Below are 72,089 nucleotides of genomic sequence, written 5' to 3' on the forward strand. Positions count from 1 at the left end.
TCGCCCCACCTATGTAAGGCGGGGAGGGGTGAAGCCCCCCGCCGACAGGGCTTGATACCTCGCCCCACCTTTATAAGGCGCAGCGAGGTGAGGTCGCCCACTTGGGTGAGGTTTGGACCACACTTACTCTCCACGAGAAAGGACATATATCTCATGTAAGTTGCAAGACAGTTGCTCATAAAATGTAGTCGTGATTGAACCATATAAAAATCAATACAACACCTAAAAAGGTCTTTCCTCTGACAATCGAAAGACAACAAGGATATCTCTGTATGAATGAAAAAACAAGATATAAAACTAAGACATCCACAACAATGCCCACCAAAGGAAACAATACAAAAAGTTTTAATTAAAACAAAAGCCGCGTCGATGTTACACAATGCCTAGATGCAGCTGTGCCTATAACGTCGACGTTATAGGCACAGGACATTCCTATTGATTCGATTACTTGATGTTATTTTTGTGCAAAGTGAAAATATATCTCGGCAATTTCCCATGTGTGGCGACGAATTTTGAATATATCTCGGCATTTTCCCATCTCTTATTTCGGGCGGTGTATGACTGACCATGCCGCGATCTAAAAAATATATATCTCAATGGACTTGAAGTTACAGGCCTTTGAGCATTCATTTTGTTCTATAAAGGGCAACTTTCATCGGATTTTCTTCCCGTTTTTTTTCAACCGAGTCTAAAACTATGTTAGCGACTGTGAAAAAAGAAATGATATATCGAATTTGATTTGAAATAAAACTGTGTGAGAGAGGAAGACACCACGGGCCTACAAAACAGGCCTCAAAGCTATGCGAGTTAATAAAATGGTGGATATTTGTTTTTATGAAGCCTCTCCCAAAATGGGTGGAGCTATGGTTCCCAGAATGGGTGGAGCTTCGAGGTTTTGTCTTCTCTGCAAGAACAACAAGAAGAAGAAGAACAAGAAGAAGAAGAAGAACAACAACAACAGCAGAGGGCACTCTATGAGCAGCGTCTGCGACGTGGCTAAAAATTGACAGGCCCCAACCTCGCCGGTCAAAGTGATGGACATCCATTGTTACTTCCATCTCCACTTCACCATCAAAGGAAATAAGTGAGAATTTTTCACCACCCTTGGACCAAATAAGGTGAAGAATCTGCTTCCTGATGTGGTCTCCAGAGTCCAAGCAGTCAGTGAGGATTGCCACATGTTTATCGCTGAAAAATAATCTTCACATGCACAGAAAACAAAACTGCAATTTATCATTGAGCTTCCTGGTCCTCAATCACAGAGATTGGTGAACTTCTTTAGGAGAGGAATTGATGGCTAAGATTGTGATGGAAGATTTCAAAATCCAAAACATGTCAAGAAACTGGTGAAAGTAATAAAGTCAAGAACATGTAAATGCTGATGTTTTTGCAACTATAATGGCCTATTGTTTGCACCAATGCACAAGTATTTTACCATCAAATTGAGACTATCTTTCAAAAACAGATTATTGAGTAAAGATTGAAAATGTCTCATAGCATTGATTCAACATGAAAACAGTTTCAAAGAATCAACTTCAGTGGACTCCAAAAATAAAACCAATATCCATTTGCGAAAGCTTTCATGTTAAACACTTTGCAATCAGTTAATAAATGAATACAATCATCAAAATACAACATAAGAGCAAAGGATGTACATATTAAATTAAAATTTCAAATCTTATTTTGGTGTGGAAACACATTTATTATATCGAGGACTTTCACAAAAAATAAAATGCGGGGCGGGGTGGGACCGCCCGGCGACTGAACCCGAGTGGTTGCCCCACCTATTTAAGGCAGGGCGGGTTAAAGCCTCCCGCATACTCGCCCCACCTCTATAAGGCAGGGATGGGTGAGGCCAGCCGCTGACAGAGCTCGAGTCCTCGCCCCACCTATATAAGGCGGGGTGGGGTTAGGTCGCACGCCGGCAGAGCCCGCAAACTCCTCCACCTTTTTCTGTTTTTGCAGACAGAATCGAGCTCAGGTATACATATGAGGCAGGACGGGGTAAGGCCTATGGCATACTTGTCCCACCTATATAAGCCGGGAATGGGTGAGGCAGCCCGCTGACAGAGCCCGAGTCCTCGCCTCTCGGCGGAGTAGCTCTTCCTCCGAGGTCATCTGGGTATCCTCTCGGATTCGTAGTTCCTCCTCCGAGGTCCTCTGGGTTTCCTCTCGGATTCGTAGCTCCTCCTCCGTGGTTATCTGGGTATCCTCTCGGATTCGTAGTTCCTCCTCCGAGGTCCTCTGGGTTTCCTCTCGGATTCGTAGCTCCTCCTCCGAGGTCCTCTGGGTATCCTCTCGGATTCATAGCTCCTCCTCCGAGGTCCTCTAGGTATCCTCTCGGATTCGTAGCTCCTCCCCCGAGGTCCTCTGGGTATCTTCTCGGATTCGAAGCTCCTCCTCCGAGGTCCTCTGGGTATCCTCTCGGATTCGTAGCTCCTCCTCTGAGGTCCTCTGGGTATCCTCTCGGATTCGTAGCTCCTCCTCCGAGGTCCTCTGTGTTTCCTCTCGGATTTGTAGCTCCTCCTCCGTGGTCCTCTGGGTATCCTCTCGGATTCGCAGCTCCTCCTCCGAGGTCCTCTGGGTATCCTCTCGGATTTGTAGCTCCTCCTCCGAGGTCCTCTGGGTATCCTCTCGGATTCGTAGCTCCTCCTTCGAAGTCCTCTGGTTATCCTCTCGGATTCGTAGCTCCTCCTCCGGGGTCCTATGGTTATCCTCTCGGATTTGTAGCTCCTCCTCCGAGGTCCTCTGGGTATCCCCTCGGATTCGTAGCTCCTCCTCTGAGGTCCTCTGGGTATCCTCTCGGATTCGTAGCTCCTCCTCAGAGGTCCTCTGGGTGTCCTCTCGGATTCATAGCTCCTCCTCCGAGGTCCTCTGTGTATCCTCTCGGATTCGTAGCTCCTCCTCCGAGGTCCTCTGGGTTATTCATATTCACATTGTAATACATCATTAATAAACATATTCACATTATAATACATCATGAATGCACATATTCACATTTTAATACATCATTAATACACATATTCACATTATATTACATCATTAATAAATATATTCACATTATAATACATCATTAGTGCACATATTCACATTTTAATACATCATTAATACACATATTCACATTATAATACATCATTAATAAACATATTCACATTATAATACCTTATTAATAAACATATTCACATTATAATACATCATGAATACACATATTCACATTATAATACATCATTAGTACACATATTCACATTATAATGCATCATTAGTACACATATTCACATCATAATGCATCATTAGTGCACACAGTCACATCATAATGCATCGTTAGTACACACATTCACATCATAATGCATCATTAGTACACATATTCACATGATAATACATCAATTAATACACACAGTCACATCATAATGCATCATTAGGACACATATTCACATTATAATGCATCATTAGTACACATTTTCACATCATAATGCATCATTAGTACACATATTCACATTATAATGCATCATTAGTACACATATTCACATTATAATGCATCATTAGTGCACATATTCACGTCATAATGCATCATTAGTACACATATTCACATTATATTGCATCATTATTACACATATTCACATCACAATGCGTCATTAGTACACATATTCACATTATAATGCATCATTAGTGCACATATTCACATCATAATGCATCATTAGTAAACATATTCACATCATAATGCATCATTAGAACACATATTCACATTATAATACATCATGAATGCACATATTCACATTTTAATACATCATTAATACACATATTCACATTATAATACATCATTAATAAACATATTCACATTATAATACATCATTAGTGCACATATTCACATTTTAATACATCATTAATACACATATTCACATTATGATACATCATTAATAAACATATTCACATTATAATACCTTATTAATAAACATATTCACATTATAATACATCATTAATACACATATTCACATTATAATACATCATTGGTACACATATTCACATTATAATGCATCATTAGTACACATATTCACATCATAATGCATCATTAGTACACATATCCACATGATAAAACATCATTAGTACACATACTCACATGATAATACATCAATTAATACACACAGTCACATCATAATGCATCATTAGGACACATATTCACATCATAATGCATCATTAGTACACATATTCACATCATAATGCATCATTAGTACAAATATTCACATTATAATGCATCATTAGTGCACATATTCACATCATAATGCGTCATTAGTACAAATATTCACATTATAATGCATCATTAGTGCACATATTCACGTCATAATGCATCATTAGTACACATATTCACATTATAATGCATCATTATTGCACATATTCACATCATAATGCGTCATTAGTACACATATTCACATTATAATGCATCATTAGTGCACATATTCACATCATAATGCATCATTAGTAAACATATTCACATCATAATGCATCATTAGAACACATTTTCACATTATAATGCATCATTAGTACACATATTCACATCATAATGCATCATTGGTGCACATATTCACATCATGATACATCATTAGTACACATATTCCCATTATAATACATCATTAATACACACAGTCACATCATAATGCATCATTAGCACACATATCCACATAATAAAACATCATTAATACACATCGTCACATCATAATACACCATTAATACACATATTCACATTATAATACATCATTAATACACACAGTCACATCATAATGCGTCATTAGTACACATATTCACATTATAATGCATCATTAGTACACATATTCACATCATAATGCATCATTAGTACACATATTCACATCATAATGCGTCATTAGTCCACATATTCACATTATAATGCATCATTAGTACACATATTCATGTCATAATGCATCATTAGTAAACATATTCACATTATAATGCATCATTAGTGCACATATTCATGTCATAATACATCATTAGTACACATAGTCACATTATTATGCATCATTAGTGCACATATTCACGTCATAATGCATCATTAGCACACATATTCACATTATAATCATCATTAGTCCACATATTCACATCATAATGCGTCATTAGTACACATATTCACATCATAATGCGTCATTAGTACACATATTCACATTATAATGCATCATTAGTACACATATTCACATCATAATGCATCATTAGTACACATATTCACATCATAATGCATCATTAATGCACAAATTCACATAATGATACATCATTAGTGCACATATTCACATTATAATACACCATTAATACACATATTCACATTATAATGCATCATTAGCACACATATTCACATCATAATGCATCATTAATACACATATTCACATGATAATACATCATTAATACACACAGTCACATCATAATGCGTCATTAGTACACATATTCACATCATAATGCATCATTAGTACACATGTTCACATTATCATGCATCATTAGTACACATATTCACATTATAATACATCATTAATACACACAGTCACATCATAATGCATCATTAGTACGCACATTCACATTATAATACATCATTAACACACACAGTCACATCATAATGCATCATTAGTACGCACATTCACATTAGAATGCATCATTCATACACACAGTCACATCATCAGGTATTTATTTTTTTTGTACACAGAATCGAGATCGAGTATATATATACTCGTGGGGTCACCCGTGGGAATCCCATGGGTATGGTGTGTGACATTTGGACATCTTGATTTAGATGCTGCACATTAAATTTTACAAAATGGTTAAAATGGTGTATTGAACACAACTTATTTATTTCACATAATATGTGACCCCCTCACTCCTCTCTACCCTCACGCCTCTCCAATACCACTCCTCCTCACACTCCTCTCCAATACCTCCTCACACTCCTCTCCATTACCTCCTCGCACTCCTCTCCAATCCCTCACACTCCTCTCCAATCCCTCACACTCCTCTCCAATCCCTCACACTCCTATCCAATCCCTCACACTCCTCTCCAATCCCTCACACTCCTCTCCAATCCCTCACACTCCTCTCCAATCCCTCGCATGCCTCTCAAATCCCTCACACTCCTCTCCAATCCCGCACACTCCTCTCCAATCCCGCACACTCCTCTCCAATCCCGCACACTCTTCTCCAATCCCGCACACTCTTCTCCAATCCCGCACACTCCTCTCCAATCCCGCACACTCCTCTCCAATCCCGCACACTCCTCTCCAATCCCGCACACTCCTCTCCAATCCCGCACACTCCTCTCCAATCCCGCACACTCTTCTCCAATCCCGCCCACTCCTCTCCAATCCCGCACACTCCTCTCCAATCCCTCACACTCCTCTCCAATCCCTCACACTCCTCTCCAATCCCTCACACTCCTCTGCAACCCATCACACTCCTCTACAACCCCTCACACTCCTCGCCAACCCCTCACACTCCTCTCCAACCCCTCACACTCCTCTCCAATACCTCCTCACACTCCTCTCCAATACCTCCTCACACTCCTCTCCAATACCTCCTCGCACTCCTCTCCAATACCTTCTCGCACTCCTGTCCAATACCTCCTCACACTCCTCTCCAATACCTCCTCGCACTCCTCTCCAATACCTCCTCGCACTCCTCTCCAATACCTCCTCGCCCTCCTCTCCAATAACTCCTCGCATTCCTCTCCAATACCTCCTCGCATTCCTCTCAAATACCTCCTCGCATTCCTCTCCAATTCCTCCTTGCACTCCTCTCCAATGCCTCCTCGCACTCCTCTCCAATACCTCCTCACACCCCTCTACAACCCCTCACACTCCTCGCCAACCCCTATTGCCAAACCTATTTAAAGTGTATGCGCACATAACTAATAAAAAAAAACGAAGGCATATCTCTCGGTAATTTCGTGAAACATATTTTACTTGCGGATAATAATGTTGAATGAAATAAGAAAGAACGAAGATATATATGTCGTTTTTGTGCCGACTCTCATAAAACGTAAAAGTAATATATCTTAACGAAAAGAAAAAGCAAATTTTTAATATATGTCGACATTTTCCCCAACTGTTATTTTAGGCGGTGTATTTTTGTGTATCATCATGGCGCGATTTTTTTAGCCGCGTCGCAGACGCTGGTCATAGAGTGCCCTCTGCTGTTGTTGTTGTTCTTCTTCTTCTTCTTGTTCTTGTTCTTGCAGAGAAGACAAAACCTCAAAGCTCCACCCATTCTGGGAACCATAGCTCCACCCATTGTGGGAGCGGCTTCATATAAACAAATATCCACCATTTTATTAACTCGCATAGCTTTGAGGCCTGTTTTGTAGGCCTGTGGTGTCTTCCTCTCTCACACAGTTTTCTTTCAAATCAAATTCGATATATCATTTCATTTTTCACAGTCGCTAACATAGTTTTAGACTCGGTTGAAAAAAAACGGGAAGAAAATCCGATGAAAGTTGCCCTTTATAGCACGAAATGAATTCTCAAAGGCCTGTAACTTCAAGTCCATTGAGATTTTTTTTTTTTAAATCGCGGCATGGTCAGTCATACACCGCCCGAAATAACAGGTGGGAAAATGCCGAGATATATATATTTTGTTTAAATCGCGGCATGGTCAGTCATACACCGCCCGAAATAACAGACGGGAAAATGCCGAGATATATTAAAAATTCGTCCATTTGATGACAATCGTCACGATGAAATATTTAATTTATACGTCGTCACAATAATGTGGAGAGAGGAGCATAGCTTCGTTCACGTGTCGCCACATACGGGAAATTGCCGAGATATATTTTTTTTAAATCGCGGCATGGTCAGTCATACACCGCCTGAAATAACAGATGGGAAAATGCCGAGATATATTAAAAATTCGTCCATTTGATGACAATCGTCACGATGAAATATTTAATTTATACGTCGTCACAATAATGTGGAGAGAGGAGCAAAGCTTCGTTCACATGTCGCCACACACGGGAAATTGCCGAGATATATTTTTTTTAAATCGCGGCATGGTCAGTCATACACCGCCTGAAATAACAGATGGGAAAATGCCGAGATATATTAAAAATTCGTCGCCACACACAGGAAATTGCCGAGATATATTTTCACTTTGCACAAAAATAACATCAAGTAATCGAATCAATAGGAATGTCCTGTGCCTATAACATCGACGTTATAGGCACAGCTGCATCGAGGCATTGTGTAACATCGACGCGGCTTTTGTTTTAATTAAAACTTTTTGTACTTGTTATAAATATATCTCGGCAATTTCCCGTGCGTCTGTGAATGTTCTCAATTATTTCTGACACCGAGTCGAAAACCATCGATAAAAATTAAATCAGATGGTGAATTCGATAAAATGGGCGTTTAGTTTACAGGCCTTTGAGAAATCATTTCGTTCTATAAACGGAAACTTTCTTGGGATTCTCTTCCCGTTTTTTTTCAACCGAGTCTAACACAATGTTAGCGACTGTTAAAAATGAAATGATATATCGAATTAGAATTGAAATAAACCTGTGTGAGAGAGAAAGACAGCACGGGCCTAACTAAACAGGCCTCAAAGCCATTCGAGTTAATAAAATGGTGGATATTTGTTTACATGAAGCCTCTCCAAGAATGGGTGGAGCTACGGGTGGAGCTACTCTGCAAACGGATGAAGCCACACCCCCGGACAGACGTCCAACAGAATCACCGTAGCCTATTATAATATAGATACATATATACATTTTTTAAACACAGAATTGAGCTCAAGTATATACAAGGCAGAGCGAGGTCAGCCCTCCAGCATACTCGCCCCACCTATGTAAGGCGGGGAGGGGTGAGGCCCCCCGCCGACAGGGCTTGATTCCTTGCCCCACCTTTATAAGGTGCAGCGAGGTGAGGTCGCCCACTTGGGTGAGGGTTGGACCACACTTACTCTCCACGAGAAAGGACATATATCTCATGTAAGTTGCAAGACAGTTTCTCATAAAATGTAGTCGTGATTGAACCATATAAAAACAATACAACACCTAAAAAGGTCCTTCCTCTGACAATCCGAAAGACAACAAGGATATCTCTGAATGAATGAAAAAACAAGATATAAAACTAAGACATCCACAACCATGCCCACCAAAGGAAAAAATTGACGGGCCCCAACCTCGCCCGTCAAAGTGATGGACATCCATTATTACTTCCATCTCCACTTCACCATCAAAGGAAATAAGTGAGAATTTTTCACCAACTTTGGACAAAATAAGGTGAAGAATCTGCTTCCTGATGTGGTCTCCAGAGTCCAATCAGTCAATGAGGGTTGCCACATGTTTATCGCTGAAAAATAATCTTCACATGCACAGAAAACAAAACTGCAATTTATCATTGAGCTTCCTGGTCCTCAATCACAGAGATTGGTGAACTTATTTAGGAGAGGAATTGATGGCGAAGATTGTGATGGAAGATTTCAAAATCCAAAACATGTCAGGATACTGGTGAAAATAATAAAGTCAAGAACATGTAAATGCTGATGTTTTTACAACTATAATGGCCCTATTGTTTGCACCAGTGCACAAGTATTTTACCATCAAATTGAAACTATCTTCCAAAAACAGATTATTGAGTAAAGATTGAAAATGTCCCATTGCATTGGTTCAACATGAAAACAGTTTCAAAGAATAAACTTCAGTGGACTCCAAAAATAAAACCAATATCCGTTTGCGAAATCTTTCATGTTAAACACTTTGCAATCAGTTAATAAACTAAAACAATCATCAAAATACAACATAAGAGCAAAGGATGGACATATTAAATTTAAATTTCAAATCTTATTTTGGTGTGGAAACATGCACATTATATCGAGGTCTTTTATAAAAAATAAAATGCGCGGCGGGGTGGGACAGCCCGGCGACTGAACCCGAGTGGTTGCCCCACCTAAATAAGGCAGGGCGGGTTAAATCCTCCTGCGACCTGCATATTCGCCCCACCTCTAGAAGGCGGGGATGGGTGAGGCCGCCCGCTGACAGATCTCGAGTCCTTGCCCCACCTATATAAGGCGGGGTGGGGTTAGGTCGCATGCCGACAAAGCCCGCAAACTCCTCCGCCTATATAAGGTGGGGAGGGATGAGGTTTTTTTTTGTTTGTTTGTTTTTGTAGACAGAATCGAGTTCAAGTATATATATATCAGGCAGGGTGGGGTAAGGCCTACGGCATACTCGTCCCACCTATATAAGACGGGAATGGTTGAGGCAGCCCGCTGACAGAGCCCGAGTCCTCGCCTCTCGTATTCGTAGCTCCGCCTCCAAGGTCCTCTGGATATGCTCTCGGATTCGTAGCTCCATCTCCAAGGTCCTCTGGGTATGCTCTCGGCGGTATACCTCCTCCTCCGAGGTCATCTGGGTATCCTCTCGGATACGTAACTCCTCCTCTGAGGTCCTCTGGGTATCCTCCCGGAGTCGTAGCTCCTCCTCCGAGGTCCTATGGGTATCCTCTCAATGGCGTAGCTCCTCCTCCAAGGTCCTCTGGGTATCCTCTCGTCGGCATAGCTCCTCCTCCGAGGTCCTCTGGGTATCCTCTCGGATTCATAGCTCCTCATCCGAGGTCCTCTGGGTATCCTCTCGGATTCGTAGCTCTCATCCGAGGTCCTCTGGGTATCCTCTCGGCGGTGTAGCTCCTCCTCCGAGGTCCTCTGTGTAGCCTCTCGGATTCGTAGCTCCTCCTCCGAGGTCCTCTGTGTAGCCTCTCGGATTCGTAGCTCCTCCTCCGAGGTCCTCTGGGTATCCTCTCCGATTCATAGCTCCTCCTCCGAGGTCCTCTGGGTATCCTCTCGGATTCATAGCTCCTCCTCCGAGGTCCTCTGGGTATCTTCTCGGATTCGTAGCTCCTCCTCCGAGGTCCTCTGGGTATCCTCTCTGATTCGTAGCTCCTCCTCCGAGGTCCTCTGGGTATCCTCTCGGATTCGTAGCTCCTCCTCTGAGGTCCTCTGGGTATCCTCTCGGATTCATAGCTCCTCCTCCGAGGTCCTCTGGGTATCCTCTCGGATTTGTAGCTCCTCCTCCGAGGTCCTCTGGGTATCCTCTCGGATTCGTAGTTCCTCCTCCGAGGTCCTCTGGGTATCCTCTCGGATGCGTAGCTCCTCCTCCAAGGTCCTCTGGGTATCCTCTCGGATTCGTAGCTCCTCCTTCGAAGTCCTCTGGTTATCCTCTCGGATTCGTAGCTCCTCCTCCGGGGTCCTATGGTTATCCTCTTGGATTTGTAGCTCCTCCTCCGAGGTCCTCTGGGTATCCTCTCGGATTTGTAGCTCCTCCTCCGAGGTCCTCTGGGTGTCCTCTCGGATTCGTAGCTCCTCCTCCGAGGTCCTCTGGGTATCCTCTCGGATTCGTAGCTCCTCCTCCGTGGTCCTCTGGGTTATTCATATTCACATTGTAATACATCATTGATAAACATATTCACATTATAATACATCATTAGTGCACATATTCACATTTTAATACATCATTAATACACATATTCACATTATAATACATCATTAATAAACATATTCACATTATAATACATCATTAGTGCACATATTCACATTTTAATACATCATTAATACACATATTCACATTATAATACATCATTAATAAACATATTCACATTATAATACATTATTAATAAACATATTCACATTATAATACATCATTAATACACATATTCACATTATATTACATCATTAGTACACATATTCACATTATAATGCATCATTAGTACACATATTCACATTATAATGCATCATTAGTGCACACAGTCACATCATAATGCATCATTAGTACACATATTCACATCATAATGCGTCATTAGTACACATATTCACATCATAATGCATCATTAGTGCACACAGTCACATCATAATGCATCATTAGTACACATATTCACATCATAATGCGTCATTAGTACACATATTCACATCATAATGCATCATTAGTACACATATCCACGTGATAAAACATCATTAGTACACATATTCACATGATAATACATCAATTAATACACACAGTCACATCATAATGCATCATTAGGACACATATTCACATTATAATGCATCATTAGTACACATATTCACATCATAATGCGTCATTAGTACACATATTCACATTATATTGCATCATTAGTACACATATTCACATCATAATGCATCATTAGTACACATATTCACATCATAATGCGTCATTAGTACACATATTCACATTATAATGCATCATTAGTGCACATATTCACGTCATAATGCATCATTAGTACACATATTCACATTATAATGCATCATTATTACACATATTCACATGATAATGCGTCAATAGTACACATATTCACATTATAATGCATCATTAGTGCACATATTCACATCATAATGCATCATATGTACACATATTCACATCATAATGCATCATTAGAACACATATTCACATTATAATGCATCATTAGTACACATATTCACATCATAATGCATCATTAGTACACATATTCACATCATGATACATCATTAGTACACATATTCACATTATAATACATCATTAATACACACAGTCACATCATAATGCATCATTAGTACACATATCCACATGATAAAACATCATTAATACACATCGTCACATCATAATGCATCATTAGTACACATATTCACATGATAATACATCAATAAAACACACAGTCACATCATAATGCATCATTAGTACACATATTCACATTATAATGCATCATTAGTACACATATTCACATCATAATGCATCATTAGTACACATATTCACATAATGATACATCATTAGTACACATATCCACATGATAAAACATCATTAATACACATCGTCACATCATAATGCATCATTAGTTCACATATTCACATAATGATACATCATTAGTACACATATTCACATCATAATGCATCATTAGTACACATATTCACATAATGATACATCATTAGTACACATATTCACATTATAATACACCATTAATACACACAGTCACATCATAATGCATCATTAGTATGCATATTCATATTATAATACACCATTAATACACACAGTCACATCATAATGCATCATTAGTACACATATTCACATTATAATGCATCATTAATGCACAAATTCACATAATGATACATCATTAGTGCACATATTCACATTATAATGCATCATTAGTGTGCATATTCATATTATAATACACCATTAATACACACAGTCACATCATAATGCATCATTAGTACACATATTCACATTATAATGCATCATTAATGCACAAATTCACATAATGATACATCATTAGTGCACATATTCACATTATAATACACCATTAATACACATATTCACATTATAATGCATCATTAGTCCACATATTGACATCATAATGCATCATTCGTACACATATTCACATTAAAATACATCATTAATACACACAGTCACATCATAATGCATCATTAGTACACACATTCACATTATAATGCATCATTCATACACACAGTCACATCATCATGTATTTATTTTTTTTGTACACAGAATCGAGATCGAGTATATTGTTACGGGACCGCGGCGAGGATGTTGTTTGCCGAGCGGATGGCCGCCGCGCCCGAACAGTTACCCCGACTAACCCGATTCCTGAACGTTGGCCGAATCGCGCCACAGATATTCAATGGGGAAAAGACTAAAGCGAAGGTTGTGAAGAAGAAGAACACCAAAGCAAAAAGGTTGGAAATGCTACTAAATTTATTCCTACTATTTACACAATCAAAGAAACCAAGGAGAAGGAAGGATAATAAAATAAAAACAGAAGAAGAAGAAGCGGACAAAGTGAAACTTAGCTTATCTATGGCAGTCTTACTTTGAACCCTGGACAGAACAAACGAAAGACGGCCTCACACGAATTGGGAATTTGCAGGCAGGAAGGATCGGAAGGAGGAATGGCTTGGCGGGGGAGGAAGGTTCAGCGGGGATCGGTCGGGCCGGAAGCGGATAGCTGCCGTCAATACCCCAGCTGGGATCGCCAAAACAGCCGCGGTTCCAATCTGCACGGCGAAGCCCCTCCGGTGCACCGTTCGCTCTCCAAAGCTGCTCATTTGAACTCTCTTGCACTTGGCTCTGTGCACTCGGCACTTTCCCTACTTGGCACTTCGCACTTCGCCGCTCTGACTCGCTTGCACTTGATCGTCGCACGTATCTCTGCATGTATCTCTTTGGACGTATATCTTAGGACGTATCTCTCTCAGGACGTTCCTCTCTTGCTTCGCCCTCGTGCGCACTTCTTCTTAACGGCTTCCGCGCGTGCTCTTTATAACCCCCCCGGGCAATCAAGCCGCCGGCCTCTAGAACACGCCCATCGGTGAGCTCGCCTCGGCCCTGATTGGTCGGCACGGCCCTCTGGCTCCGCCCTTGATGACGATGGGCGGGCACGCCCAGGATTCGGCGGCTCCTCCCCCTTCTTCTCCGAGCCGACCTCGTGGCGAATGGAGTCGCGGAGGGAACAGTTGGCAATTGTTGGAAGGGGAAGGTGAAGGGAATCTACTCTTATTTCACTTGGTGCAATGGAGTATTTAAATTAATGGAAGACACAGCCTTACACTAATACACATAATAAGGATATAACTACAGAACCGGGATATATGGTGTCCTTCGTGTATGTTTTATGGAATTAACTACGGGAACGCCCTTTGACCTTTATACAACAACAAATGCAGGAAGGAGGGTGACATTTTACAACAATTCATTACACAACAAAAAAAAAAAAACATTCTCACATCCACAACAATATATATATATATATATATATATATATATATATATATATATATATATATATATATATATATATATATATATATATATATATATATACCTTTTTTAACACAGAATTGAGCTCAAGTATATGCAAGGCAGGGCGGGGTCAGGCCTCCCGCATACTCGCCCCACCTATGTAAGGCGGGGAGGGGTGAAGCCCCCCGCCGACAGGGCTTGATACCTCGCCCCACCTTTATAAGGCGCAGCGAGGTGAGGTCGCCCACTTGGGTGAGGTTTGGACCACACTTACTCTCCACGAGAAAGGACATATATCTCATGTAAGTTGCAAGACAGTTGCTCATAAAATGTAGTCGTGATTGAACCATATAAAAAACAATACAACACCTAAAAAGGTCCTTCCTCTGACAATCGAAAGACAACAAGGATATCTCTGTATGAATGAAAAAACAAGATATAAAACTAAGACATCCACAACAATGCCCACCAAAGGAAACAATACAAAAAGTTTTAATTAAAACAAAAGCCGCGTCGATGTTACACAATGCCTAGATGCAGCTGTGCCTATAACGTCGACGTTATAGGCACAGGACATTCCTATTGATTCGATTACTTGATGTTATTTTTGTGCAAAGTGAAAATATATCTCGGCAATTTCCCATGTGTGGCGACGAATTTTTAATATATCTCGGCATTTTCCCGTCTGTTATTTCAGGTGGTGTATGAATGACCATGCCGCGATTTAAAAAAAATATATCTCGGCAATTTCCCGTGTGTGGCGACACGTGAACGAAGCTCTGCTCCTCTCTCCACATTATTGTGATGACGTATAAATTAAATATTTCATCGTGACGATTGTCATCAAATGGACGAATTTTTTATATATCTCGGCATTTTCCCGTCTCTTATTTCGGGCGGTGTATGACTGACCATGCCGCGATCTAAAAAATATATATCTCAATGGACTTGAAGTTACAGGCCTTTGAGCATTCATTTTGTTCTATAAAGGGCAACTTTCATCGGATTTTCTTCCCGTTTTTTTTCAACCGAGTCTAAAACTGTTAGCGACTGTGAAAAAAGAAATGATATATCGAATTTGATTTGAAATAAAACTGTGTGAGAGAGGAAGTCACCACGGGCCTACAAAACAGGCCTCAAAGCTATGCGAGTTAATAAAATGGTGGATATTTGTTTTTATGAAGCCTCTCCCAAAATGGGTGGAGCTATGGTTCCCAGAATGGGTGGAGCTTCGAGGTTTTGTCTTCTCTGCAAGAACAACAAGAAGAAGAAGAACAAGAAGAGGAAGAAGAAGAACAACAACAGCAGAGGGCACTCTATGAGCAGCGTCTGCGACGTAGCTAAAAATTGACGGGCCCCAACCTCGCCCGTCAAAGTGATGGACATCCATTGTTACTTCCATCTCCACTTCACCATCAAAGGAAATAAGTAAGAATTTTTCACCACCCTTGGACCAAATAAGGTGAAGAATCTGCTTCCTGATGTGGTCTCCAGAGTCCAAGCAGTCAGTGAGGATTGCCACATGTTTATCGCTGAAAAATAATCTTCACATGCACAGAAAACAAAACTGCAATTTATCATTGAGCTTCCTGGTCCTCAATCACAGAGATTGGTGAACTTCTTTAGGAGAGGAATTGATGGCTAAGATTGTGATGGAAGATTTCAAAATCCAAAACATGTCAAGATACTGGTGAAAGTAATAAAGTCAAGAACATGTAAATGCTGATGTTTTTACAACTATAATGGCCCTATTGTTTGCACCAATGCACAAGTATTTTACCATCAAATTGAAACTATCTTTCAAAAACAGATTATTGAGTAAAGATTGAAAATGTCTCATAGCATTGATTCAACATGAAAACAGTTTCAAAGAATCAACTTCAGTGGACTCCAAAAATAAAACCAATATCCATTTGCGAAAGGTTTCATGTTAAACACTTTGCAATCAGTTAATAAATGAATACAATCATCAAAATACAACATAAGAGCAAAGGATGTACATATTAAATTAAAATTTCAAATCTTATTTTGGTGTGGAAACACATTTATTATATCGAGGACTTTCATAAAAAATAAAATGCGGGGCGGGGTGGGACCGCCCGGCGACTGAACGCGAGTGGTTGCCCCACCTATTTAAGGCAGGGCGGGTTAAAGCCTCCCGCATACTCGCCCCACCTCTATAAGGCAGGGATGGGTGAGGCCAGCCGCTGACAGAGCTCGAGTCCTCGCCCCACCTATATAAGGCGGGGTGGGGTTAGGTCGCACGCCGGCAGAGCCCGCAAACTCCTCCACCTTTATCAGTTTTTGCAGACAGAATCGAGCTCAGGTATACATATGAGGCAGGACGGGGTAAGGCCTACGGCATACTCGTCCCACCTATATAAGCCGGGAATGGGTGAGGCAGCCCGCTGACAGAGCCCGAGTCCTCGCCTCTCGGCGGAGTAGCTCTTCCTCCGAGGTCATCTGGGTATCCTCTCGGATTCGTAGTTCCTCCTCCGAGGTCCTCTGGGTTTCCTCACGGATTCGTAGCTCCTCCTCCGAGGTCATCTGGGTATCCTCTCGGATTCGTAGTTCCTCCTCCGAGGTCCTCTGGGTATCCTCTCGGATTCGTAGCTCTTCCTCCGAGGTCCTCTGGGTATCCTCTCGGATTCGTAGCTCCTCCTTCGAAGTCCTCTGGTTATCCTCTCGGATTCGTAGCTCCTCCTGCGGGGTCCTATGGTTATCCTCTCGGATTTGTAGCTCCTCCTCCGAGGTCCTCTGGGTATCCCCTCGGATTCGTAGCTCCTCCTCTGAGGTCCTCTGGGTATCCTCTCGGATTCGTAGCTCCTCCTCAGAGGTCCTCTGGGTGTCCTCTCGGATTCATAGCTCCTCCTCCGAGGTCCTCTGGGTATCCTCTCGGATTCGTAGCTCCTCCTCCGAGGTCCTCTGGGTTATTCATATTCACATTGTAATACATCATTAATAAACATATTCACATTATAATACATCATGAATGCACATATGCACATTTTAATACATCATTAATACACATATTCACATTATAATGCATCATTAGTACACATATTCACATCATAATGCATCATTAGTGCACACAGTCACATCATAATACATCATGAATACACATATTCACATTATAATACATCATTAGTACACATATTCACATTATAATGCATCATTAGGACACATATTCACATCATAATGCATCATTAGTGCACACAGTCACATCATAATGCATCGTTAGTACACACATTCACATCATAATGCATCATTAGTACACATATCCACATGATAAAACATCATTAGTACACATATTCACATGATAATACATCAATTAATACACACAGTCACATCATAATGCATCATTAGGACACATATTCACATTATAATGCATCATTAGTACACATTTTCACATCATAATGCATCATTAGTACACATATTCACATTATAATGCATCATTAGTACACATATTCACATTATAATGCATCATTAGTGCACATATTCACATCATAATGCATCATTAGTACACATATTCACATTATATTGCATCATTATTACACATATTCACATCACAATGCGTCATTAGTACACATATTCACATTATAATGCATCATTAGTGCACATATTCACATCATAATGCATCATTAGTAAACATATTCACATCATAATGCATCATTGGAACACATATTCACATTATAATACATCATGAATGCACATATTCACATTTTAATACATCATTAATACACATATTCACATTATAATACATCATTAATAAACATATTCACATTATAATACATCATTAGTGCACATATTCACATTTTAATACATCATTAATACACATATTCACATTATAATACATCATTAATAAACATATTCACATTATAATACATCATTAATACACATATTCACATTATAATACATCATTAGTACACATATTCACATTATAATGCATCATTAGTACACATATTCACATCATAATGCATCATTAGTACACATATTCACATGATAAAACATCATTAGTACACATACTCACATGATAATACATCAATTAATACACACAGTCACATCATAATGCATCATTAGGACACATATTCACATCATAATGCATCATTAGTACACATATTCACATCATAATGCGTCATTAGTACAAATATTCACATTATAATGCATCATTAGTGCACATATTCACGTCATAATGCATCATTAGTACACATATTCACATTATAATGCATCATTATTGCACATATTCACATCATAATGCATCATTAGTACACATATTCATGCCATAATGCATCATTAGTAAACATATTCACATTATAATGCGTCATTAGTACACATATTCACATTATAATGCATCATTAGTACACATATTCATGTCATAATGCATCATTAGTAAACATATTCACATTATAATGCATCATTAGTGCACATATTCATGTCATAATACATCATTAGTACACATAGTCACATTATTATGCATCATTAGTGCACATATTCACGTCATAATGCATCATTAGTACACATATTCACATTATAATCATCATTAGTCCACATATTCACATCATAATGCGTCGTTAGTACACATATTCACATCATAATGCGTCATTAGTACACATATTCACATTATAATGCATCATTAGTACACATATTCACATCATAATGCATCATTAGTACACATATTCACATCATAATGCATCATTAATGCACAAATTCACATAATGATACATCATTAGTGCACATATTCACATTATAATACACCATTAATACACATATTCACATTATAATGCATCATTAGCACACATATTCACATCATAATGCATCATTAGTACACATATTCACATGATAATACATCATTAATACACACAGTCACATCATAATGCATCATTAGTACACATATTCACATCATAATGCATCATTAGTACACATGTTCACATTATCATGCATCATTAGTACACATATTCACATTATAATACATCATTAATACACACAGTCACATCATAATGCATCATTAGTACGCACATTCACATTATAATACATCATTAACACACACAGTCACATCATAATGCATCATTAGTACGCACATTCACATTATAATACATCATTAACACACACAGTCACATCATAATGCATCATTAGTACGCACATTCACATTAGAATGCATCATTCATACACACAGTCACATCATCAGGTATTTATTTTTTTTGTACACAGAATCGAGCTCGAGTATATAATTATATACTCGTGGGGTCACCCGTGGGAATCCCATGGGTATGGTGTGTGACATTTGGACATCTTGATTTAGATGCTGCACATTAAATTTTACAAAATGGTTAAAATGGTGTAATGAACACAACTTATTTATTTCACATAATATGTGACCCCCTCACTGCTCTCTACCCTCACGCCTCTCCAATACCACTCCTCCTCACACTCCTCTCCAATACCTCCTCACACTCCTCTCCAATACCTCCTCGCACTCCTCTCCAATCCCTCACACTCCTCTCCAATCCCTCACACTCCTCTCCAATCCCTCACACTCCTATCCAATCCCTCACACTCCTCTCCAATCCCTTACACTCCTCTCCAATCCCTCACACTCCTCTCCAATCCCTCGCACGCCTCTCAAATCCCTCACACTCCTCTCCAATCCCGAACACTCCTCTCCAATCCCGCACACTCCTCTCCAATCCCGCACACTCTTCTCCAATCCCGCACACTCCTCTCCAATCCCGCACACTCCTCTCCAATCCCGCACACTCCTCTCCAATCCCGCACACTCCTCTCCAATCCCGCACACTCCTCTCCAATCCCACACACTCCTCTCCAATCCCGCACACTCTTCTCCAATCCCGCACACTCCTCTCCAATCCCGCACACTCCTCTCCAATCCCTCACACTCCTCTCCAATCCCTCACACTCCTCTCCAATCCCTCACACTCCTCTGCAACCCATCACACTCCTCTACAACCCCTCACACTCCTCACCAACCCCTCACACTCCTCTCCAACCCCTCACACTCCTCTCCAATACCTCCTCACACTCCTCTCCAATACCTCCTCACACTCCTCTCCAATACCTCCTCGCACTCCTCTCCAATACCTTCTCGCACTCCTCTCCAATACCTCCTCACACTCCTCTCCAATACCTCCTCGCACTCCTCTCCAATACCTCCTCGCACTCCTCTCCAATACCTCCTCGCCCTCCTCTCCAATAACCCCTCGCATTCCTCTCCAATACCTCCTCGCATTCCTCTCAAATACCTCCTCGCATTCCTCTCCAATTCCTCCTTGCACTCCTCTCCAATGCCTCCTCGCACTCCTCTCCAATACCTCCTCACACCCCTCTACAACCCCTCACACTCCTCGCCAACCCCTATTGCCAAACCTATTTAAAGTGTATGCGCACATAACTAATTAAAAAAAACGAAGGCATATCTCTCGGTAATTTCGTGAAACATATTTTACTTGCGGATAATAATGTTGAATGAAATAAGAAAGAACGAAGATATATATGTCGTTTTTGTGCCGACTCTCATAAAACGTAAAAGTAATATATCTTAACGAAAAGAAAAAGCAAATTTTTAATATATTTCGACATTTTCCCCAACTGTTATTTTAGGCGGTGTATTTTTGTGTATCATCATGGCGCGATTTTTTTAGCCGCGTCGCAGACGCTGGTCATAGAGTGCCCTCTGCTGTTGTTGTTGTTCTTCTTCTTCTTCTTGTTCTTGTTCTTGCAGAGAAGACAAAACCTCAAAGCTCCACCCATTCTGGGAACCATAGCTCCACCCATTGTGGGAGCGGCTTCATATAAACAAATATCCACCATTTTATTAACTCGCATAGCTTTGAGGCCTGTTTTGTAGGCCTGTGGTGTCTTCCTCTCTCACACAGTTTTCTTTCAAATCAAATTCGATATATCATTTCATTTTTCACAGTCGCTAACATAGTTTTAGACTCGGTTGAAAAAAAACGGGAAGAAAATCCGATGAAAGTTGCCCTTTATAGCACGAAATGAATTCTCAAAGGCCTGTAACTTCAAGTCCATTGAGATTTTTTTTTTTAAATCGCGGCATGGTCAGTCATACACCGCCCGAAATAACAGATGGGAAAATGCCGAGATATATATATTTTGTTTAAATCGCGGCATGGTCAGTCATACACCGCCCGAAATAACAGACGGGAAAATGCCGATATATATTAAAAATTCGTCCATTTGATGACAATCGTCACGATGAAATATTTAATTTATACGTCGTCACAATAATGTGGAGAGAGGAGCATAGCTTCGTTCACGTGTCGCCACATACGGGAAATTGCCGAGATATATTTTTTTTAAATCGCGGCATGGTCAGTCATACACCGCCTGAAATAACAGATGGGAAAATGCCGAGATATATTAAAAATTCGTCCATTTGATGACAATCGTCACGATGAAATATTTAATTTATACGTCGTCACAATAATGTGGAGAGAGGAGCATAGCTTCGTTCACATGTCGCCACACACGGGAAATTGCCGAGATATATTTTTTTAAAATCGCGGCATGGTCAGTCATACACCGCCTGAAATAACAGACGGGAAAATGCCGAGATATATTAAAAATTCGTCGCCACACACAGGAAATTGCCGAGATATATTTTCACTTTGCACAAAAATAACATCAAGTAATCGAATCAATAGGAATGTCCTGTGCCTATAACATCGACGTTATAGGCACAGCTGCATCGAGGCATTGTGTAACATCGACGCGGCTTTTGTTTTAATTAAAACTTTTTGTACTTGTTATAAATATATCTCGGCAATTTCCCGTGCGTCTGTGAATGTTCTCAATTATTTCTGACACCGAGTCGAAAACCATCGATAAAAATTAAATCAGATGGTGAATTCGATAAAATGGGCGTTTAGTTTAGAGGCCTTTGAGAAATCATTTCGTTCTATAAACGGAAACTTTCTTGGGATTCTCTTCCCGTTTTTTTTCAACCGAGTCTAACACAATGTTAGCGACTGTTAAAAATGAAATGATATATCGAATTAGAATTGAAATAAACCTGTGTGAGAGAGAAAGACAGCACGGGCCTAACTAAACAGGCCTCAAAGACATTCGAGTTAATAAAATGGTGGATATTTGTTTACATGAAGCCTCTCCAAGAATGGGTGGAGCTATGGGTGGAGCTACTCTGCAAACGGATGAAGCCACACCTCCGGACAGACGTCCAACAGAATCACCGTAGCCTATTATAATATAGATACATATATACATTTTTTAAACACAGAATTGAGCTCAAGTATATACAAGGCAGAGCGGGTCAGGCCTCCCGCATACTCGCCCCACCTATGTAAGGCGGGGAGGGGTGAGGCCCCCCACCGACAGGGCTTGATTCCTTGCCCCACCTTTATAAGGTGCAGCGAGGTGAGGTCGCCCACTTGGGTGAGGGTTGGACCACACTTACTCTCCACGAGAAAGGACATATATCTCATGTAAGTTGCAAGACAGTTTCTCATAAAATGTAGTCGTGATTGAACCATATAAAAACAATACAACACCTAAAAAGGTCCTTCCTCTGACAATCGAAAGACAACAAGGATATCTCTGAATGAATGAAAAAACAAGATATAAAACAAAGACATCCACAACCATGCCCACCAAAGGAAAAAATTGACGGGCCCCAACCTCGCCCGTCAAAGTGATGGACATCCATTGTTACTTCCATCTCCACTTCACTATCAAAGGAAATAAGTGAGAATTTTTCACCAACTTTGGACAAAATAAGGTGAAGAATCTGCTTCCTGATGTGGTCTCCAGAGTCCAATCAGTCAATGAGGGTTGCCACATGTTTATCGCTGAAAAATAATCTTCACATGCACAGAAAACAAAACTGCAATTTATCATTGAGCTTCCTGGTCCTCAATCACAGAGATTGGTGAACTTATTTAGGAGAGGAATTGATGGCTAAGATTGTGATGGAAGATTTCAAAATCCAAAACATGTCAGGATACTGGTGAAAATAATAAAGTCAAGAACATGTAAATGCTGATGTTTTTACAACTATAATGGCCCTATTGTTTGCACCAGTGCACAAGTATTTTCCCATCAAATTGAAACTATCTTCCAAAAACGGATTATTGAGTAAAGATTGAAAATGTCTCATAGCATTGATTCAACATGAAAACAGTTTCAAAGAATAAACTTCAGTGGACTCCAAAAATAAAACCAATATCCGTTTGCGAAATCTTTTATGTTAAACACTTTGCAATCAGTTAACAAACTAATACAATCATCAAAATACAACATAAGAGCAAAGGATGGACATATTAAATTAAAATTTCAAATCTTATTTTGGTGTGGAAACATGCACATTATATCGAGGTCTTTTATAAAAAATAAAATGCGCGGCGGGGTGGGACAGCCCGGCGACTGAACCCGAGTGGTTGCCCCACCTAAATAAGGCAGGGCGGGTTAAAGCCTCCTGCGACCTGCATATTCGCCCCACCTCTAGAAGGCGGGGATGGGTGAGGCCGCCCGCTGACAGATCTCGAGTCCTTGCCCCACCTATATAAGGCGGGGTGGGGTTAGGTCGCACGCCGACAAAGCCCGCAAACTCCTCCGCCTATATAAGGTGGGGAGGGATGAGGTTTTTTTTTGTTTGTTTGTTTTTGTAGACAGAATCGAGTTCAAGTATATATATATCAGGCAGGCGGGGTAAGGCCTACGGCATACTCGTCCCACCTATATAAGACGGGAATGGTTGAGGCAGCCCGCTGACAGAGCCCGAGTCCTCGCCTCTCGTATTCGTAGCTCCGCCTCCAAGGTCCTCTGGATATGCTCTCGGATTCGTAGCTCCATCTCCAAGGTCCTCTGGGTATGCTCTCGGCGATATACCTCCTCCTCCGAGGTCATCTGGGTATCCTCTCGGATACGTAACTCCTCCTCTGAGGTCCTCTGGGTATCCTCCCGGAGTCGTAGCTCCTCCTCCGAGGTCCTATGGGTATCCTCTCAATGGCGTAGCTCCTCCTCCAAGGTCCTCTGGGTATCCTCTCTTCGGCATAGCTCCTCCTCCGAGGTCCTCTGGGTATCCTCTCGGATTCATAGCTCCTCATCCGAGGTCCTCTGCGTATCCTCTCGGATTCGTAGCTTTCATCCGAGGTTCTCTGGGTATCCTCTCGGAATCGTAGCTCCGCCTCCAAGGTCCTCTGGGTAAGCTCTCGGATTCGTAGCTCCGCCTCCAAGGTCTTCTGGGTATGCTCTAATATTCATAGCTCTGCCTCCGAGGTCCTCTGGGTATCCTCTCGGCGGTGTAGCTCCTCCTCCGAGGTCCTCTGTGTAGCCTTTCGGATTCGTAGCTCCTCCTCCGAGGTCCTCTGTGTAGCCTCTCGGATTCGTAGCTCCTCCTCCGAGGTCCTCTGGGTATCCTCTCGGATTCATAGCTCCTCCTCCGAGGTCCTCTGGGTATCCTCTCTGATTCGTAGCTCCTCCTCCGAGGTCCTCTGGGTATCCTCTCGGATTCGTAGCTCCTCCTCTGAGGTCCTGTGGGTATCCTCTCGGATTCGTAGCTCCTCCTCCGAGGTCCTCTGGGTATCCTCTCGGATTTGTAGCTCCTCCTCCGAGGTCCTCTGGGTATCCTCTCGGATTCGTAGTTCCTCCTCCGAGGTCCTCTGGGTATCCTCTCGGATTCGTAGCTCCTCCTCCGAGGTCCTCTGGGTATCCTCTCGAATTCGTAGCTCCTCCTTCGAAGTCCTCTGGTTATCCTCTCGGATTCGTAGCTCCTCCTCCGGGGTCCTATGGTTATCCTCTTGGATTTGTAGCTCCTCCTCCGAGGTCCTCTGGGTATCCTCTCGGATTTGTAGCTCCTCCTCCGAGGTCCTCTGGGTGTCCTCCCGGATTCATAGCTCCTCCTCCGAGGTCCTCTGGGTATCCTCTCGGATTCGTAGCTCCTCCTCCGGGGTCCTCTGGGTTATTCATATTCACATTGTAATACATCATTGATAAACATATTCACATTATAATACATCATTAGTGCACATATTCACATTTTAATACATCATTAGTACACATATTCACATTATAATACATCATTAATAAACATATTCACATTATAATACATCAATAGTGCACATATTCACATTTTAATACATCATTAATACACATATTCACATTATAATACATCATTAATAAACATATTCACATTATAATACATTATTAATAAACATATTCACATTATAATACATCATTAGTACACATATTCACATTATAATACATCATTAGTACACATATTCACATTATAATGCATCATTAGTACACATATTCACATCATAATGCATCATTAGTGCACACAGTCACATCATAATGCATCATTAGTACACATATTCACATCATAATGCATCATTAGTACACATATTCCCATCATAATGCATCATTAGTGCACACAGTCACATCATAATGCATCATAAGTACACATATTCACATTATAATGCGTCATTAGTACACATATTCACATCATAATGCATCATTAGTACACATATCCACGTGATAAAACATCATTAGTACACATATTCACATGATAATACATCAATTAATACACACAGTCACATCATAATGCATCATTAGGACACATATTCACATTATAATGCATCATTAGTACACATATTCACATCATAATGCGCTATTAGTACACATATTCACATTATAATGCATCATTAGTACACATATTCACATCATAATGCATCATTAGTACACATATTCACATCATAATGCGTCATTAGTACACATATTCACATTATAATGCATCATTAGTGCACATATTCACGTCATAATGCATCATTAGTACACATATTCACATTATAATGCATCATTATTACACATATTCACATCATAATGCGTCATTAGTACACATATTCACATTATAATGCATCATTAGTGCACATATTCACATCATAATGCATCATTAGTACACATATTCACATCATAATGCATCATTAGAACACATATTCACATTATAATGCATCATTAGTACACATATTCACATCATAATGCATCATTAGTACACATATTCACATCATGATACATCATTAGTACACATATTCACATTATAATACATTATTAATACACACAGTCACATCATAATGCATCATTAGTACACATATCCACATGATAAAACATCATTAATACACATCGTCACATCATAATGCATCATTAGTACACATATTCACATGATAATACATCAATAAAACACACAGTCACATCATAATGCATCATTAGTACACATATTCACATTATAATGCATCATTAGTACACATATTCACATCATAATGCATCATTAGTACACATATTCACATAATGATACATCATTAGTACACATATCCACATGGTAAAACATCATTAATACACATCGTCACATCATAATGCATCATTAGTACACATATTCACATAATGATACATCATTAGTACACATATTCACATCATAATGCATCATTAGTACACATATTCACATAATGATACATCATTAGTACACATATTCACATTATAATACACCATTAATACACACAGTCACATCATAATGCATCATTAGTACGCATATTCATATTATAATACACCATTAATACACACAGTCACATCATAATGCATCATTGGTGCACATATTCACATTATAATGCATCATTAATGCACAAATTCACATAATGATACATCATTAGTGCACATATTCACATTATAATACACCATTAATACACATATTCACATTATAATGCATCATTAGTCCACATATTCACATCATGATACATCATTAGTACACATATTCACATTATAATACATTATTAATACACACAGTCACATCATAATGCATCATTAGTACACATATCCACATGATAAAACATCATTAATACACATCGTCACATCATAATGCATCATTAGTACACATATTCACATGATAATACATCAATAAAACACACAGTCACATCATAATGCATCATTAGTACACATATTCACATTATAATGCATCATTAGTACACATATTCACATCATAATGCATCATTAGTACACATATTCACATAATGATACATCATTAGTACACATATCCACATGGTAAAACATCATTAATACACATCGTCACATCATAATGCATCATTAGTACACATATTCACATAATGATACATCATTAGTACACATATTCACATCATAATGCATCATTAGTACATATATTCACATAATGATACATCATTAGTACACATATTCACATTATAATACACCATTAATACACACAGTCACATCATAATGCATCATTAGTGCACATATTCACATTATAATGCATCATTAATGCACAAATTCACATAATGATACATCATTAGTGCACATATTCACATTATATTACACCATTAATACACATATTCACATTATAATGCATCATTAGTCCACATATTGACATCATAATGCATCATTAGTACGCATATTCATATTATAATACACCATGAATACACACAGTCACATCATAATGCATCATTAGTGCACATATTCACATTATAATGCATCATTAATGCACAAATTCACATAATGATACATCATTAGTGCACATATTCACATTATATTACACCATTAATACACATATTCACATTATAATGCATCATTAGTCCACATATTGACATCATAATGCATCATTCGTACACATATTCACATTAAAATACATCATTAATACACACAGTCACATCATAATGCATCATTAGTACGCACATTCACATTATAATGCATCATTCATACACACAGTCACATCATCATGTATTTATTTTTTTTGTACACAGAATCGAGATCGAGTATATTGTTACGGGACCGCGGCGAAGATGTTGTTTGCCGAGCGGATGGCCGCCGCGCTCGAACAGTTATCCCGACTAACCCGATTCCTGAACGTTGGCCGAATCGCGCCACAGATATTCAATGGGGAAAAGACTAAAGCGAAGGTTGTGAAGAAGAAGAACACCAAAGCAAAAAGGTTGGAAATGCTACTAAATTTATTCCTACTATTTACACAATCAAAGTAACCAAGGAGAAGGAAGGATAATAAAATAAAAACAGAAGAAGAAGAAGCGGACAAAGTGAAACTTAGCTTATCTATGGCAGTCTTACATAGAACCCTGGACAGAACAAACGAAAGACGGACTCACACGAATTGGGAATTTGCAGGCAGGAAGGATCGGAAGGAGGAATGGCTTGGCGGGGGAGGAAGGTTCAGCGGGGATCGGTCGGGCCGGAAGCGGATAGCTGCCGTCAATACCCGAGCTGGGATCGCCAAAACAGCCGCGGTTCCAATCTGCACGGCGAAGCCCCTCCGGTGCACCGTTCGCTCTCCAAAGCTGCTCCTTTGAACTCTCTTGCACTTGGCTCTGCACACTCGGCACTTTCCCTACTTGGCACTTCGCACTTCGCCGCTCTGACTCGCTTGCACTTGATCGTCGCACGTATCTCTGCATGTATCTCTTTGGACGTATATCTTAGGACGTATCTCTCTCAGGACGTTCCTCTCTTGCTTCGCCCTCGTGCGCACTTCTTCTTAACGGCTTCCGCGCGTGCTCTTTATAACCCCCCGGGCAATCAAGCCGCCGGCCTCTAGAACACGCCCATCGGTGAGCTCGCCTCGGCCCTGATTGGTCGGCACGGCCCTCTGGCTCCGCCCTTGATGACGATGGGCGGGCACGCCCAGGATTCGGCGGCTCCTCCCCCTTCTTCTCCGAGCCGACCTCGTGGCGAATGGAGTCGTGGAGGGAACAGTTGGCAATTGTTGGAAGGGGAAGGTGAAGGGAATCTACTCTTATTTCACTTGGTGCAATGGAGTATTTAAATTAATGGAAGACACAGCCTTACACTAATACACATAATAAGGATATAACTACCGAACCGGGATATATGGTGTCCTTCGTGTATGTTTTATGGAATTAACTACGGGAACGCCCTTTGACCTTTATACAACAACAAATGCAGGAAGGAGGGTGACATTTTACAACAATTCATTACACAACAAAAAAAAAAACACATTCTCATATCCACAACAATATATATATATATACATATATATATATATATATATATATATATATATATATATATATATATATATATATATACCTTTTTTAACACAGAATTGAGCTCAAGTATATGCGAGGCAGGGCGGGGTCAGGCCTCCCGCATACTCGCCCCACCTATGTAAGGCGGGGAGGGGTGAAGCCCCCCGCCGACAGGGCTTGATACCTCGCCCCACCTTTATAAGGCGCAGCGAGGTGAGGTCGCCCACTTGGGTGAGGTTTGGACCAAACTTACTCTCCACGAGAAAGGACATATATCTCATGTAAGTTGCAAGACAGTTGCTCATAAAATGTAGTCGTGATTGAACCATATAAAAAACAATACAACACCTAAAAAGGTCCTTCCTCTGACAATCGAAAGACAACAAGGATATCTCTGTATGAATGAAAAAACAAGATATAAAACTAAGACATCCACAACCATGCCCACCAAAGGTAACAATACAAAAAGTTTTAATTAAAACAAAAGCCGCGTCGATGTTACACAATGCCTCAGATGCAGCTGTGCCTATAACGTCGATGTTATAGGCACAGGACATTCCTATTGATTCGATTACTTGATGTTATTTTTGTGCAAAGTGAAAATATATCTCGGCAATTTCCCATTTGTGGCGACAAATTTTTAATATATCTCGGCATTTTCCCATGTGTGTCGACACGTGAACGAAGCTATGCTCCTCTCTCCACATTATTGTGATGACGTATAAATTAAATATTTCATCGTGACGATTGTCAACAAATGGACGAATTTTTAATATATCTCGACATTTTCCCGTCTGTTATTTCGGGCGGTGTATGACTGACCATGCCGCAATTTAAACAAAATATATATATATCTCGGCATTTTCCCATCTCTTATTTCGGGCGGTGTATGACTGACCATGCCGCGATCTAAAAAATATATATCTCAATGGACTTGAAGTTACAGGCCTTTGAGCATTCATTTTGTTCTATAAAGGGCAACTTTCATCGGATTTTCTTCCCGTTTTTTTTCAACCGAGTCTAAAACTATGTTAGCGACTGTGAAAAAAGAAATGATATATCGAATTTGATTTGAAATAAAACTGTGTGAGAGAGGAAGACACCACGGGCCTACAAAACAGGCCTCAAAGCTATGCGAGTTAATAAAATGGTGGATATTTGTTTTTATGAAGCCTCTCCCAAAATGGGTGGAGCTATGGTTCCCAGAATGGGTGGAGCTTCGAGGTTTTGTCTTCTCTGCAAGAACAACAAGAAGAAGAAGAAGAAGAACAACAACAGCAGAGGGCACTCTCTGAGCAGCGTCTGCGACGTGGCTAAAAATTGACGGGCCCCAACCTCGCCCGTCAAAGTGATGGACATCCATTGTTACTTCCATCTCCACTTCACCATCAAAGGAAATAAGTGAGAATTTTTCACCACCCTTGGACCAAATAAGGTGAAGAATCTGCTTCCTGATGTGGTCTCCAGAGTCCAAGCAGTCAGTGAGGATTGCCACATGTTTATCGCTGAAAAATAATCTTCACATGCACAGAAAACAAAACTGCAATTTATCATTGAGCTTCCTGGTCCTCAATCACAGAGATTGGTGAACTTCTTTAGGAGAGGAATTGATGGCTAAGATTGTGATGGAAGATTTCAAAATCCAAAACATGTCAAGATACTGGTGAAAGTAATAAAGTCAAGAACATGTAAATGCTGATGTTTTTACAACTATAATGGCCCTATTGTTTGCACCAGTGCCCAAGTATTGTACCATCAAATTGAAACTATCTTCCAAAAACAGATTATTGAGTAAAGATTGAAAATGTCTCATAGCATTGATTCAACATGAAAACAGTTTCAAAGAATCAACTTCAGTGGACTCCAAAAATAAAACCAATATCCATTTGCGAAAGCTTTCATGTTAAACACTTTGCAATCAGTTAATAAATGAATACAATCATCAAAATACAACATAAGAGCAAAGGATGTACATATTAAATTAAAATTTCAAATCTTATTTTGGTGTGGAAACACATTTATTATATCGAGGACTTTCATAAAAAATAAAATGCGGGGTGGGGTGGGACCGCCCGGCGACTGAACCCGAGTGGTTGCCCCACCTATTTAAGGCAGGGCGGGTTAAAGCCTCCCGCATACTCGCCCCACCTCTATAAGGCAGGGATGGGTGAGGCAGCCCGCTGACAGAGCTCGAGTCCTCGCCTCTCGGCGGAGTAGCTCTTCCTCCGAGGTCATCTGGGTATCCTCTCGGATTCGTAGTTCCTCCTCCGAGGTCCTCTGGGTTTCCTCTCGGATTCGTAGCTCCTCCTCCGAGGTCATCTGGGTATCCTCTCGGATTCGTAGTTCCTCCTCCGAGGTCCTCTGGGTTTCCTCTCGGATTCGTAGCTCCTCCTCCGAGGTCCTCTGGGTATCCTCTCGGATTCATAGCTCCTCCTCCGAGGTCCTCTAGGTATCCTCTCGGATTCGTAGCTCCTCCTCCGAGGTCCTCTGGGTATCTTCTCGGATTCGAAGCTCCTCCTCCGAGGTCCTCTGGGTATCCTCTCTGATTCGTATCTCCTCCTCCGAGGTCCTCTGGGTATCCTCTCGGATTCGTAGCTCCTCCTCCGAGGTCCTCTGGGTATCCTCTCGTATTCGTAGCTCCTCCTCCGAGGTCCTCTGTGTATCCACTCGGATTTGTAGCTCCTCCTCCATGGTCCTCTGGGTATCCTCTCGGATTCGTAGCTCCTCCTCCGACGTCCTCTGGGTATCCTCTCGGATTCGTAGCTCCTCCTCCGAGGTCCTCTGGGTATCCTCTCGGATTCGTAGCTCCTCCTCCGAGGTCCTCTGGGTATCCTCTCGGATTCGTAGCTCCTCCTTCGAAGTCCTCTGGTTATCCTCTCGGATTCGTAGCTCCTCCTCCGGGGTCCTATGGTTATCCTCTCGGATTTGTAGCTCCTCCTCCGAGGTCCTCTGGGTATCCCCTCGGATTCGTAGCTCCTCCTCTGAGGTCCTCTGGGTATCCTCTCAGATTCGTAGCTCCTCCTCGAAGGTCCTCTGGGTATCCTCTCGGATTCGTAGCTCCTCCTCAGAGGTCCTCTGGGTGTCCTCTCGGATTCATAGCTCCTCCTCCGAGGTCCTCTGGGTATCCTCTCGGATTCGTAGCTCCTCCTCCGAGGTCCTCTCGGTTATTCATATTCACATTGTAATACATCATTAATAAACATATTCACATTATAATACATCATGAATGCACGTATTCACATTTTAATACATCATTAATACACATATTCACATTATAATACATCAATAATAAACATATTCACATTATAATACATCATTAGTGCACATATTCACATTTTAATACATCATTAATACACATATTCACATTATAATACATCATTAATAAACATATTCACATTATAATACCTTATTAATAAACATATTCACATTATAATACATCATGAATACACATATTCACATTATAATACATCATTAGTACACATATTCACATTATAATGCATCATTAGTACACATATTCACATCATAATGCATCATTAGTGCACACAGTCACATCATAATGCATCGTTAGTACACATATTCACATCATAATGCATCATTAGTACACATATCCACATGATAAAACATCATTAGTACACATATTCACATGATAATACATCAATTAATACACACAGTCACATCATAATGCATCATTAGGACACATATTCACATTATAATGCATCATTAGTACACATTTTCACATCATAATGCATCATTAGTACACATATTCACATTATAATGCATCATTAGTACACATATTCACATCATAATGCATCATTAGTACACATATTCACATCATAATGCGTCATTAGTACACATATTCACATTATAATGCATCATTAGTGCACATATTCACGTCATAATGCATCATTAGTACACATATTCACATTATAATGCATCATTATTACACATATTCACATCATAATGCATCATTAGTACACATATTCACATTATAATGCATCATTAGTGCACATATTCACATCATAATGCATCATTAGTAAACATATTCACATCATAATGCATCATTAGAACACATATTCACATTATAATACATCATGAATGCACATATTCACATTTTAATACATCATTAATACACATATTCACATCATAATGCATCATTAGTACACACAGTCACATCATAATGCATCATTAGTACACATATTCACATCATAATGCATCATTAGTACACATATCCACATGATAAAACATCATTAGTGCACATCGTCACATCATAATGCATCATTAGTACACATATTCACATCATCATGCATCATTAGTACACATATTCACATCATAATGCATCATTAGTACACATATTCACATTATAATGCATCATTAGTGCACATATTCACGTCATAATGTGTCATTAGTACACATATTCACATTATAATGCATCATTAGTACATATATTCACATTATAATGCTCATTAGCACACATATTCACATCATAATGTGTCATTAGTACACATATTCACATTATAATGCATCACTAGTACACATATTCCCATCATAATGCATCAAAAGTACACATATTCACGTCATAATGCATCATTAGTACACATATTCACATTGTAATGCATCATTAGTACACATATTCACGTCATTATGCATCATTAGTACACATATTCACGTCATAATGCATCATTAGTACACATATTCACATCATAATGCATCATTAGTCCACATATTCACATCATAATGCATCATTAGTACACATATTCACATCATAATGCATCATTAGTAAGCACATTCACATTATAATGCATCACTAGTGCACATATTCACATCATAATGCATCATTAGTCCACATATTCACATCATAATGCATCATTAGTACACATATTCACATTATAATGCATCATTAGTCCACATATTCACATCATAATGCATCATTAGTAAGCACAATCACATTATAATGCATCACTAGTACACATATTCACATCATATTGCATCATTAGTCCACATATTCACATCATAATGCATCATTAGTCCACATATTCACATCATAATGCATCATTAGTCCACATATTCACATCATAATGCATCATTAGTCCACATATTCACATCATAATGCATCATTAGTAAGCACATTCACATTATAATGCATCACTAGTACACATATTCACATCATAATGCATCATTAGTCCACATATTCACATCATAATGCATCATTAGTCCACATATTCACATCATAATGCATCATTAGTAAGCACATTCACATTATAATGCATCATTAGTACACATATTCACATCATAATGCATCATTAGTACACATATTCACATCATAATGCATCATTAGTACACATATTCACATCATAATGCATCATTAGTACACATATTCACATCATAATGCATCATTAGTACACATATTCACATTATAATGCATCATTAGTCCACATATTCACATCATAATGCATCATTAGTACACATATTCACATTATAATACATCATTAAACACACAGTCACATCATAATGCATCATTAGTACGCACATTCACATTATAATGCATCATTCATACACACAGTAACATCATCATGTATTTTTTTTTTTTTTTGTACACAGAATCGAGATCGAGTATATATATGAGGCAGGGCGGGGTCAGGCCTACGGCATACTCGTCCCACCTATATAAGACAGGAATGGTTGAGGCAGCCCGGTGACAGAGCCCGAGTCCTCGCCTCTCGGCGGCGTAGCTCCTACTCCGAGGTCATCTGGGTATCCTCTCGGATTCGTAGCTCCTCCTCTGAGGTCCTCTGGGTATCGTCTCGGATTTGTAGATCCTCCTCCGAGGTCCTCTGGCTATCCTCTCGGATTCGTCGCTCCTCCTCCGAGGTCCTCTGGGTATCCTCTCGAATTCGTGGCTCCGCCTACGAGGTCCTCTGGGTATCCTCTCGGATTCGTATCTCCTCCTCCGAGGTCCTCTGGGTATCCTCTCGGATTCGTAGCTCCTCCTCCGAGGTCCTCTGGGTATCCTCTCGGATTCGTAGCTCCTCCTCCGAGGTCCTCTGGGTAACCTCTCGGAATCGTAGCTCCTCCTCCGATGTCCTCTGGGTATCCTCTCGGATTCGTAGCTCCTCCTCCGAGGTCCTCTGGGTATCCTCTCGGATTCGTAGCTCCTCCTCCGAGGTCCTCTGTGTATCCTCTCGGATTCGTAGCTCCTCCTCCGAGGTCCTCTGTGTATCCTCTCGGATTCGTAGCTCCTCCTCCGAGGTCCTCTGGGTATCCTCTCGGATTCGTAGCTCCCCCTCCGAGGGCCTCTGGGTATCCTCTCGGATTCGTAGCTCCTCCTCCGAGGTCCTCTGGGTATCCTCTCAGATTCGTAGCTCCTCCTCCGAGGTCCTCTGGGTATCCTCTCGGATTCGTAGCTCCTCCTCCAAGGTCCTCTGGGTATCCTCTCGGATTCTTAGCTCCTCCTCCGAGGTCCTCTGGGTATCCTCTCGGATTCGTAGCTCCTCCTCCGAGGTCCTCTGTGTATCCTCTCGGATTCGTAGCTCGTCCTCCGAAGTCCTCTGGGTATCCTCTCGGATTCGTAGCTCGTCCTCCGAGGTCCTCTGGGTATCCTCTCGGATTCATAGCTCCTCCTCCGAGGTCCTCTGGGTACCCTCTCGTATTCGTAGCTCCTCCTCTGAGGTCCTCTGGGTGTCCTCTCGGATTCATAGCTCCTCCTCCGAGGTCCTCTGGGTATCCTCTCGGATTCGTAGCTCCTCCTCCGAGGTCCTCTGGGTATCCTCCCGGATTCGTAGCTCCTCCTCCGAGGGCCTCTGGGGAGCCTCTCAGATTCGTAGCTCCTCCTTCGAGGTCCTCTGGGTATCCTCTCGGATTCGTAGCGCCTCCTCCGAGGTCCTCTGGGTATCCTCTCGGATTCGTAGCTCCTCCTCCGGAGTCCTCTGGGTATCCTCTCGGATTTGTAGCTCCTCCTTCGAGGTCCTCTGGGTATCCTCTCGGATTCGTAGCTCCTCCTCCGAGGTCATCTGGGTAGCCTCTCGGATTCGTAGCTCCTCCTCCAAGCTCCTCTGGGTATCCTCTCAGATTCGTAGCTCCTCCTCCGAGGGCCTCTGGGTATCCTCTCGGATTCGTAGCTCCTCCTCCGAGGTCCTCTGCGTATCCTCTCGGATTCGTAGCTCCTCCTCCGAGGTCCTCTGGGTATCGTTTCGGATTTGTAGCTCCTCCTCCGAGGTCCTCTGGCTACCCTCTCGGATTCGTAGCTCTGGGTATCCTCTCGATTCGTAGATTCGTAGCTCCTCCTCCGATGTCCTCTGGGTTTCCTCTCGGATTCGTAGCTGCTCCTCTGAGGTCCTCTGGGTATCCTCTCGGCGGCGTAGCTCCTCCTCCGAGGGCCTCTGGGTATCGTTTCGGATTCGTAGCTCCTCCTTCGAGGTCCTCTGGGTATCCTCTCGGATTTGTAGCTCCTCCTTCGAGGTCCTCTGGGTATCCTCTCGGATTCGTAGCTCCTCCTCCAAGGTCCTCTGGGTATCCTCTCGGATTCGTAGCTCCTCCTCCGAGGTCCTCTGGGTTATTCATATTCACATTGTAATACATCATTAGTACACATATCCACATGATAAAACATCATTAATACACATCGTCACATCATAATGCATCATTAGTACACATATCCACATGATAAAACATCATTAATACACACAGTCACATCATAATGCATCATTAGTACACATATCCACATGATAAAACATCATTTATACACATCGTCACATCATAATGCATCATTAGTACACATATCCACATCATAATGCATCATTAGTACATATATTCACATGATAATACAGCATTAATACACACAGTCACATCATAATGCATTTTTTTTTTTTGTACACAGAATCGAGATCGGGTATATTTATATATATATAATTATATATATATATATATATTTTTTCATACAGAATTGAGCTCAAGGCAGGGCGGGGTAATGCCTCCCGCATACTCGCCCCACCTATATAAGACGGGGCGGGGTTCGGTCGCACACCGACACAGCCCGCAAACGCGCCCCACTTAGATATGGTGGGGAGGAGTGAGGTTTTAATTTTTTTGTTTGTTTGTTTTTGTATACAGAATTGAGCTCCAGTGTACATAATAATTTATTTATTTTTGTACACAGAATTGAGCTCAAGTATCCAATTTTTTCTTTTTTTGTGTGCAGAATTGAGCTAGAGTATATATATATGAGGCAGGGCAGGGTAAGGCCTCCCACATACTCGCCCCACATATATACGACGGGGAGGGTTGAGGGCACCTGTTGACAGAGCCTGAGTCCTCGCCCCACCTATATAACGTCGAAGAGGCGGGAAATAGAGCCTTGGAGAAACTGGTCCCCATGGTGAATTTGGAACAGCTCTAGGGAGGGGCAGAACAACCCGAGGAGGGGTTGTTTCCTGCAGCTGCGGTGGTTGGACACACGAGGCCTCTCTGCAGACCTGGATAAAATCACAAACTGGTCAAACAAGTGGAACATGTCTTTCAATCCTGACAAATCTCACACTCTTATGATGTCTCTCCGAAAAGACCGTCTGGACAACCCTCCCATCTTCCTTCTCAACAATCCTCTCAAAGAAGTTCTGTCACTCAAGCTCTTGTGTTTTGCTACCTGCCATGATCTTTACTGGGAAAGCCACATTTCCAAGCTGGACTCCAAAGCCAATTGCCGACTGGGCATCCTACCTCGTGTGAAGACCTTCCTTGGCACACCTGAGCTCCTCACCACATACAAGGCTTTCATCCGCAGCTCAATGGAATACTGCTCTCCCCTCTGGGCTGGAGCTCCTGTCTCACACGTGGCTCGGCCTCACGCTGTTGAAATCAAAGCTTTCAGAATCATTGGAATCTCCCGCGATGAAGCTAACTCCGAGGGCCTTTCACTCACTCACCGCAGGCAGGTTGGTGGTCTTTCTGTCTTCTAGACTTCTACCGACTCCTCTCCGGCCTTGCTTCCCCTACTCTGTCTGTGCTCTGTCCACCAAATACTCCTCCTCGTCGCACAAGATCTGCCTGCAACCCTCTTCTGGTTAAACTGCCAAAATCAAGACTCTCCATTCACCTTCACTCTTTCATTCCTCTTTTTTCCCGCCTCTGGAACAAACTCCCTCGCTCTCTTCAATCCCTCTCCTCCCTCCATGTCTTTAAAACAGCTGTCCACCACCATCTCTTATCTTCCTCCATCCAAAACCGTGATCTTTTCTACCACCGTTAATTCACCCCAGATCCACTTTTGTGAAATACCGACTTCTCTCCTGAAAGTTCGAGCAGTGTCCACGTTTTTTTTTTTTTACCTCTCCCCCGCCCCCCCCCTGCTCTCCCCCGCCCCCCCCCTGCTCTCCCCCGCCCCCCCCTGCTCTCCCCCCGCCCCTTCCCATGTCTCCTCCCACCCCCATTCCCATGCCTCCTCCCCACCCCCTTCCCGTGCCCCTTCCCCCCAAGCCCTCTCCCTTCCACAGATCTCCCGATGTCCCTGCTCCCCATCTGGTTCTCCCGCTCCCTTTATCATATGTTTTATGTTTTATGTGTCAGTTTGTCTTTTTTGTGATCAATGTTAACTTTTACATGAGCCTCGATATTGTATACTAAAAAATAAAAAAATAAAAACATAAATTTGGAGGAATCCCGACATCCGTGAGGTATGTTTTACTTGCAGAACTGAGCGAAGATCTACTGTAATCTATATACCCCACAAGGATTGGGCTAATAACATGACCCTGCCGGGCGGATAAGTCCTGTGTCGTTGGAAGATTCGTAACGTCTATAATTTCGATATTTGATGATCATTTTAACAATCGGTTTGTTTGTTTCACACTGAATGAAAAACATAAAGGTGGAGCATGGCGATTGTGATATCAGCGACTAGGTTCGACGATATGCTCGGCATGAACGAAATTGGAATTGAAATGGCGGAGTGTGGAGTCAGCCATTGTACGCCGTAATGACATCAGACGAAATTACATAATCCTGTAATGTGACCAGATCCTTAGCTCTGATTGGTATACGTATGAGGGGACACACCTACATACGGACGGACAAACACTGTTCGAGACGGCTTTGCCCCCAGGCCCAAAGGGTACAATGGTGCCTCTGGTCCATTCCAATCGGTAGTTAACATGGGTCCTGTCCCGCCCCCTCAACGTCAGGGTCGCATACCTTTATATTCTCACAGCAACCATGCAGAACTACAACGCAAGTTTGATGAACTAGAAGATATGGGTGTCCTTGTCAAACCGGAAGACGCAGGAGTCAACGTCGAGTACCTCAACCCATCTTTCTTGGTGAAAAAGTCCAGTGCGGGTCCGACTGGTCATGGCATTTGCCGATGTAGCAAACCCGAGTCTTCCTTGATGCCCAACGTCGATTTAACTCTTCGACAAATCGGGAGATGGAAGCACATTATCACTACTGACTTGACTAATGCCTTTTTATCAAATCCCACTATCTAAAGAGTCAATGAAGTACTGCGGTGTTGCGACTCCATTTCGTGGTGTTTAGAGTCTATGCCCGATCCGCCATGTCGTGTAGGAGCATTTGGAATCCCGTGGGCATTTAATGGTTAAAGTAAACCACCAATCTAATTATCTTTATTAGACCCCAACCAACCACAAAATACTTGGTGGCCATCTCAAATATGTGTAGAACACCATTTTATGACGTCATCAAGATGGCCGCCATGAAAACGATGCTTGAAATCAGATTTTCAGTCATAACTTTGAAACTACTCGACAAAATTTAATGATGTTTTGCTCAAAATGCTCAGAATGATGCTGCAGAGATATCTATACTGTTTTCACATAATATTCTACCAACAAAAAATAAAATATGTGTCAAAAATGAGTAATTTTTGTATTTTTTGTATGTATTATAATATAGTACTATACTGGAAAGATAACATAAAATTATTTTGTTTTTAGAACATTGAAATTTATTGACAAAATATATTTTAAATGTAACTACATAAGAACAGCTCTTGGCTCAAATACTATACAAGAAAATATAGTAGGTAATGTGTACCCAGTATTCCCCATTGGAGGTGGGAGAAAGGGGTTCATAAACGTCGGGAGATGGAGCTTGACGTCCCACTCCCTCCATGCGTTATACTAATATACAGACTTGGCATTTAATATGGAATATTATTTTTGTGGGGGTGAACTTACTTTTCAAGATGACTTAGAACCAAAAGTTCATTGGAATTATGTTGAAATTATTCTAGATTTTGTTAATGTGACCTTTAAAAGAAACAAAAACCACATTTGACATTTCGAAGCAAATAAATTGATCCTTGAAAGTAATGTAAACTGATATCGAACTCAATTCACGGACAGTACTGTGTTAAACTTCTGTACGTTTTCCAAAAGTATCTCTTTATTTTGCACATTAGCCAAAAAAAAAATTCTAAAAAACAAAAGCTAAATTATGACTGGGATTACGGACAGTAAAATTACAGTTCAGTACTTCGTGTAACCCCCACGAGCATTCAGGAGAGCACGTACACGTCGAGGCATGCTGTTCACGAGATTTGCCAAGGTTTGGACAGGAATCGCTTGCCATGCAGTGACAATAGCCTGCTGCAATTCACGCACAGAGGTCGGCTGCTGGTCCAAGTTGTCGATTTGACGCGTTAATCCTGCCCACAATTTCTATATCGGATTCATATCCGGGGACATGGCAGGCCACTCCATATGCTCTACACCACGGTCAGCAAGAAAGTGTTGGATCATGCGAGCACGATGAGGCCGTGCATTGTCATCTTGGAAGACAAAGTTTCCTCGAAAGGCTGCATGAACAAATGGAAGCAATGTTTCTTCCAGAATGACCCTGTACTTGAACTGGTTCAGGTTTCCATTCAGAACAACCAGGTCAGTTTTGCCCCCTGCATGAAAAGCAGCCCAAACGGTCACCCCACCACCTCCAGCTTGGACTCTTGGCACTATACAATCTTCGTTGTGGGCTTCATGCACTTGTCTGCGCACTCAGACGCGGCCATCTTGACGATAGACCAGAAATCTAGACTCGTCACTGAAGGTCACGTGATTCCAGTGTCCTGGCTGCCATTGATGGTGCTCTCTGGCCCACTGCAATCGGCGCTGGCTGTGTTGCCTGGTCAGGCGTGGCTTTCTCAGGGGACGCCTGGCACGATAGCCTGCTTGAACCAGTCATTGGTTGACTAGCCTTCTGGATACAGGCACATGTCAGTTGCTGCCACTCAGCCCTAAGCCGATTAGCTGACTTGGTATGGCCATTACAGACTAACCGGTGCAGCTGGCGATCATCTCTCCTTGTGGTTATGCGTGGACATCCTGGCCTCGGTATTGGAGTAGGGACACCCCTCTGAGCATTTCGTTTCAGGATCTTTGACACCTGACCTTGAGTGATGCCATACTGCCGAGCAATAGCACGCTGTTTCATGCCAGAATTTCGTAAAGCCACCACTCCATGACAAACAGCATTGTCAAGTTGACGGACCATCTCCAGAGGAAGCGGCAATAACTTTTGTAGACGTGCAGCAGTTGTTTTCCACTAATACAGAACGCAACAACCCTTATATACCCGATTGTGAAGCCAATCGTCAAATGTACCTGTCCTTACATTTTGTCACGCCACCTGTGATATAATCCTGTTATTGACTTCTTGCTGCGAAATACAATCAGTGACATGGTTCTTTCAACAAAGACATCACCGAAGGGTAAAAGAAACTCACCAGATTGATATACTGAGTTCAGAAAGTAAACCCAAGTCAAGAAAAAAATATATAATCCATATTAAATGCCAAGTCTGTATTTGTCCAATCAATTGAGACATATACATATAGATGTATGAACATTTAATAAACTGATATACTCCAAAACATTGCATTTCCCAAGTCAAGCCTAGCCTTCAGTCTAGACTGATAAGCATAACAGAATGTGGGGGATGAACTAATAACTCAGAAACATGTTAGATCAGTTCATCCTCAGTGTCTTCATCATCCTCACTGGCTGAATCCACTTCCATATTTTCACAATCATCAACACAATTACAAAGTTCAGTACATTTTAGTCCTGCATTTCTGCACTTGCAATGCCTTGTAGCACACTTCGTAGTAGCACAGCCACACTTTATCAAGTGAATTACTGACTCATGTGCTGGGAGTTGTGTAGATGTTATTTCCACCCAGTGCCCATTGACCATATCCCAACCATAATCCTGAGGTGATGGAATGTTGGCATGGACATTTTTGTCATTGTTCCACATCATTGCTTGGTAATGTGCTCTCAAGATTGAATGTTTCAGTGCATCTTTTGTTGGTGGCAGTTTTTCAGACTGGGCTTGTTTCTTCTTGAATAACCACCACCTCAGGTCTTTCACCTCATCTATCTGTGTTTGAGGAAGAAACAACTGGCACACATACTGCTCCAGTGCCTTCATAGTGTCCTCTGTTGGTTTGAGAGTCTTGCCTAAATTGCGAAAGGCTGAAATGCTTTCTTCAGTGGAGTTCTGAAATACCTTCCAGCATGTTAGCTTTCCCTTGCCTGCCAAGCTACCAGTGATGTCAGCTCCTGTAAAGGAGTGGAATCCAGGAAGGGCAGCAACTTCGTTACTGCCTAGAGCATCACATATTGGTCCTCAAGGAATCGATCTGTGCTTGTCTTTAGCTCCTCTTATGAATGATGAATCTTTACATAATTCTGGGAAACGTCTGAGAGCAAGGATAAGAACATCAGTGTACGGTGAATGAATGTCTATCGTAGTAGCTCCACGAGCTGTTGCATCAAGGGCGTGCGCCCGTGCAGCAGTAACTTTGTGTCAGCCTCTTCCTGTTCACTTGCCAGGTAGCTCATGTCCCTGTGTGTTGCTTCACATTTGTCTCCCCAGGCCACAACAAGCTTCATTCCATTTTTCGTGCCTTGCTGAAGAGATTTTTGTGCCAGGTAGGTTGAGAGCTCCATCTTTGTGTTTGTATGAGAGAGTAGTTTCTTTAGGGGCGCTTGTGCAATGTTTGAATTGTCCATTATGTGGTAAGCAACTGGTTGAGTGCCACCTTGCCTTCTTTCTCGCTCAGTTGTTTTCAATGACTGGGAGACATCATATCTGTCAAATACCAGATGCACTTCATCATATTTCTGTTGGTTGAACTTGTTAAAGACAAGTATTGTGAAGTAAAGTCCAAGATCTGAACACAGCTTTATCCTTTCCGGCTTCGGCATTGATTGAACTTCTGCCATGGCATCTATAAGGGCAACCTTCATTTCTGTGATTGGGTGCTCAGCGACTTCAGCATTTACCTCTGGTAAGGCCTTGGGGGCATCTTCAACGATTTTCATAAGGTTGCTCTTAGCTGAACAGTGCAGCATTGTACCATCTGCAGCAAACGGAGCCCTTGGTAGTACTGAAAATTCATGTTTCCCAATTTCATCTTTCAAGTTTATGTCAGACCTCGACTTTGACACAACGAGCATGCGGGCAACGAGTGATCGGTCTTCCTGAAGTTCAACTATTTTCTGTCCTGCTTTGACTGCCACTTTTTCCCCAGTGTGTTTCCATGTTTGTAGCTTTCTCTTCTTCATCGAATCCCAGAGATTTACTTCACCGGTTGTGATTCTCTTTGACACAAATTCATCAAACAGATCCTGGCCAATTTCATTCCTGTTGCAGAGGTCATTCTTGATATTCTCTGGCAAGACTGGTTTTGTAGCACAGTTAAATAGATCATCACAGTCTTCAGTGAATGGATTTGTAAAACCCCTCTGAGTTTGGACAAGATTCTGGATATTTGTCTCTTGTCACTTCAGTACAGCCTCTGAAAGCTCATGATGCGATGATGATGTCTGGGAAGACAATCCTGCCATCTGCTGGGCATTTTTTGAGAGTCTGGCTAGTTCTGGAGAAATGAGAAAAAACTTTGCACAAGCACGAGGATTTAAGGTAATTCCTACTCGTCCTCCCGCCACTTTCATTGACCGGTTGATTTGTTCCAGAGCATGATCTGCTCCAATTGCACAGAAAGGCACATTGGCGTTTTTGTTCACAACCCAGTTCCTTGCATGAATTCCTCATATATCTCTGGATTTGAATCCTTTGTGCGTTCCATGTCTGCTAGATACAAGGGCATCATTCGTGCATAGTTTAGTTTGTCATGTGCGAAGAAGTATTTGACAAATGCTTTGAGGGCTGTCAGGTGTAATTCACAGTCTCCTGTTCGAACAGCTCTGATAAACACTGCCATCTCCATTACCATCTGCATGTACTGCTGCATCACTTTGAATAGTGGATAACAGGCATTGCCCTCATCAAATTGAGCTAGTTGTTCAATGAGGTTCAGAGATTCAATGGTAGCCATCATTTCATCATGAGCAAAACCTATTTTTATATTTTTTAAAATTTATTTTTATTTTTTTATATAAAATTTATTTTATTTTAATAAATAAATAAATAAATAAAAAATTTCAATATTTTTCCCACATTTTTTTATATTTGTAATATGTTTAGGTAGTGTGATGTACAGAAAACAGTATAAACAGTTCAGTCGCTTTATTTTGAACATTTTGAGCCCATCTTTAAATTTGATTGAGTATAAAATATTTGAGTATAAATCAAAATTGAGTATAAAAATAAACATTTGAGCCCTCCATAACCTGGCCCCATGCTACCTGGCTGACCTCCTCTCCAGACACACTCCCACCCGCAACCTCCGCTCTGCTGGTACCAACCTCCTGACCCCCCCCCCCCCCCCCCCCCCATCCGGACCAAATTTCGATCCTGGGGGGACAGGGCCTTCTCCATCGCTGCTCCCACCCTCTGGAACTCGCTACCTCACACCATCAGAGACTCCTCCTCACTCACCACATTCAAAACATCACTCAAGACCCACCTGTTCAACACTGCATTCAACATTTAACCCACAGCATCTAACCCCTGACTATCTCCTCTCCTTCTCCCTCCTTTGTGCTTTGAATATTTCCCTATTGATTCTTCTTTTTTTGCAATTGTTTTTATGTTTTGCTATGCATTATGTTTTGCACTCTGTCAAAGCGTCTTTGGGCTTCCTGAAAACCGCTATATAAAATAAATGCATTATTATTATTATGATTATTAGTAGTTTAAAAATTATGATTTTAAACATCGTTTTAAGGCGGCCATCTTGATGGCGTCATAAAATGGTGTTCTGCACGTTTTAGAGATGGCCACCAAGTATTTTTTAGTTGTTTGGGGTATAATAAAGATAATTAGATAGGTGGTTTGCTTTAACCATCAAATGCCCACTGGACCTTTTTAACTACCATATACAACCTGACTAATGGGTATGCCTGGCTCTGAAACGGCACTAGCTGAACTAACTTGTCACGTCCTTGGAGACCTCGTGGAGGAGGGTGTTGTGGCCGAACTCGCCGATGATCTCTATTGCGGTGGAGCAAGCGTAGACGAACTGTTAGTCAACTGGAAACGGCTGCTTGACGCACTTCAAGCGGCGAAGGTTAAAAAAGTATCACAAAACATAAAATGTAGCCCTTTGAAAATGTAAAATTAAATTTAAAAAATTTTAAAACATTTTTAAATTCTTTTTTTTAAATCTTAAAATCTGGTATTTTTAAAAATCTGGTGGTCACCGATGGGGTCATGTGCCACCAGTCTCCTCCGCCAAGCCTGCTTTATCTTCCCCTTTAATTTCCTGGCCCAAGCAATAAATATTTTAGTGTTTGACCCCTGCTCTTCATTTTAAATAATAATTTTCTGTCCCATTCGAGCATTGTTCATAATAGTCAGGGCCCTTATGGATATTTTGGTTCAAATTCTTTGAAAAGCATCAAATTTGGCGCAGATGTTGCCCATGCCATACTCTTTCGATTTTTGATGGGCGCCAAGGGCGGTATGATCCGGGGACCATACCGGTCCATCCCGCCATGTCACCTGACCTATGACGTCATAATTAGGATATGCATCCAATCACATGGCATACTATAAGTGGTCAAAGTTCAAAATGAATCGATCGAAAAATGAAGGCAGGGATCCATTTTTAAGGTTTTAATAAAATCCAATATGGCCGCCAGGTCACATGACCTATGACGTCATATTTATGACATGTATACAATCATGTATATATGAATCCGGATCATGATCGCACAAAAATTAAACACAAGGATATGGCATACAGTTCATAAAACATCAAAATCCGTACCTTTGTAATTAGACTGATGAACTGCATATGCCTGAAAATTAGGAAATAGACATGTAAATATTTCCTCTAATTGTCAAAAATAAGGTCAGAGTTCGATTACCCAACCCAGAAACATAAAATGATGAACCTCGCGTAAATCTTGACAAAAACCTCAAAAACCGACATGTTTGACACAAAAATGACCTTTAAGATGACCTTGAGGGTTGACCTTGACCTCGAATCATCAAAATAACATCATAATTGGATTCCTCGACCTCGAAAACCCCTGAAAAGTGGTATCATACATGATTCCAACCCTTTTGGTTATTTAACTGATTTTCCTCTAATCCGGGTGGCGGCCATTTAGTATTTCGCCAATATGGGCCCCCCCCCCCAGGGGGGGGGCGCCCGTCTTGGCGCCCGTCAAAAATCGAAAGAGTATGGCATGGGCAACATCTGGGCCAAATTTGGTGCTTTTGGAAGAATTTGAACCAAACGGCCCCAAAATATCCCTAAGGGCCCTGACTATAACCTATCTTCCACCTCGCATTCCGGCTCTGTTCTGAAGGGGAATATTTCCACAGTTTCATCTGGGGACGCACCTTCTTCCATCTCTAATAAACCCACCTGATCCTGCCCGTCTCGATCAGACATTTTTACCTCTGCCACCATAGGTGGATGGAGGTTATGTTTTCACTCCTGTCTGTCTTTCTTTTTGTGAACAAGATATCTCAAAAAGTTATGGATGGATTTGGATGAAACTTGGTGGACAGGTTGGGTGTGTGACAAGACCGAATCGATTCGATTTTGGTGAAAATCTGAATATGGATTCGGATACGAGGATTATTTAATTTTGAAGTGATTCTTCACCATTGAATCAGGTGGAAAGCGATATATAACATGATATATAACAAGTACAAAAAGTTTTAATTAAAACAAAAGCCGCGTCGATGTTACACAATGCCTAGATGCAGCTGTGCCTATAACGTCGATGTTATAGGCACAGGACATTCCTATTGATTCGATTACTTGATGTTATTTTTGTGCAAAGTGAAAATATATCTCGGCAATTTCCCGTGTGGCGACGAATTTTTAATATATCTCGGCATTTTCCCGTCTGTTATTTCGGGCGGTGTATGACTGACCATGCCGCGATTTAAACAAAATATATATATATCGGCATTTTCCCATCTGTTATTTCGGGCGGTGTATGACTGACCATGCCGCGATCTAAAAAAAAAAAATCTCAATGGACTTGAAGTTACAGGCCATTGAGAATTCATTTCGTTCTATAAAGGGCAACTTTCATCGGATTTTCTTCCCGTTTTTTTTCAACCGAGTCTAAAACTATGTTAGCGACTGTGAAAAATGAAATGATATATCGAATTTGATTTGAAAGAAAATTGTGTGAGAGAGGAAGACACCACGGGCCTACAAAACAGGCCTCAAAGCTATGCGAGTTAATAAAATGGTGGATATTTGTTTATATGAAGCCTCTCCCACAATGGGTGGAGCTATGGTTCCCAGAATGGGTGGAGCTTTGAGGTTTTGTCTTCTCTGCAAGAACAACAAGAAGAACAAGAAGAAGAAGAAGAAGAAGGACAAGAACAACAGCAGAGGGCACTCTATGACCAGCGTCTTGCGACACGGCTAAAATAAGTTGTGCACAAGTTGTGAATAAACTTGGTAGACGAGTTGGTTTGGTGACAAGAACAAGCCGATTAAATTTTGTTTCACGTCCGAATCCAGATTCGGCCGATCAATGAGATAGAAATCATAAACTGTTCAGCCTGGTGGAGGAGGTATGCGCTCTGCTGAGTGCCCTTCTAGTTATATTTAAATGTTCACCCTCGCTACACTCCGTTATAAAATGTTGAGGTACAGATGGTCACACCTCAGGTCCAATCCTACCCCTGACGTCCAATGTTGCGGGTTCGGTACGATGGGGTTCGCGAAGGGAGTTCTCAGATCCACTTCGCAAATGATGACCCTGACGCCAACGAACCGAGGATAACTCCGTGACTTGTTGACTGGTTGCTAGGCTAGGCAAACTAGTTGCTAGGTTGGTTGCTACCATGACTGGTTGCTAAGCAAACAACGACACCAAATGCGATGCTTAATTTCGGTAGAATCCAGCACTCTAATCCAACTTTACCTACCCGGCAAATTAATCACCCCAGATAAGACTGTGCTTCCAAGTCCTCCACTGATATTAATCAAAACCAGCCGACCAATACCGTAAGCATAACGTTGACTCATGATGAAACAATACAAAACGGTGGGGGTAGAACTCCCTGTCACCAACCACACACTATGTTCTAACCAATGGAAGAAGACGATCGGGCAGTTTGAAAAACGGTTGATAAGGATTTTAAAAGCACGTATTTACAAACAGTGTCACAGAAGAATGCTCTTACCCCAAGCGCAGTAGCCCATTTTAGTCAACCACTTAATCACAGGTTCGACAACACAGGTGTCTCATTCATTCTTGGAAAATTAGATAATAAAGAGTTATAGACAAAGGAGTGAGGCAGGTGAGGTGTGGTGTCGACCCCGTCCTCACCCATACAAGAGCCAGACAGCTCACGTAATAATGAAGAGGGTGTGGTGTGTGTGAGTGAAAGGTGCAGGTGAGACGTGCTGCGTATGCAGGTGAGTGTACCTGAGTCCTGAAAAGGACTGTTGTGGACTCTGTTGATACTCCGCAAAACCAGGACGAACGAGTCAATGAGTTGTGTGTGGTGGTCGGTGCAATAATGTAAGGTGCATAAGTAAGGTGTTTAAGGAGATAAGTTATCTCTGAGGTGAACCACTGTTGATTCTCTTGATGCCCGAGAGTTTGTGGTTGGATTTAACAAAGTCAGAATGTAAGGTCATGTCAGTGAGGAGGTGGTGACCATGCTTGAGAGCCTGCGACTCCCCGCTCATTCCGTGCATTCCCAGCGCTCATTTTGTGGCATTCACAGCACTTGTTCCGTTGTCCCCCAGGTGGGGCTCACCTTGACTTTGACTCCTCCGACTTTTTTTCTCCAACGACTGCTCTGCCTCACCAACCACGTTCACGCCTTAACAGAAGCTCCACCCTCTTTTTCTGTCTCAATTTTCAACTCTGCCAGGCATTTTATTGTGCCTTGCTTGCGTCTTCTCCCACGTCCGCCTTCCATGATCCAGCCACTCCGATTGGCTGGTTCTCTGTGATACACTCATCATGATTGGCTGCAGGAATGCTGTGGGTGGGCTGCTGGTTCCCCGGCGGCATGGCAATGAGTCTGATGACGAGGCCACCGTGCTGAACCCAAAGTTATTGCGCTGCAGATGGCACCATGTCAAGCACACACATTTGACGTTTTGCTGGATGGATGGTGTGGTCTGTGGAATGAATGTTGTGTGTTGTTGCCCTGCGCTCGTGAAGCGAAAATAGGGCAAATAGGGCAAAATAGGGCATAGGGCAAAATAGGGCATAGGGCAAAATAGGGCACAAAATAGGGCATAGGGCAAAATAGGGCATAGGGCAAAATAGGGCACAAAATAGGAAAATAGGCAAAATAGGGTTAAGCATTCAGTTCCGTACGTACGTGTGCCGTGTGCTGTGTGCCGTACGTGTCCGCATTTTAAAAATTAATTTTCTTGGCAACCGTTGGTCCGATTGACATGAAATTTTCACCATAGGAGGCCCTCCTCCTGCAGAATATTTTAATGAATATTACGACGTCATAGGTCACGTGGTATAGGCGCACATCTTTGAAAAACGTCGCACCTCTATATCTCTGAAACCACTCCATGGAAAAAATTGAGACCTGGCTCATCGTCAAGTACTCCCCATGGGGAATAAGATATGTTAATTATGATGTCATCGGTGCCTTCGTTATGACGTCATTATTCGACAAGACAAACACTATCCGATCATTATTTTAAAAAATTTCAGCAACTGTTGGTCTGATGGACACAAAATTTTCATCATCGGAGCGCCTCCTCCTTTGAAATATTTTAATGATAATCATGACGTCATAGGTCATGTGTTACAGGCGCCATCTTGGAAAAACCGAAAAATGTTGCACTGCTCTATCTGCAAAACCGCTGCATGGAAAAAATTTAAACATGGCTCATTGTGTAGAGCTCCATATAGGGAATCTGTGTTGTTAACGATGACGTCATTGGTGCCATAATTATGACGTCATAATTCGACAGGGACAACGCTTGGTCTGATCAGTTTGAAATTTATTGAGAGTGATCTATGCAACAATTATATGAGCGAATATAAATTTATGATGTCATTGCTCACGTGGTCTGGCAGCCATATTGGATCAAATAAAAAAATGTTCAAAAACAGAAGAGTTGGCTCGCAACAAGTTGACTGCGCAGAGTAAGTATTCTTTGAATACCATCTAGTTTGAGACTAAAGAGTTTAGTGGTGCTTGAGAATTAGAAGTGTTTAAGAAGGGAGTTTTAGAATGGAGTTTGAGAAGTGGTTTGGGAGTGAGAAAAAGATCAATGGGATAGCTTTAACTACACAACGCATCTTTCCTTTCCACCGATATGAGGGTAGTTGGTATTTTAGCTAAACAATATACTACAGAGATAACGGCACTAGGACTCCCTTATGTGTTGGTATGTATCTCCCCGGGATCTCCCAAATCGGCACAATATACATCATGATATCAAAAAATGGTATTGACGGATTCGGACAAAACTTGGTGTTTGAGTCGGGTAGGTGACAAGTACAAGGTGATTCGATTTTGGTTCACGTCTGGATGCAGATCCGGTCTATCAGTGGGATACGAAATGTGAAATATTCGACCTGGTGGAGATATATGCGCTCTCGCCAGTGTGGTTCTAGTTCACATCTAAAGCAGATGACAACTAGTAGTTCTGATGATGCTGTGGGCTGGTCGGTCTGTATCGGCAGACATATTCCATCCACCATGTGCCATCACCTGTTATTTTGACCAATAATACACCCTTAACAGAACTTTGTCTCATGATAGCCGCTGCTCCTGAGTGTGTAAAATACGTTGTTTGTATGATACTCCCATGTTCAAACACAGACTTGCAAACAAGTGGGAATTGAAACCCCTTTGCCTTCTTAAAGTTAACAATTTCATCAAGTTCATTCAGTACCTCGTTCAGTACCATTCAGTACCTCGTCGATTCATCAAGTTGTTGAAACACTTTTCTGATAAAATTACACACACAATCTCTTCTTCCACATCAGCTGATATTTTGTTTCTTCTCTTAGCCACTTTGTAATTTGAGAATGAAACATTCAAAATCAACATGTCGATGAATAAACTTCACAGATTCATCCAACTGGTGAACATGCTCCACCTTTTAGTGAGGGGGCGAGTGGACACCTGTAGGATTTTCATGATGAGAAGGTGCCACCTATTTTATTCATTATCTAGGTACCAAAGTACATGAAAATGCATGTTGTCATTTTTGGAAGTGTGCAGACGGCAGCCATCTTGGATTTCAAAATGGCCGATGTTTTGCCACTATTTTTCGCTTGGTTAGTTTCAATGAAAGTATTTTACCTCAATTTTGAAAGCAAAATGATAGGTTTTCATTGTTGTTAACACTTCAAAATCAATGTAAGTAATATCAATGTAAGTAAAAACAAGTAATTGGTTCAACAACCAATTAGTTGAACCACAGTATTCTTTGGGGCTTGCAAATGCACATTTTTAGCTCTCTTGTCAAAACGATTGAAATACCAGCATGAAACTTCACAGTTGGGGTGGAGGGTCAAAGCCATTCAATCAATGTGAAAACTGCATGTGATGAAATCGGACCATCCCCCTTTAGATATTGTGGTAACACGTGCTATCTAAAAACGATACCTAACCGTATTTTTCTCAAACTTTTTTGCACAGTTACACACTCACCTAAGCAACTGGTACTCAGATACACACCTTAGCTCGTATAGAAAACGATAAACACAGTCACTTCTATGGACTTAATTTGTAGACTTTAACTCTACAAGCTTCAATATTTAAATATCCATTTCAGAGGATAACAAATGTATGAGGTGCAGTATCATGCGCTCGCAGTACCAGCACACACCCCACATAACCCAGACACAATAGCCACACCCACATCTACTATACACACCTTGCAACCGCATGTCCAACAAATGCAGTCTTAACCATGTAGAATGGAACTACATGAACTTGTTGCAAGTTTGCTACTTTCATAGCCGTATTAAACATCATCATCATCATCACTGTTCTCTTCATTGTCAGAGTCAACTTCGGGGTTCGAAGAAGCATTGTCGCATCGTTCTTCCCCTTCACAGCATGTACAAATTTCTGTGCAAAACAGTCCATTCTTTTTGCACTTGCATTGGTGACTGGAACACCGGGTCCGACCACATCCGCATTTCACTAACTGTGTGACGGCATCTGGAGCTGGAGGCAAATGTGTCATCACTGGTATGAAAATTCCATCTGCCAAGTTCCAGCCATAGTTCTCTGGGGATGGTATTTCAGGGAATGCAACAATGTCATTATACCATATCATGGCTTGATAATGTGCTCTGGCAATGGCATGTGTGAGTGCAGCTTTAGTTGGGGGAAGATTCTCTGCTTGGGCTTGTTTCCGCTTGAAGAGCCACCATCTTGCATCTGCAACGTTTGTTCTTTTTGTTGTTCTAGGAAGATAGAGCTGACATACGTAAGCTTCAAGAGCAGCACTTGTTGCTTCTGAGACAGTGCCTGTCGCACCAAGTTGGGACAATGCTACAACGATGTCATGGTTGTCATCCAAATGATCTAAAACCTTCCAGCATGTTATCTTGCCTTTGCCTGCAAACTTTCCGGTAATATCTGCCTCGGACAATGCATGGAACTGTACCAGTTACCATACTAGTGTCTACTGCAAGATTTGGATAGCGCCTAATAGCCAAAACCAAGACATCCTTATCAGGAGAATAGATTCTCAATGAGGGAGCACCGTTGTTGGTGGCATCAACAGCATGTAGCATGAGCTTGGTATCTGCCTCTTCTTGGGAACTACTTAATTTTTAACCTAAAACACAATTAAAAACAAGTACTGTAACTTAAACTTACCTAACGAACAATATATGCTGTGATCACTTTGCATGACAATACAGCAGAAACTTCTGTCCAATGCCATGTGCGTATGGATGTAGTAGAGGCAGCAGGTATGCTTATAATTATAAAATTCAAAATGACCTTATAATTATTTTAAATATGCATACAATAAATCATAATGTCTCTCCTATTCATGTTCACTCATATTATGGGATAAAATCTTGATATTATTTTTAAAATATGAGCAATAATTGTATTCATTGAAGAAAAAAGCATGATCATGGCAGCCATTTTGGAATTCAAAATGGCCGCCATTTGACAGCTCCAAAATTGGCAACATCAATTTTCCTGTTCCGAGACATATGTAAAACATATCTAAATAGGTGGCAACTTCTCATCATGAAAGTCCGACGGGCCCATTGTCTAGGACCACTTTTTCTACCCCCCCCCCCCCCCCCCACTATTTATCATTACAAAGGCGGTTTTTTCACAAAACTCACATTGTTACAATAAATCTTTGTGTATTTGATCAAAAGTGTGAGGTCGGGGCCGAGAAGGGATGGGGGTAAAATGTTGATATTGTTGTGTATGTAATATGGAGACGTCCCCGAAGCTTTACGTTATGAGGTCCAAGTTACAGGTGGTGTGATTTGATCTCAGAGTTTTTGTGCTGCTGTGTCCAACCTGATCAGATGGAACCACGAATAAATTAAATAAGTGTGAAACTGAAACATTGTAAAGTTTGTAAAGTGAACCCATCTGACATTACATGGTTAACATTCATTGTTCCTCTGATGAAGTTAACTTTTTACCATTTAAAGTTCGTAAAGAGTATAAAATGTAACTATCTGATGCCACCGATCCATGTTAGATGCTCTTTTTAGCTCACCTGGAACGAAGTTCAGGGGATCTTATGCGCCACTTCTTCCGCCCGACCGTCAACACTAGAAACTTCTTCTCCGAAACCGCTGAAGGGATTACGACCAAATTTGGAACAATTGATATTTGTTGTGTTGTGACTAAAGTTTGTTCACGACATTAAAAAAAATTGGTGGCTAAGGGGGTCAAAGTGGGTCCAGGTTTGACTCCCCTCCCCAACCCCCCTACAATAACAATTCGCTATTTCCTCTGAAACTACAAACACTATTCCGATCAAACTTGACCACAACCTTCACCACCCGTGATGTACCGAAGATCGTTCACGGAACAAAGAAAATCGAAGTCTGGGGGGTTTACAGGGGTCAAATTGGGTCCAGGTTTGACCCACCAAAATAGGTGTTTGCTTTCTTCTCTGAAACTACACATGCAATTCCGATAAAACTTTACCACAAACTTCACCCGTGATGTACCAACGTTATTTCAAGGCATTGGAAAAATTGTGGCCTGAGGAGGTACATGGGGTGGGAGGAGGGGGGGCGTTGTCCCCCAAAATAGGAATTTTTAGTTTGTTTGTTTGTTTGAGGTCTTATGATTATGTTAGTATGATTCCACAACCATGTCTTCTAGCAACCATTGAAATTGGTTTAAAATACCTTTAGTCAGTGCAGTATACTGTTTATTCTACCTGGTGAGCGCCAAGGGAATTGCCCCTATGTTTCATGCAGACATTTATAAATCTTTCAACATTCCCAATTTATTGTTACCTTTACAGTTACTGTAACTTACACCATGGATGATGCTGCAGGTAGTTTGTCAGGTATCACTCAAACTAGTTACAGAGCACGAAATGAAGTCTCATTCTCAATAATCCAATTATTACCTGATGATTCTCCCCTTCATTTTCACTTCTTTTGTTTTTCCTCCTCTTCAAACAGGACCACATCTTCCTTCGTTGGATGTTTAAAAGAATGGCTTCTTTACAGCACTGTGAGTCACAATGGAAGGGGCGGGGCTTCATATCAATTGTTATCGTCAATAGCAATGGCATATTGAATAAACCTAAAACATTGGTGAAGCATCTTTACATCTTGGTATTAAAAAGAATGGATTTGAATTTTTTAAATAGAACAATTTGGATTCGGTCCATGCTCAATTTTCTAGAACTCCATTTTTTTTTTTACCTCCGCCTTTGCTGATTGATCACCTGAGTGTCCCAAACTAACCAGGATGGTACTAGCTCTGCCAGGCGGGTAGCGGTTCAGAAGTGAAGTTTGGCTAAGTAGTTTGAATGTGGGATCAATTGGGGGGGGGGAGGGGGCGTGCGGGGAAGAGGGGTTGAGGTGGTGGAGATGATGCCGAGTAGGAGGCTGGAAGTTTTGTGTGTACAGGAGACCAGATGGAAAGGGAGACAGGGTGGGGAGGTTGGTAGGAGCATACAAGCAGTTGAACACAAGTGTGGATGGGTGGAGTAATATGGAAGGTGTAGGAATAAGGGAATGCAGGTGTGGATGGAAGGCACAGGAATAATAGTATCGGAAGAGATAAGGGAGCAGGTGGTCAGCGTGGAAAGATGGGAGGCACAGATAGTTATGGCATGGGTGGTGATCCAGAAGCGTTATGGTGGTGCGTGCTTTGTCGGTAGATGGGCTACAAACGGGAAGGTCTTGGACGGAGAAGCGGCAATTCGGGGATGCACTGGAGATGATGACGTAAATGGTTGAGACGGAAGTGATGCAGTGCATTGCGAGGGACTTTGACATGCATGTCGGAGTAGCGGAGCCGGGTGAAGAATAATGTGTTGGTGAAGCACGCGGTGCTACGCGCGCGACTTGCTACCAAGGAGGAAGCGGACAATGCGGTAAGTTTAATGTTCTTTATTCAAAGAGGTCACTGTAGCACTGGCCTGCACCGGGCTGCGCGCCCGATGTATATCCTGATCCTAAGGCCACGCCTACCCCTTGGGCGTGGCCGCCGCCCACGTGGTGCGCGGAATGATGTCACCACGCCAGTGGGCTTTCGTGTCCGCCACACGCGCCCCCCCAGAATTCCCGCGCACCTGGAGGGCCAGTTTGCGGGGCAAACGGATGACCCGGCCGAAGCGCCCTCTGGCGACCGGCGGCGTCCGGGGTGCAGGGATGCCAGGTGGGATGCCCCCGGCTGTACCCCTGCGGTGCTGGGCGGTGCCGGGGGTCCGCCCGCAGGGGGGCGGCCCTGACGCGGGGGCCGAGCCACCAGTGGTGGGTGGTCCACGTCGAGGTGGGCCGGCTTGTGGCGGTCTATGGAGACCTGGTCAGGAGTGCCGCCGATGTCCAGGGTGAAATGTTTCACCCCGGTCTCCAGCACACGGAAAGGCCCGTCGTACGGGGGCCGCAGTGGTGTCCGGTGGGCATCGTGCCGGACGAAGACGTACTCCGCGGTACGAAGCTCCGGGGCGACGTGTGTAGGAGGGTGCCAGTGGTGCGCCATCGGCACCGGGGCGAACCTCCAGGTGGTCTCCTGCAGCGCAGAACGCTCCTGCGCCGCGGACCAAGGTGCCGTGGGGTCGGGGAGGAACTCGCCCGGCACCCGCAGCGGTTGTCCAAAGACCAACTCCGCTGCGGATGCGCGCAGGTCCTCCTTGGGTGCCGTCCGGAGGCCCAGCAGGACCCAGCGGAGCCTGTCGACCCAGCCGCCGTCGCGGAGGGTGGCCGGAGCGCGGCCTTCAATGAGCGGTGGAACCGCTCGCACAGGCCGTTGGCCTGGGGGTGGTAGGCCGTGGTTCGGTGCAGCTGGACCCCGAGCCCCCGCACGACCGCAGCCCAGAGCTCCGAGGTGAATTGGGGGCCGCGGTCGGACGAGATGTCCGAAGGGGCGCCGAACCGGGCGACCCAGGTGGCGATGAACGCCTGCGCGACATCTGCCGCCGTCGTCGCCGCCAAAGGCACGGCCTCCGGCCATCGGGTGGTGCGGTCCACCATGGTAAGGACATGGGTGAAACCCCGAGAGGGGGGCAGAGGTCCCACCAGGTCCACGTGCACGTGGTCGAACCTACGTGCCGGCACCGTAAACGGGGCCAATGGGGCCTGGGTATGCCGGTGCACCTTCGCGCGCTGGCACGCGAGGCACGTCCTGGTCCAGCCGCGGACGGCCTTCCGGAGGCCATGCCAGACAAACTTGTCGGCGACCAACCTCTGGGAGGCCTTCCTGCCCGGGTGGGACAGGCCGTGGATGGCGTCAAAAACCTGGCGCTGCCAGCCTGCGGGCACGATGGGGCGAGGCCGACCGAGGGAGACGTCGCAAACGAGGGCCGTGCCCGCGCCGTCGAAGGGCACCTCGGTGACGCGGAGGCCCGTGACGGCGGTCCGCAAGGCCTGGACCCCGGGGTCGGCGGCCTGGTCTGCCACCATCCGGGCATAGTCGATGCCAAGGTGGACTGCGTGGGCGACGGCCCGGGAAAGGCAGTCGGCCACCGGGTTGTCCTTTCCCACGACGTGTCGGATGTCCGTCGTGTACTCGGACACGGCCGTGAGGTGACGCTGTTGCCGGGCCGACCACGGCTCAGCGACCTTGCCCATCGCGAAAACCAGCGGCTTGTGGTCGACGAAGGCCGTGAATGCATGGCCCTCGAGCAGATGGCGGAAGTGCCTGACCGCCAGGTGAAGCCTAAGCAACTCGCGGTCGAAGGTACTGTAACGGCGTTCGGGCAGGCGAAGCTGCCGGCTGAAGAACACCAGCGGTTGCCAAGCACCACGCACCCATTGCTCGTGCATCGCGCCCACCGCGTAGTCCGAGGCGTCGGTGGTGAGGGCGATCGGTGCATCGGGTGCCGGGTGCGCGAGCATGGTGGCGTTGGCCAAGGCGAGCTTCGCGCCCGAGAACGCCGCGTCCATCTGCTCGGTCCAGGTAACGTCACCTTTGCCCGGCTTCCCTCGAAGGGCCTCGTGTAAGGGGCGCAGGAGCTGGGCGATGCGGGGCAGGAACCGATGGTAAAAGTTTACCATGCCCAGTAACTCCTGGAGCCCCTTGATCGTGCAGGGGCGCGGAAACCCCTTCACCGCCTCCACCTTGGCCGGTAGGGGGACGGCCCCGTGCCTGGTGACGCGGCGCCCCAAAAAGTCGATTTCAGCGACACCGAACCGGCACTTGGCGGGGTTCACGATCAGGCCGTGCTGGCCCAGACGTTCGAAGAGCGTGCGGAGGTGACGAAGGTGCTCTTCACGGGATGTGCTGGCGACGAGGATGTCGTCCAGGTAGACGTACAAATAATCCAAGCCACGCAAGATGCTGTCCATGAGGCGCTGGAACGCCTGAGCCGCATTTTTCAAACCGAAGGGCATCCGAAGAAATTCGAAAAGCCCGAATGGCGTGATGACAGCCGTCTTCGGGATGTCCTCCGGCCTGACAGGGACCTGATGGTAGCCGCGTATGAGGTCCACCTTTGAAAAGAAGGACATCCCCGCCAACCGGGCGAGAAGTCCTGGATGTGGGGGACGGGGTAGCGGTCGGGGGTGGTGGCGTGGTTGAGGCGCCGGTAGTCCCCGCACGGTCGCCATCCCCCGCCGGGGTTGGGCACGATGTGGAGCGGGGACGCCCACACGCTCTCGGAGCGCCGCACGATGCCGAGCCGCTCCAGCGTAGCGAACCCCGCTTTAGCTACGGCGAGCTTCGTCGGCTCGAGACGGCGTGCCCGGGCATAGACCGGTGGCCCGGCGGTGGGGATGTGATGTTCCACCCCGTGCTTGACGGTCCCCGCCGAAAAGGTGGGCCGCGTGAGGGCCGGGAAACCCGCGAGGAGGCGGGCGAATTCGTCTGCTGCCGGAAGCGTACAGATGAACCTGGCCGGAACGGAACCGCTCAGCAAGCCGCTCGGCGAGCCGCTCGGTGAGCCGCTCTGTGAGCTGCTCAACGAGGCAGGCAGCGCGCACGCGAGCGAGCTGAACGTCTCAGTCTGGACAAGCCTTCTGCGCTTTACATCGACCAGTAATCCATTAGCACATAAGAAGTCCGTGCGAGCAGTGCCATGGGCACGTCGGCTGTAACGAACGACCAACGGAAAACCTGCCCTCCGAACCGCAGAGAGAGACAGCGTTTTCCGTACGTGCGTATAGACGTACCATTGGCCGCAAGCAGCGCGGGACCTCGGCCCGCGGTGTGCTTGTCGGACGTACCGGCAGGAACGACACTCACCTGCGCCCCCGTGTCGCACAGGTAACGGCGCCCGGACAAGGTGTCCGTTATGTACAGAAGGCTGTTTGAATTGCCGACGCTCACCGTTGGCACCGAGCGCCGGCTCGCCCGTTTCCCGACCTGCTGAATGAGCACGGCGGGCGACACTGCCAAGTCTCGTGGCCGAACTTGGCGTGGAAGAAACACCAGGTGGGCAGCTGCGGCGTCGGAGGCCGCGGTTTTCTTCGCGGTGGCGGCGGTGGTGGTGGGCGGGGCGTGGTGGCGGACACGAGGTGTGGTGCATCGGGGAAAGCCTCGGGAGCCTCGGGAGCCTCGGGAGCGGCACCCGCACCAAGACTCGCCTGCGTGTCCAAAGCCGCGTAGTATTTGTCGGCCTCGGCAGCGAGCGCACGGGGTTCCGTTAACGCGAAACCAGCCAAAGCGAGGCGGACTCGTGCTGGCAGCTGGCGTCGAAATAACGCCCGGAATAGAGCGTTCGGGGTTTCGTCGCCCATGAGCGCCAGCATATGGTCCATACGGACGACGGTCGCATGTCCCCGATCTCGGGGAAGTCCAAGAGGCGATCGGCCCGTGCGTCCACCATAAGGCCGAACATGGCGAGGAGGAGACGCTTGACCGGCTCGTACTTGCCGTCGGCAGGTGGATCCCTTAGGACCGATACGACGTGGGTGGCCGTGCCGGGCCCGAGGGCGGCGACCACGTGGCAGTACATGGTCTCGTCCACCGTGATGCCTCGAAGTCGGAACTGGGCTTCCGCCTGCAGGAACAAAACTTCGGCTTGTGACTCCCAGAATTCGGGGAGCTTGATGGAGACCGCGCTGGTAGCCATTGTTGCGGTGGTTTCGGGTGGTCAGCGACGGCTGACTCGAATGTCGGAGGTCACCAATGAAGCACGCGGTGCTATGCGCACGACTTGCTACCAAGGAGGAAGCGGCCAACGTGGTACGTTTAATGTTCTTTATTCAAAGAGGTCACTGTAGCACTGGCCTGCTCCGGGCTGCGCGCCCGGTGTATATCCTGAGGCCACGCCTACCCCTCGGGCGTGGCCGACGCCCACTTGGTGCGCGGAATGATGTCACCACGCCAGTGGGCTTTCGTGTCCGCCACATTGGTAAATTTGATTGGGGGACAAGGAATAGAAAGGGTCATGAGCTCGTGGACGAGAATGGAATGGCCATAGCTGGTTCATTCTTTCAAAAGTGGTAAAGACACCATATTACCTCGGGGGGTGGACAGCACAGAACAGAACTGGATTTGGTGGTGGTAAGGAAGCGACAGTTGTGGAGGGTTGCGGATTGCAAGGCAGTGGCAGGATAGCATGTTACCACCCAGCACAACAAGACTGTGGTGGTTGTGGTATGGATGAAGAAAAGGAGGGAGGTTATGCTCCTCTCTCCACATTATTGTGATGACGTATAAATTAAATATTTCATCGTGACGATTGTCATCAAATGGACGAATTTTTAATATATCTCGGCATTTTCCCGTCTGTTATTTCGGGCGGTGTATGACTGACCATGCCACGATTTAAACAAAATATATATATCTCGGCATTTTCCCGTCTCTTATTTCGGGCGGTGTATGACTGACCATGCCGCGATTTAAAAAATATATATCTCAATGGACTTGAAGTTACAGGCCTTTGAGCATTCATTTCGTTCTATAAAGGGCAACTCTCATCGGATTTTCTTCCCGTTTTTTTTCAACCGAGTCTAAAACTATGTTAGCGACTGTGAAAAATGAAATGATATATCGAATCTGATTTGAAATAAAACTGTGTGAGAGAGGAAGACACCACGGGCCTACAAAACAGGCCTCAAAGCTATGCGAGTTAATAAAATGGTGGATATTTGTTTTTATGAAGCCTCTCCCAAAATGGGTGGAGCTATGGTTCCCAGAATGGGTGGAGCTTCGACGTTTTGTCTTCTCTGCAAGAACAACAAGAAGAAGAACAAGAAGAAGAAGAAGAACAACAACAACAGCAGAGGGCACTCTATGAGCAGCGTCTGCGACGTGGCTAAAAATTGACGGGCCCCAACCTCGCCCGTCAAAGTGATGGACATCCATTGTTACTTCCATCTCCACTTCACCATCAAAGGAAATAAGTGAGAATTTTTCACCACCCTTGGACCAAATAAGGTGAAGAATCTGCTTCCTGATGTGGTCTCCAGAGTCCAAGCAGTCAGTGAGGATTGCCACATGTTTATCGCTGAAAAATAATCTTCACATGCACAGAAAACAAAACTGCAATTTATCATTGAGCTTCCTGGTCCTCAATCACAGAGATTGGTGAACGCCTTTAGGAGAGGAATTGATGGCTAAGATTGTGATGGAAGATTTCAAAATCCAAAACATGTCAAGATACTGGTGAAAGTAATAATGTCAAGAACATGTAAATGCTGATGTTTTTACAACTATAATGGTCCAATTGTTTGCACCAATGCACAAGTATTTTACCATCAAATTGAAACTATCTTTCAAAAACAGATTATTGAGTAAAGCTTGAAAATGTCCCATTGCATTGATTCAACATGAAAACAGTTTCAAAGAATCAACTTCAGTGGACTCCAAAAATAAAACCAATATCCGTTTGCGAAAACTTTCATGTTAAACACTTTGCAATCAGTTAATACACGAATACAATCATCAAAATACAACATAAGAGCAAAGGATGTACATATTAAATTAAAATTTCAAATCTTATTTTGGTGTGGAAACACATTTATTATATCGAGGACTTTCATAAAAAATAAAATGCGGGGCGGGGTGGGACCGCCCGGCGACTGAACCCGAGTGGTTGCCCCACCTATATAAGGCACGGCGGGTTAAAGCCTCCCGCATACTCGCCCCACCTCTAGAAGGCGGGGATGGGTGAGGCCACCCGCTGACAGAGCTCGAGTCCTCGCCCCACCTATATAAGGCGGGGTGGGGTTAGGTCGCACGCCGGCAGAGCCCGCAAACTCCTCCACCTTTATCAGTTTTTGCAGACAGAATCGAGCTCAGGTATACATATGATGCAGGGCGGGGTAAGGCCTACGGCATACTTGTCCCACCTATATAAGCTGGGAATGGGTGAGGCAGCCCGCTGACAGGGCCCGAGGCCTCGCCTCTCGGCGGAGTAGCTCCTCCTCCGAGGTCATCTGGGTATCCTCTCGGATTCGTAGTTCCTCCTCCGAGGTCCTCTGGGTTTCCTCTCGGATTCGTAGCTCCTCCTCCGAGGTCCTCTGGGTATCGTCTCGGAATCGTAGCTCCTCCTCCGAGGTCCTCTGGGTATCCTCTCGATGGCGTAGCTCCTCCTCCGAGGTTCTCTGGGTATCCTCTCGGTGGTGTAGCTCCTCCTCCGAGGTCCTCTGGGTATCCTCTCGGATTCATAGCTCCTCCTCCGAGGTCCTCTAGGTATCCTCTCGGATTCGTAGCTCCTCCTCCGAGGTCCTTTGGGTATCCTCTCTGATTCGTATCTCCTCCTCCGAGGTCCTCTGGGTACCCTCTCGGATTCGTAGCTCCTCCTCTGAGGTCCTCTGGGTATCCTCTCGGATTCGTAGCTCCTCCTCCGAGGTCCTCTGGGTATCCTCTCGGATTTGTAGCTCCTCCTTCGTGGTCCTCTGGGTATCCTCTCGGTTTCGTAGCTCCTCCTCCGAGGTCCTCTGGGTATCCTCTCGGATTCGTAGCTCCTCCTCCGAGGTCCTCTGGGTATCCTCTCGGATTCGTAGCTCCTCCTCCGAGGTCCTCTGGGTATCCTCTCGGATTCGTAGCTCCTCCTTCGAAGTCCTCTGGTTATCCTCTCGGATTCGTAGCTCCTCCTCCGGGGTCCTATGGTTATCCTCTCGGATTTGTAGCTCCTCCTCCGGGGTCCTCTGGGTATCCTCTCGGATTCATAGCTCCTCCTCTGAGGTCCTCTGAGTATCCTCTCAGATTCGTAGCTCCTCCTCCAAGGTCCTCTGGGTATCCTCTCGGATTCGTAGCTCCTCCTCCGAGGTCCTATGGGTGTCCTCTCGGATTCATAGCTCCTCCTCCGAGGTCCTCTGGGTATCCTCTCGGATTCGTAGCTCCTCCTCCGAGGTCCTCTGGGTTATTCATATTCACATTGTAATACATCATTAATAAACATATTCACAGTATAATACATCATTAGTGCACATATTGACATTTTAATACATCATTAATACACATATTCACATTATAATACATCATTAATAAACATATTCACATTATAATACATCATTAGTGCACATATTCACATTTTAATACATCATTAATACACATATTCACATTATAATACATCATTAATAAACATATTCACATTATAATACATTATTAACAAACATATTCACATTATAATACATCATTAATACACATATTCACATTATAATACATCATTAGTACACATATTCACATTATAATGCATCATTAGTACACATATTCACATCATAATGCATCATTAGTGCACACAGTCACATCATAATGCATCGTTAGTACACATATTCACATCATAATGCATCATTAGTACACATATCCACATGATAAAACATCATTAGAACACATATTCACATGATAATACATCAATTAATACACACAGTCACATTATAATGCATCATTAGGACACATATTCACATTATAATGCATCATTAGTACACATATTCACATCATAATGCGTCATTAGTACACGTATTCACATTATAATGCATCATTAGTACACATATTCACATCATAATGCATCATTAGTACACATATTCACATCATAATGCATCATTAGTACACATATTCACATCATAATGCATCATTAGTACACATATTCACGTCATAATGCATCATTAGTACACATATTCACATTATAATGCATCATTATTACACATATTCACATCATAATGCGTCATTAGTACACATATTCACATTATAATGCATCATTAGTGCACATATTCACATCATAATGCATCATTAGTGCACATATTCACATCATAATGCATCATTAGAACACATATTCACATTATAATGCATAGTTAGTACACATATTCACATCATAATGCATCATTAGTACACATATTCACATCATGATACATCATTAGTACACATATTCACATGATAATACATCATTAATACACACAGTCACATCATAATGCATCATTAGTACACATATTCACATTATAATGCATCATTAGTACACATATTCACATCATAATGCATCATTAGTACACATATTCACATAATGATACATCATTAGTACACATATCCACATGATAAAACATCATTAATACACATCGTCACATCATAATGCATCATTAGTATGCATATTCACATCATAATGCATCATTAATGCACAAATTCACATAATGACACATCATTGGTGCACATATTCACATTATAATGCACCATTAATACACACAGTCACATCATAATGCATCATTAGTACACATATTCACATTATAATGCATCATTCGTACACATATTCACATCATAATGCATCATTAGTGCACAAATTCACATTATAATGCATCATTCGTACACATATTCACATCATAATGCATCATTAGTATGCATATTCACATCATAATGCATCATTAATGCACAAATTCACATAATGATACATCATTAGTGCACATATTCACATTATATTACACCATTAATACACATATTCACATTATAATGCATCATTAGTGCACATATTCACATCATAATGCATCATTCGTACACATATTCACATTATAATACATCATTAATACACACAGTCACATCATAATGCATCATTAGTACGCACATTCACATTATAATGCATCATTCATACACACAGTCACATCATCATGTATTTTTTATTTTTGTACACAGAATCGAGATCGAGTATATATATATATATATACATTTTTTAAACACAGAATTGAGCTCAAGTATATACAAGGTAGGGCGGGGTCAGGCCTCCGCATACTCGCCCCACCTATGTAAGGCGGGGAGGGGTGAAGCGCCCCGCCGACAGGGCTTGATTCCTTGCCCCACCTTTATAAGGCGCAGCGAGGTGAGGTCGCCCATTTGGGTGAGGGTTGGACAACACTTACTCTCCACGAGAAAGGACATATATCTCATGTAAGTTGCAAGACAGTTGCTCATAAAATGTAGTCGTGATTGAACCATATAAAAAACAATACAACACCTAAAAAGGTCCTTCCTCTGACAATTGAAAGACAACAAGGATATCTCTGAATGAATGAAAAAACAAGATATAAAATTAAGACATCCACAACCATGCCCACCAAAGGAAACAAGTACAAAAAGTTTTAATTAAAACAAAAGCCGCGTCGATGTTACACAATGCCTAGATGCAGCTGTGCCTATAACGTCAATGTTATAGGCACAGGACATGCCTATTGATTCGATTACTTGATGTTATTTTTGTGCAAAGTGAAAATATATCTCGGCAATTTCTTGTGTGTGGCGACGAATTTTTAATATATCTCGGCATTTTCCCGTCTGTTATTTCGGGCGGTGTATGACTGACCATGCCGCGATTTAAAATATATATATCTCAATGGACTTGAAGTTACAGGCCTTTGAGAATTCATTTCGTTCTATAAAGGGCAACTTTCATCGGATTTTCTTCCCGTTTTTTTCAACTGAGTCTAAAACTATGTTAGCGACTGTGAAAAATGAAATGATATATCGAATTTGATTTGAAATAAAACTGTGTGAGAGAGGAAGACACCACGGGCCTACAAAACAGGCCTCAAAGCTATGCGAGTTAATAAAATGGTGGATATTTGTTTATATGAAGCCTCTCCCAAAATGGGTGGAGCTATGGTTCCCAGAATGGGTGGAGCTTCGAGGTTTTGTCTTCTCTGCAAGAACAACAAGAAGAAGAAGAACAAGAAGAAGAAGAACAACAACAACAACAACAACAGCAGAGGGCACTCTATGAGCAGCGTCTGTGACGCAGCTAAAAATTGACGGGCCCCAACCTCGCCCGTCAACGTGATGGACATCCATTGTTACTTCCATCTCCACTTCACCATCAAAGGAAATAAGTGAGAATTTTTCACCACCCTTGGACCAAATAAGGTGAAGAATCTGCTTCCTGATGTGGTCTCCAGAGTCCAAGCAGTCAGTGAGGATTGCCACATGTTTATCGATGAAAAATAATCTTCACATGCACAGAAAACAAAACTGCAATTTATCATTGAGCTTCCTGGTCCTCAATCACAGAGATTGGTGAACTTCTTTAGGAGAGGAATTGATGGCTAAGATTGTGATGGAAGATTTCAAAATCCAAAACATGTCAAGATACTGGTGAAAGTAATAAAGTCAAGAACATGTAAATGCTGATGTTTTTACAACTATAATGGCCCTATTGTTTGCACCAATGCACAAGTATTTTACCATCAAATTGAAACTATCTTTCAAAAACAGATTATTGAGTAAAGATTGAAAATGTCTCATAGCATTGATTCAACATGAAAACAGTTTCAAAGAATCAACTTCAGTGGACTCCAAAAATAAAACCAATATCCGTTTGCGAAATCTTTCATGTTAAACACTTTGCAATCAGTTAATAAACTAATACAATCATCAAAATACAACATAAGAGCAAAGGATGTACATATTCAATTAAAATTTCAAATCTTATTTTGGTGTGGGAACACATTTATTATATCGAGGACTTTTATGAAAAATAAAATGCGGGGCGGGGTGGGACCGCCCGGCGACTGAACCCGAGTGGTTGACCCACCTATATAAGGCAGGGCGGGTTAAAGCCTCCCGCATACTCGCCCCACCTCTAGAAGGCGGGGATGGGTGAGGCCACCCGCTGACAGAGCTCGAGTCCTCGCCCCACCTATATAAGGCGGGGAGGGGTTAGGTCGCACGCCGGCAGAGCCCGCAAACTCCTCCACCTTCAACAGTTTTTGTAGACAGAATCGAGCTCAGGTATACATATGAGGGAGGGCGGGGTAAGGCCTACGGCATACTCTTCCCACCTATATAAGCCGGGAATGGTTGAGGCAGCCCGCTGACAGAGCCCGAGTCCTCGCCTCTCGGCGGCGTAGCTCCTCTTCCGAGATCCTCTGGGTTTCCTCTCGGATTCGTAGCTCCTCCTCCGAGGTCCTCTGGGTATCGTCTCGCATTCGTAGCTCCTCCTCCGAGGTCCTCTGGGTATCCTCTCGACGGCGTAGCTCCTCCTCCGAGGTCCTCTGGGTATCCTCTCGGTGGCGTAACTCCTCCTCCGAGGTCATCTGGGTATCCTCTCGGTTTCGTAGCACCTCATCTGAGGTCCTCTGGGTATCCCCTCGGATTCGTAGCTCCTCATCCGAGGTCCTCTGGGTATCCTCTCGGATTCGTAGCTCCGTCTCTAAGGTCCTCTGGGTATGCTCTCGGATTCGTAGCTCTGCCTCCAAGGTCCTCTGGGTATGCTCTCGGATTCGTAGCTCCACCTCCGAGGTCCACTGGGTATCCTCTCGGCGGCGTAGCTCCTCCTCCGAGGTCCTCTTGGTATACTCTCGGATTCGTAGCTCCTCCTCCGAGGTCCTCTGGGTATCCTCTCGGATTTGTGGCTCCTCCTCCGAGGTCCTCTGGGTATCCTCTCGGATTCGTAGCTCCTCCTCCGAGGTCCTCTGGGTATCCTCTCGGATTCGTAGCTCCTCCTCCGAGGTCCTCTGGGTATCCTCTCGGATTCGTAGCTCCTCCTCCGAGGTCCTCTGGGTATCGTCTCGCATTCGTAGCTCCTCCTCCGAGGTCCTCTGGGTATCCTCTCGACGGCGTAGCTCCTCCTCCGAGGTCCTCTGGGTATCCTCTCGGTGGCGTAACTCCTCCTCCGAGGTCATCTGGGTATCCTCTCGGTTTCGTAGCACCTCATCTGAGGTCCTCTGGGTATCCCCTCGGATTCGTAGCTCCTCATCCGAGGTCCTCTGGGTATCCTCTCGGATTCGTAGCTCCGCCTCTAAGGTCCTCTGGGTATGCTCTCGGATTCGTAGCTCTGCCTCCAAGGTCCTCTGGGTATGCTCTCGGATTCGTAGCTCCACCTCCGAGGTCCACTGGGTTTCCTCTCGGCGGCGTAGCTCCTCCTCCGAGGTCCTCTTGGTATACTCTCGGATTCGTAGCTCCTCCTCCGAGGTCCTCTGGGTATCCTCTCGGATTTGTGGCTCCTCCTCCGAGGTCCTCTGGGTATCCTCTCGGATTCGTAGCTCCTCCTCCGAGGTCCTCTGGGTATCCTCACGGATTCGTAGCTCCTCCTCCGAGGTCCTCTGGGTATCCTCTCAGATTCGTAGCTCCTCCTTCGAGGTCCTCTGGGTATCCTCTCTGATTCGTAGCTCCTCCTCCGAGGTCCTCTGGGTATCCTCTCGGATTTGTAGCTCCTCCTCCGAGGTCCTCTGGGTATCCTCTCGGATTCGTAGCTCGTCCTCCAAGGTCCTCTGGGTATCCTCTCGGATTCGTAGCTCCTCCTCCGAGGTCCTCTGGGTATCCTCTCGGATTCGTAGTGCCTCCTCTGAGGTTCTCTGGGTATCCTCTCGGATTCGTAGCTCCTCCTCCGAGGTCCTCTGGGTTATTCATCTTCACATTAAAATACATCATTAATAAACATATTCACATTATAATACATCATTATTGCACATATTCACATTTTAATACATCATTAATACACATATTCACATTATAATACATCATTAATACACATATTCACATTATAATACATCATCATCACACATATTCACATTATAATGCATCATTAGTACACATATTCACATCATAATGCATCATTAGTACACATATCCACATGATAAAACATCATAAGTACACATCGTCACATCATAATGCATCATTAGGACACATATTCACATGATAATACATCATTAATACACACAGTCACATCATAATGCATCATTAGTACACATATTCACATTATAATGCATCATTAGTACACATATTCACATCATAATGCGTCATTGGTACACATATTCACATTATAATGCATCATTAGACCACATATTCACATCATAATGCAACATTAGTACACATATTCACATCATAATGCATCATTAGTACACATATTCACATCATAATGCATCATTAGTACACATATTCACATCATAATGCATCATTAGTGCACATATTCACATTATAATGCATCATTAGTACACATATTCACATTATAATGCATCATTAGCACACATATGCACATAATGATACATCATTAGTACACATATTCACATTATAATGCATCATTAGTACACATATTCACATCATAATGCATCATTAGAACACATATTCACATTATAATGCATCATTAGAACACATATTCACATTATAATGCATCATTAGTACACATATTCACAAAATGATAGATCATTAGTACACATATTCACATTATAATGCATCATTAGCACACATAGGCACATAATGATACATCATTAGAACACATATTCACATTATAATGCATCATTAGTACACATATTCACATCATAATGCGTCATTAGTACACATATTCACATCATAATGCATCATTAGAACACATATTCACATTATAATGCATCATTAGTACACATATTCACATTATAATGCATCAATAGTACACATATTCACATTATAATGCATCATGAGTACACATATTCACATTATAATGCATCATTAGTGCACATATTCACATTATAATGCATCATTAGTACACGTATTCACATAACGATACATCATTAGTACACATATTCACATTATAATGCATCATTAGTGCACATATTCACATCATAATGCATCATTAGAACACATATTCACATCATAATGCATCATTAGTACACATATTCACATTATAATGCATCATTAGTACACATATTCACATAATGATACATCATTAGTACACATATTCACATTATAATGCATCATTAGTACACATATTCACATTATAATGCATTATTAGTACACATATTCACATCATAATGCATCATTAGAACACATATTCACATTATAATGCATCATTAGTACACATATTCACATTATAATGCATCATTCGTACACATACCCACATGATAAAACATCATTAATACACATGGTCACATCATAATGCATCATTTGTACACATATTCACATTATAATACATCATTAATACACACAGTCACATCATAATGCATCATTAGTACACATATTCACATCATAATGCATCATTAATGCACAAATTCACATAATGATACATCATTAGTACACACATTCACATTATAATACATCATTAATGCACACAGTCACATCATAACGCATCATTAGTACACACATTCACATTATAATACATCATTAATGCACACAGTCACATCATAACGCATCATTAGTACACATATTCACATTATAATGCATCATTAATGCATAGTCACATCATAATGCGTCATTAGTACACATATTCACATTATAATGCATCATTAGTACACATATTCACATCATAATGCATCATTAGTACACATATTCACATCATAATGCGTCATTAGTACACATATTCACATTATAATGCATCATTAGTGCACATATTCACGTCATAATGCATCATTAGTACACATATTCACATTATAATGCATCATTAGTGTACATATTCACATCATAATGCATCATTAGTACACATATTCACATCATAATGCATAATTAGAACACATATTCACATTATAATGCATCATTAGTACACATATTCACATGATAATACATCAATTAATACACACAGTCACATCAGAATGCATCATTAGGACACATATTCACATTATAATGCATCATTAGTACACATATTCACATCATAATGCGTCATTAGTACACATATTCACATTATAATGCATCATTAGTACACATATTCACATCATAATGCATCATTAGTACACATATTCACATCATAATGCGTCATTAGTACACATATTCACATTATAATGCATCATTAGTGCACATATTCACGTCATAATGCATCATTAGTACACATATTCACATTATAATGCATCATTATTACACATATTCACATCATAATGCGTCATTAGTACACATATTCACAATATAATGCAACATTAGTGCACATATTCACATCATCA

Source organism: Myxine glutinosa, chromosome 4, assembly GCF_964187855.1.
Source record: "Myxine glutinosa chromosome 4, kmMyxGlut1.1, whole genome shotgun sequence".
NCBI classification, from domain to species: domain Eukaryota; kingdom Metazoa; phylum Chordata; class Myxini; order Myxiniformes; family Myxinidae; genus Myxine; species Myxine glutinosa.